The sequence below is a fragment of the Panthera leo genome, chromosome A1 (assembly GCF_018350215.1).
Source record: "Panthera leo isolate Ple1 chromosome A1, P.leo_Ple1_pat1.1, whole genome shotgun sequence".
In the NCBI taxonomy this organism is placed as follows: domain Eukaryota; kingdom Metazoa; phylum Chordata; class Mammalia; order Carnivora; family Felidae; genus Panthera; species Panthera leo.
The window spans coordinates 62,842,472-62,904,854 of record NC_056679.1 but is presented as its reverse complement, the minus strand read 5'-3'; the positions used below and the strand labels follow the sequence as shown (position 1 = coordinate 62,904,854).

At 35.7% G+C, this 62,383-nt stretch overlaps 2 long non-coding RNA genes across 3 annotated transcripts; one reads left to right on the top strand and one right to left on the bottom strand.

The window, feature by feature from the left end:
* Window positions 1–1,700: 1,700 nt before the first annotated feature.
* On the bottom strand, window positions 1,701–36,164 carry LOC122214149. Of its 2 annotated transcripts, none has more exons than XR_006199762.1 (3): window positions 36,025–36,164; window positions 28,998–29,168; window positions 1,701–2,061 (listed from the first exon to the last, which is right to left on the bottom strand). It is a non-coding gene; the product is annotated as an uncharacterized LOC122214149 (long non-coding RNA). The 2 variants fall into 2 exon arrangements; XR_006199760.1 differs by lacking the exon at window positions 1,701–2,061 and adding an exon at window positions 16,496–16,697.
* A 15,748-nt stretch (window positions 36,165–51,912) lies between these two features.
* On the top strand, window positions 51,913–56,906 carry LOC122199420. Its single transcript, XR_006193503.1, has 3 exons — window positions 51,913–52,034; window positions 53,375–53,406; window positions 56,786–56,906. It is a non-coding gene; the product is annotated as an uncharacterized LOC122199420 (long non-coding RNA).
* Window positions 56,907–62,383: the final 5,477 nt, after the last annotated feature.

Below are 62,383 nucleotides of genomic sequence, written 5' to 3'. Positions count from 1 at the left end.
GCAAACCACTTAACTTTATGATAAAATTACAAAAAAAAAATCCATTTAAAAAAATCAAAAGGTGGTGAAAGATAAAATCTGTATCTCTCTCAGAATCTTGGAGAATACTTTACGTAATTTTAAAAGTGGATAGATGGTATCAGCAATGGACATGCACCTAACTAGAACTTTGGAGACATGGGGCTAAGTCCCCACCCTTCCATGAACCAGCTGAATAGTTCCATGTAAACCACTTTCACTCTTGGGATTTGATGCCCTTACTTATCAAAGTAAAGGCTGAAATAGGAGAATCATGAACTGTGTCTTGTTGGTCTCTTCTCCCTCTGTTACTCTGGTTTTACAAAGATGCCTGTTCTCCCCTGGAGAGGATAAAGATGAGTCAGGAGGCCCTGGTATGGGAAAAAGGGACCAGGAGACCTTTCCAACAGTAACTAGTTCACTGAGCATCTATGACTTTCTTCCCAGCCCTGTGGAATTATGAAAAGACAGCAAATGCTTTATCTTTACTCTTTATAGTGACACATCCACAGGTAAGGGATAACATGATCTCATCAAAGCTCCTGCTTTTAGGATTTAATGTCTCAACATTAAAAAGATGTCAGAGAAAGTGAATCAATTCTCTGTGTATTGCTTTTTAGAAAATTCTGTCAATGCTAATAATTATTTTGTATCACTACCGATTAAAAAACAAACATCCCTGATTATGGATGTCTTTCAAACACATATCCATTGGCCTTCAATGGTTATAAAGGATTTCTTTCTTTCTTTCTTTCTTTCTTTCTTTCTTTCTTTCTTTCTCTCTCTTTTTCTCTTTCTTTCTTTCTTTCTTTCTTTCTTTCTTTCTTTCTTTCTCTCTCTCTCTCTCTCTTTCTCTTTTATTTTTAAATTTTAGAGAGAGAATCCCCTGAACAAGCAGGGGACAGGAGCAGAGGGAGAGAGACAAAGAGAATCTCAGGCAGACTCCATGCCCAGAGTGGAGCCTGACACAGGGCTCAATCCCACCACCCTGGGATCATGACCTGAGCCGAAATCAGGAGTCGGATGCTCAACCAACAGAGTCACCCAGGTGTCCCTATCATTTTATATTTTTAAACATTTATTTTCTGACTTAGATTGCTCTGAAGCAGACCCTGAGATGAGGATTTAGGTGAAAGTGGTTTATTAGGAAATGTATCCAGGAAAAACACATAGATGAGTGGGAACAAGGAAGGGGAGAATGGGGAGGGGTGGGGAGGAATTCAAGCAAATTTGCAATATCAAGATAATTCCCATGGCTCAATCCAGCAAGGTATATCTGGAGACAGGATAGGTCACACTACAGATTTGTCCCCTATCTGCAAAGAGGGAGCCTAAGTATTTATACAAGCACATCACAAGTCATTAATTAGTAGCTGCTGGGTAGAAGTAGAGGTATGTAAATTTCTAGGCACTTCCATCTGGCCACTGGAGGGAACAGGTACAAGTTTAGGGACTGAAAATGAAGGAAACCAGCAAAAAGATGTAGGAGATAGGGACAGAGAGCTGAGAAGGTCTGTTGTAAGACCATTTACATTCCACAAGCAACCATAAAGCTGATGAAACATTATCTAATGAAGTAGTTTCCTATGAAGAATAAAGGGGTAGAGCTTGCTAATCTGTTTTACAGAGAAGTGTTTGTATTAGTGTGGGTCCTGCAGGAAACAAACAACACACCACATCCAGTAATTTGAGGAGTTTAATAAAGGGACTATTTATGGAAGTGGGGGAAGTGAGCATAGACTCCCTGAAGATGAGGGCAGTATTGGCAGAGGGTTTATTTCCATCCCTTGGCTTGAAGGCATGAAGTGAAAGAACACAGAAATGCGGTGGAAAGAGAAGCTCTGTTCTTCTGCCTTCGTGGGCAGGAAGGCCTGCCCACAGAACTGGTACTCTGTCTCACTGCTGCCCATGCTCCTTTCCTTGGCTCCCATCAGCCAAACAAGGAGACAGAGCAGATGCTCTTGCTTTGGTTCCAGTTGGAACTCACAGAGCTGAGCAGAGTTGAGATGGGGCAGAGGAAACACAAAGGGGCAAATGGAAGATCTGTACAGTAAAAGATGAGTTGTTACATTAATTTAAAGCAATTTAAACTCAAATTGCCTAAGCCCATATTACCAGCATTCCTATCAATTTTTATTCCAGTAAGATAATCTAAAGCTTTTCTTCAAGATATTTAGGATAAAAATCTATTCATCGAACTTGATTTTCTCTTTCTACTCCTTGCTGGAATGACCTACTTACCTTTCTAGAGTTATTAAAAGAGAAACAAAACCTAATCCTCAGGAGTTCTTTCACACTACCTGGAAATTAAGCCTTTTCTCTGTGTCCCAAGATTTGGTCTCTGACTCTACTTTATATTTATCTTTTAATGCTTGAGTTTCTCTGGCCTTTTCTTCAACATAAAAATTTTCTCTGGTAATGTACATTTCATTCTTTTTTCTCCTTAAATTGAAAATAGCCTTATTTCTTATAATTACATAATATATGCTTATTATAAGTAATGTAAACTACCAATTAAAATATAGCAAAATTTACCTTTATCCCACAAACCAGGGATTAATAACTGTTAATACACTGCCATACATCCATGCAATATTTTTTAGTTCACACACACACATACAGGCACATACATGACTATAGACTTATTTGTAAAAGTGAGATTATTTACAAAATTATTTGGATTCTTTCTTTAATAACTTACAGAAACTCTCCCATATTTTGGTAGATAGATCTGCACAAATTTATTATAGTATAGATACTTTTATATGAATGTGAAGTAATTTATAATACTTAATGAGTTCCACCATTTTGAACATGTAATTTCTAATTTTTTGACATTTTTTGCTACTAAAAATAATGTGACCATGGTCTACTTGTACATATATGTTTTTGTATTTATCCCTGATTTTCTTATGCTAACTTTCTAGATTTAAATCTCTTGCTAGAAATGTTTTATTAAAGGAATTTCTTCCATTTTCTACAACTGGCATTCTTTTGGGAATGCCAGTTCTAGGTGATATCTTCAATTCAGCCTAAATTTTATTTTATCAACTAAACTGTTCATTACTACAATAGGAATATTTCCAATGTATATTTATTGATATTTTCTGGTAGAAATAAATAGAAACTTCTTGAGGCTAGAGTAAGAAAAAATGGGACACGCATTTTGATGTTGCTGACATCATGCATCACGTGACAACACGCATGTTGATGTTCAATGACTCAAGGTCAGAGTTATGGTCAGACCTTAAGAACAACAGATAGAGGTGAATAGAGGGCCAAAAGATGACCAGGGAAATCTTTTGGATACATGTGTTTCTTCTTTCCTTTGTCTGTTTGAAAATCTGCTTTAAGTCAGTCTTCCTCAGCTTCCCATTCCTTGTATAAGCCATTATTTGTTCCATGGAAAATAATGTAGGCAAGTTCCTGGTCCACTTCCTAATTTCCTTAGGAAATGGGGATAATTGATAGAATCAGTTTGGGTTTGGATGCTCACTCCTGACCTCTCTCAATCTGTGGGTTATGAGTGGGACCTAGGAACATTGTACAAACATGGCCACTTGAAGCCCCACTGCTATAATCATGTGGAGTGTAGGAGTATGACAGATGGTTCAAAGTCAAAGATGGATGGATGGGCAGCCAAGCCAAAAGTCATGACTGTCGACTGCAATACCCAACTTTAAGTAATAGAACAACCAGGCAGAAGATCAACAAGGAAACAGAGGACTTGAACATCACTATGAACCAACTAGATCTCAGAGATGTGTATAGAATGCTCTACCCAACAATGGTAGAATCCACATTCTTCTTGAGTACATGTAGAACATTGTCCAGGATAGGACACATGGTAGGCCATGTAATAAATGTCAATAAATTTAAAAGGATTTAAATCATACAGTGTATGTTCTCTGACTACATTAAAATGAAGTTAGATATAAACCAATAAGAAGATTAGGAAAGTTCACAAATATGTAAAAATTAAACAACACACTCCTAAATAACCTTTGGGTCAAAGAAGAAATCAAAAGAGAAATTAGAAAATACTTTGAAATAAGTAGAAATAAAGATACACATACAAAATGTGTGCATGCAGCTGTAGGTAAAGCACTGTTTAGAAGGAAATTTAGAGCTGTAGATACCTATATTAAAAATTCATGATCTACATGGAAGCATATTGCCTGTGCCTAATACATTTTCCAGAGCCTTGGTAAGACATGCAGACATACAGAAATATGGGGGAAAAAACAGTGCTACTATATGATAAATTAAAGGTGAGAAAGTACAGGTCTTTCAAGGCATAATTTCCAGCAACTGCATTTTTGGTGATTTAAGATGGATTAAATGCACATTATTGAAAAACATAACTCATATTCTGACATTTAAATCAAAACAGGAGGCAGAGCTTGGACAAGGATTCTGGCTAGTTTATTAACCAAATTGAATGATAATATATAATATTAACCTTATCATCAGTGGATGATTATACAGAAATATACCATGCCTCCATTATATAGAAATAAACTTGGGAGTTTAAAATGTTTCAACTTTTATTATTAACAAAAGAATAAATGCTAATTTATATTCTCTGCTTGCCACAATGTCACTTTGGTTTTGTAGTTTTCCAATTGTATTATAAGAATAAGCCCTTCATGTTTCATTTAGTTGGAAAAGGAATATCATATTCTAAAAAAAAATGTCTATTATGTGTCAGGAATTGTGTAATCATTTTTGTACAAATGCTCAGGTCTTTGTCTCATTATCCTTCCTGCGACGTGCATTATCATCATCACTTCAGAGATTACAGAGATTAAGAAATTGAGGTTATACTAAATTAAATGATTTACCCGGAGTCATGCCCTATAAATGGGGGAAGTGGATGCAAACAGGTCTGACCTATGCCTGAGCTTCTACTTTTCCCGTTACTCCAGGTTACCTGCCATCTGCCACCCCCACTGCTGCATTTTGTTGGGAGAATTCTGCTACAGGTCTTTTAGCCTGCACTTTTCCTGCAAATTATATCAATGGCAGCACATAAGAAAAACGCTTGAATTGCTCTTTTTATTACTTCAATTGCTGTAGAAATTTTGTATCCCACCCTCGCCTTATCAAATTGATCATTAAAGAATCAGTCTGATTAAATTTGAGAAATAAAAGTAATGATGGTTCCTCATATATTATTTCGCCTGTTTATATGTGCCAGCTTGAACCTCAACAAGATTTGAGACATTTAATTCACATTTGTGAAGACTTGAAAGTATACCAGGTAATTTTTCATACACTGTATTATCCTGAATTTGATTTGACTTGATTCTTCTAGTGGAAATTTATTCTCAACATGTAACCATCCACACTTACAATAATAAACCTTATTAGCATCTTTCTTCTTTTCCCTTTTTAGATCATGTAAATTCTTTATTGTCACTGCATGGGTCAAAGTTTAGTTCTGCAATTTGACTTTATAAATATGTGTATTTAAACACCAAACAAAACATGTTTGTTTTGCATGTTTTTAGACAATTGATGTTCCTCTAAAAAGTGCCACACGTGATTATGTGTTACTGATTGCTTGGTGACAACACTAACACATTCTTTCTTTCCATTTTATAAATTTCGGGACTTTTATTGGTTTATGGCGAATGGCTCATTTGAATACAAAGTGAAATTGTCTTGCCTACATGAGTTACTATATGTGTGTATGTGTATATATACATAGATATAGCCCTTCTGCAGGTTAAAAGGGAGATTCAAATGAGCCAGATAGTAACACTGATTTAAGAGAAAGGTATTCTTTTCCAGTCTTCAATATCCAATGGCAAGTAAGAAACTGTTAGACCTTGCAGCCCTTCCTCTCTCCCCGCTTTCTCTGTCTCCTTTGGTTCAAGATAAATTTCAATTACATAAACCCTATTTCCTGTTGCTAATCACCTACTCCAGTCAATATTCTTTAAATAGTCATTAACGCTGGGATGAGATCTCTGTCATGTCTGAAACTAAGAGAAAATTTGGAGCAGCCCATTAACAGAACAGGAAATTCCCTAATATCCTCAGGATATGTATAGAAACCCATTACAATTAAATACAAGAGGAACTAACATCCTGGGGATATTTATTAAATAAACTTGCCTAAATACATCTGACAAATACATTATCTTTCCCAAAAAGTCTAATTACCAAGATCCATTTATCTAATTAAGTGACCCTCAAATACCTTAATTTTTCTTTCGAAACTCCTCTATGATAATGAATTCACTAATAATGAAACCAGCTTGCTAAAATGGGTACCAAGATAATCAACTCATTTGTGCATCTTTGTATTTCTTATGTTAGATAAAAGCATTCAGAGAAAAGAGCCATAATTCCATGTTCCAATACTAAATAACTTTTTCTAAAAATTTTTCAAGGAAAATGAAAAACATAATTTACTTCATTGTTATTTGTAGCAGTAGCAATAAATGAAGAAAATAAATATTAAACATGAATTATATTTGTCATTTGTTTTTAGCATTTACTTATTTTTGAAAGGCAGAGAGAGACAGAGCGTGAATGGGGGAGGGACAGAGAGAGAGAGGGAGACACAGAAACAGAAGCAGGCTCCAGGCTCTGAGCTGTCAGCACAGAGCCTGACACAGGGCTTGAACTCACAGACTGCGAGATCATGACCTGAGCCGAAGTCGGCTGCTTAACCCACTGAGCCACCCAGGTGCCCCATGAATTATACCTGTAAAGGAAAAAAAATTCAATTTTTCCTTAATGTAGCAAAAACAATATACCATTATTCCAGATAATCAAACAATAATTACCTCATAAAAGTAAGAGGGCAATCATTAAAAAGTCTATCAGGGGCACCTGGGTGGCTCACTTGGTTAAGCATCTGACTCTTGATTTTTGGCTCAGGTCATGATCTCATGGTTAATGCGTTCGAGCCCCACATTAGGCCCTGAGCTGACAGTGGGGAGCCTGCTTGGGATTCTCTGTCTCCCTTTCTCTCTGCCCCCTCCCCTGCTCATGACCAATCCATCTTTCTCTCTCTCTCTCAAAAATAAATAAATTAACATTAAAAAATTGGTTCATAAAATAAAAGATTGCTATTGTACAACTTGTTCTGTACTGGAATTCAGCAAAATGGAGGCCCATTCAAGGAACATTAGTTATCAAACTACTTGAAATACTTTTTGATGTCAGGGTACTCTCCATTTAAATTTTTTTAAATGTCTATTTATTTTGAGAGAGAGAGAGAGAGAGAGAGAGAGAGAGAAAGAGAATGAATGGGGGAGGGGCAGAGAGAGACAGAGACAGAATCTGAAGCAGGCTCCAGACTCTGAGCTATCAGCACAGAGCCCGATGCGGGGCTCAAACTCACGGACCACAAGATCATGACCTGAGCCGAAGTCGTATGCTTAACTGACTGAGCCACCCAGGTGCCCCTATTCTCCATTTAATCTCTAATTAATTTCTTCTTTTCTATACAAAACCCTGCTTTCCCCCCCAATCCAGGCTGATCTATATACATAAATTATCTTCCAAACATTGTTTTCTCTTTGATAATATTTGCTTATGACTCTACCCTCTGTTTAGAATAGTCTCCCCAACTTCTCATTGGCCTATCTAAATCACAAGAGACAGTTCTAGTGAATAAGAAGACCAAAGATTTTGAAATCTGGGAGAAGTGGGTTTGAATACAACCTCTGCCTCTTACTAGTGGTGCAACAGTGAGAAACATTAAAAACAAAACAGCAGACCCCAAATGGAGTTGCTTATGTAAACTAAGCCCCATGTCACCAAACTGAGACTAAATTACAGTTTAAACTATTTCAGAAATGGAGTCTTAGTCATTCAGGAATCACCTGATCCACACTAGTTAGGTCATCTGTCTAAGAGATTCCTGCCATCTGCTAAAGGAAAGTAACCTTGCAATAATAACCAAATCATTTTTTTTTTGTCAGGTATAACTTCCTTGTTTCTGCTCCTGTCTGCCTATAAAAGTTTTTAATTTTATATAGTTCCTTGGAACTACTTTCTATCTGTTAGACTGGATACTACCCAATTAATAAATCATTGTATAAGGCCAATAAGATCTTTAAAGCTTACTCAGTTGAATTTTATTTTTTATTTATTTTATTTTTTAAGTTTATTTATTCTTTTTAAGTTTATTTTTTTTAAGTTTATTTATTTATTCTTGAGAGAGAGTGTGCAAGTGGGAGAGGGGCAGAGAGAGAGAGGGAGACACAGAATTTGAAGCAGGCTACAGGCTCTGGGTTGTCAGTGCAGAGTCCGACGTGGGGCTCAAACCCACAAGGTCATGACCTGTGAGATCATGACCTGAGCTGAAGTCTTACTCTTAACCGACTGAGCCACCAAGGAGCCCCTGAATTTTATTTTTTAAAAAGAAGGAAGCTTTGAAGTTCGGTTTTGTCATTTGTAAACTGGTAATGTATCATTTATCTCATGGGATTGATCTGAAGGTTTAATGACATAACGAAGTTAAAAGAAAAAAAAAAAGTCCACGACATGGAAAATTCTCCATAAATCCTACCATTCCATAGGATTCTGTAGCAATCACAGCCATAGTGATCTCTCCTTTAGACATCTTACACCAAGCCTTCCACCAATTTGGTGCTTTTCACAGGCCCTATATAGTTACTTTTGAAGTTCACTGGAAGCCAGTTATTAAACACTTGCTAAAAGTCACAGTTGGTGTTAGATGCTGGTGAACATAGAAAAAATATCTACAAGAATATTATGATCTATGTTGAATGAGGCTAGTCATCGGGGCTCTACATAGTTGAATAAACCAACTACATCTTACCCTAAATTAATTAAAGCAGTTGTAAAGGGCAGCTCTGAGGAGACCGCTTTAGTGGGAGGTAAGACTGAGGCTCCAATATTTTGTCCTGTTATATATTTCTGTCAGTAATTAGCAAAGAGCAGATTTCTGCCTTCTTCTGTAAACCCATTCTTTCAACTTCCAAAGGAAGCAACAATTAAGTTGAGAAAAGAGGGAGACTAGAAGGGCAAGAGTCTAGCAAGTAAAAATCTTCAGGTTCAAAACTTACTGAAATCTTGCTAATGGATACTAGAAAAGAAATTTACCATAAGCAAAACAAAAATCAAATCAAAACAAAACAAAACAATCCCATAATCCTGACCTAGAAAAACCTGTAATTATTTCAGCTCCTCAGGGATCCAAACCACAACTAGCAGGGAACATGCTGCAAAAGTGTAGCCCCCTAGAAAGGGCATAATTCCCTTTCTTTCCCACTATTGATGTGACCACAGAGAATAAGAACAAAAAAATCCTAGTAGCAAAATTAAGGGTGTAGGAATTGGGCTGCCAGATAGGCTTTCCCAGGTCAGGCACTACACTCTTGTTAGGCTAGACATCTTCCCAGCTGCTGCTCAGCAGGAGTTGATAATTCCTATGGACCAGAGATAACTGTGCATTTTCTATTCTTACCTCTTTTGGAGGAAAGTTCTTATTTATTTATTTTATTTTAAAACTACTGTTATTTTGCTCGTATGACATCATTGGTGTTGAGTTTGTGAGCATGTGTGTGTAAATAGTGATGGGGTATATATTACATCCCTTTTACTTCATAGTTACTTGATCAGGAGAAACCATATTGAAGCTTATAGTGAAGACTATTTCTCAGAGATCCTGGACTTTGATCTAGGTGTAGTAACTGGTTGGAATTTTGTAGTTGTTTTCTTTGGGCAAGAGGTGAATATATTTCTTTTAAGTAAGGTGCATATAAGGCATTTCAGTGATCAAGAAATAAGTTGTGGCAAAAAGTAATAACTGTTCCCGGATATGCATTCTCTCCACTTCAATTTTTTATTCATTCATTTATTTTTATTAACACTATTTTTGTAATGGAAACTTGGTTTTTATATTTCCCAGCTTCCTTTAAAGCTAGTAGAAGTGACATGTGCATTGAGGTTGTGCTCTTAAGAGGAAAGGACACACTCATTTCTCTGGGTTTATATTTTCCTGTTGGCTAGAATGTAAACAGTGGTGGTAAACATCTTAGGCTATGTGGATGAAGGAAAGACTCTTATTTTGATGAAGCCAAAGAAGAAAACTTGGTTCCCAATGGTCTTGGACTTATCATGTCAACATTGAAAGATTTCACCCCTGGACTGTTATTAGAGAGGGAGACTAAAGGGTTAGGGACAGGGAGAAAGAAGGGTGAGGGAAGGAGGAACAGAAGAAATGTATCTTTTAAAACTCTTGTCATAGTTGGCATATAAAATCACGGATTGGGTTAGTTCACTTAGGTCAACGATTATTAATATGAGATGATGTAGACCCCCTGGGAATATCTGGCAAGATCTGGAGACATTTTTGTTTGTCTAGGGACTGGATGCTACTGTCATCAGGTGGGTAGAAGCACAGGAGAGCCCCCACAGGTAAGAATGAACACACCCAAAATGCCAACAGTGCTGACTTTGAGAGAACCTGACTTAGGGAAAGGCTTGACAAAGTTAAGAAGAGGTTCAAAGACTGATATAAAGGATCACTTTGTCTAGAGCACAGAGCAACGGCAGAAAGGAAACTGGAAAGTCAAGCAAGTCTAAATTGCTCAGGATCATGTAAGCCATGTGAAGAAGTTTAGATTTTATACTAGGGCAATTAGAAATCAGGATTAAAATAAGAAATGAACATGATAGGATTTGGATTTTAATGAAATAAGTTTGGCTTCAGTGTGTAGAGTGAACTGGAATGGGCTGGTCTGGAGTCTAGTTAGCTTACAAATGAGAGACTGTCCTGGGAAAGGGTAATGCAGTAGGAAAAGAGAAAACAGAAGACAGATTCAGACTTTTGGAGGGAGGAGCAAAGTGTTTGATATGTTTAAGAGAGAGAGGGTTTGGGGCTTTCTGGCTTGGACCAGAGGCAGAGAGGTGGCACTCACTGAGAAAAGGGTCACTATTTTTCCTTGTATATTATCTTCAGCAGAGAGGAGATACCAATTATGAGCCAAGGAACTTAATAAAATCATTGAAATCATCACCAAATTCCTTTAGGTATTTGGAATTGGAGAGAGTCATTCTTTTTCTCATTTAGTGGAACAAGAAAATGGAAGTCATCTCTGAAGAACAGACTTGAACTAGAATCCTAGTGAATAAGCCCTGGTAAGCCTTTTTAGGGAAGGTGATAATTTTCTCTTACAGTAAGTACATTGTCATGTTGAGGATAACATCAGACTGGGATATTTAACTAGAGTTATATGTTCTTTTCTCCCATATTTGTAATTAAAATAGAAGAAGTACTACCAGTGTTTGAAGCTGCTTGCACCTGGCTATATATTTATAAATATGTGTGTGTGTGTGTGTATTTATATAAAATTTATATGTTACATATATAGCTAGATATAGATCAGCTGACTCAAGAAATCCAACAAATCAGACCTAGTTCCAGGATACATATTGAAAATTTAAAAATTTATGTATACCTAAATTTATATACCTAAATTCATTAGTATATATAAAAAATCTTTTCTATAATAATGGAAATTTATACTTACAGTCTATAATAAATTTTCAAGCCTTATTAGGATCTCTCAGAATAAACAGTCATTAATTCTTAAGACTATTAATTCATTATTACTAAGACTATGAAAGAAAAGCTAAAATAGGATATAAAAAACTCACTAAACTATTTATATTTTACTAAATCAAAATTTAAAGCCACTTTAAATTATTAAATGACTTGATATTAATCAAACCTAAACATTGTGATTTTGAAGCCTAAATAAATTATAATGTCTTAAGGTAGATTAAATATTATATAACAAATGGCTTATTCCAGAAGATGTAATAATTTAGAAGATGCTGTTTATCTGACATGCTTCTATCCTAATTGTTGTCTAAGAGGCAAGTAAAAATAAAACAAAGCTAAAAAATTCCAGAACAGATTATTGCTGAAAATGAAATATATGTACTTTAGTATTCAAGAGCTTAAAAATATTTTTTCTTTGGCTAATATTTTGAATTTAATTTTCACAAATATATTGCCTCTAGAAAAATAAAAAGCTTAGGACCTACATATATGAATATTTCATCAGCATTTAATATCTGCTATTGAGTTTACTTGAATACATTTTTATTACAAATATATTCTTTAATATAGCCTCTTATTCAAAATGGTTTATTCAATGGCCCATTGGAATTCAGGGAAGTTCTTTTCAGTAGCAGTGAAAATGAAAATGCAGAAACTTATTTGCTCCCTCTGCTGGAGAGATGGTTGTTAATTTAAAGAGCCAATATGATTTTGAACTCTGGAAGGCAATGGGTACATTTTATTTCTTACATTCAAGAAGCAGCTCAGTAAGCAAATGTAATGGCATCTTGAGAGGCAGAAATAAGGCATATTTAGTAAGGTACATTCTGATTTAAAGACTAACATGAGATGAGCTTTAGGAAAATGTTAACTTGAGAATGATGATTTAAGTGTTTGTCTCTGAAGCTTACTTTAGTGTTTATTGTATGGGTTTACTCCCCAGAATTACCTATTTATAAAGATGCAATGCCTGTTTTGTGTTCCTTTATAGATGATGTGGGCTCTTGAGTATTATATTTTTATAACATCGATACCCTAGCAAATAAAACAACAGATCTCACATGACTTTTGGCATTTAGAACTTTGATTTTTCTCTTCTTGTTCCTCAAATAATCTTTGACTACATTTTCTGGTACAATTATTATGATAGTGCACTAGTAAGTCTTACAGTATATATCAGACAATAATATCAGACAGTATATATTAAGTCTTACAGTATATATTGTTATAAATATAACAATAATTGTGATTTTTAACATTTTTTGCATAAGAGTTAGGAATTCTGCTAAGTTCTTTATGTGAATAATCTTATTTAGTGATTTCACAAATACATGAGGGTTGGTATTAAAACTAGCCCCATTCTACAGATGAAGAAAATAAGGCCTAATAAATAAGTAACTTGTCTAAATTCAGATTCCTAAGTGGCCAAGCCAGGATTTTAATCCAGGCTGTCTGACTCCAGACTTCAGCCTATTTGTTTGAATGATGTCTATACAAAAATGTCACATGCAAATTGTATGACTGTTTTTATTAAAACTTATACATGTTACTGCAAAGCTCGCATTTCTTCCTGCCAGACATTATATTAATGCAAGTAGCCCATGAAATGTAAGTTTGCAGGAGACTTACTGTTCTTTCAGACTAGTGCAGTGAGGACAACCTGATGAGGCTTTATGGGGAAATGCATGTCAAATTGGACTTCCTGGTTAAGAAGTCTGCATTTGTGTGCTAATTCTCTGGATCAAAAGGTCAAAGTTTTTGCAGGTTTTTTTCCATCTTTGAAATGGATATGGCTCTTGCAGGAAGTCATAATAATAAATTTGAAAAGATCTGCATGATGCACTAAGCCTTACAACATGGGATAATATGCTCTATAAATACTCAGTAAAAAACCTATCAGCCCAAAACCAAGATGACGTGTAGCTATACTCTTGTGCATCACATATGGTAATGGAATATAAAATTACCTTGAAAAAAATCTTTTACACTGTTAGAAGATTCAATTCAATGTCCTAAAGCTGAAGAACTTTGAATTAGAGTGTTAACACCTTATTTAATAGTTTGACTACTGACTTCTCACCAATTTAAAGGAAATGTAATAATGCATCTGCTGCTTTTTCATGATATAGTCAAAGGCTGTAATGCAGGATCATTGAAACTACTGCCAAGTGAATGAGCCAATATTCAAGAAATATTTTTTTGAGGATTACTGATTGATTGATTTGAGAAATTATGTATCTGATTATGAACAACTCATGGTCATGCTATATTCAGTAAAAACAGTGGTATGGAAATTTTAATTATAAGCATGCAACACATAGTTTAAGATATAGGAATTATGATAGTTAAGTTGATTAGTTGGTTAAGCATAAACCATTTCAGATCTATAGTTTAAAAATTAGCTGGCTAACAAAAAGTTGTACACTGAATTTGGTACTTCATAGACACATCCTTAAAAACATAAAATCAATTCCCCAACCAGAAAATAGTAATTCTACTTCTAATACCAAAAAAATCTCCAACACAGTGTGATAACATTGGATACACACAAAAATCCTCTTTAGGAGAAATTGCACTAGTGGTATTGAGAATCTTTCGAATGACTCAATGGACATCAGATATTCTGTCACATCACTTCAGGAAACTAAAGCTAGAAAAGGAGAGAAAAATAGTCCCCGCCACATTACTGACAAGAGGGCTGTATTATTAGATACAAGAGGCATGTGCAGAACCATTGAGAAAAACATATGTAGGGATTATTTCAGGAGTTTCATAATAGAGGCTACTGTTAGAGGCAAAACAATCTTTATTCCTATTAATATGTTTTTTTTATTTTACAACTAGTATGGTCTGAGAAAATACAAGTGTATTTGTACACATTATATTGCATATGACAAATGAGGCCCAAGGAGGTTGTAACTTTTTCAATAATATTACCACTTTTACTAGGGAAAATAAACTGTAAATACTATGTTAGAAAAAAATTCCTTAACATAGTAAATATCACAGTTGAAAAAGGTATGGAGTTGCAGATGTTAGATCAATTCAAAGAGGCTATGTTTGTGAACAAAGAATGGACTAGGAGCTGATTAAATAAGTTATGGTATATCCATATAATGGAATTCTATGAAGCTGTTAAAAAGAATGTGGCAGGGACATTAAAAAACACTACAGATAAAGTGGAATTCTAAACTATGTTCAAAGAAGCCTTAAGAAGGCAGGAAAAAGAAAGCAGAGTAAATAAACAGAAAACAAAACTGTAGGCTTAACACTAATAAATCAATAATTTCACTAACTACAAATGGTATAATACACTAATCAAAAAAGTTTGACAGAATGAATACAAATTATTAACCTATATTCTGTTGATAAGAAATCCACTTCAAATACAATGATACAGGTAGACTCAACATATATGTATCATGCAAACATTAATCAAAAGAAAGCAAGAGTGGTTATGATAATAGCAGATAAAATAGACTTCAGAGCAAAGAAGATGACCAGACAGAAAGGAACTTTACATAAGGAAAAAAGGATCAATTTACCAAGAAGGTGTAGCAATGATACATGCGTATGCACCAAACAATAAGCTTCATACTAGACCATAAGGTCTAGTCTTGGAACTGGCACATTACCCCGTCAGCTCATATGCCACCAGGCAAAACAAGTCACACGGCCAAGCCCCAATGTGAGGGGTAGGTAAATATAATCTACTTTTAGAGGAACTGGAAATTCTCTAATCAAAGGGTGTAAACAAAGGGAAGAGTTAAGAACTGGGACCAATCATAAGACTGTTACGAGTACTATTAATCCTCCTCCCCAAACAATATGCATGCATGTGCAAACACAGACACACAGACAGACAGACAGACACACACACACACACACACACACACACACACAGCTGACTGATGTCTTCCCACTGAGATTGGGTGGATTTCTGGTTTGTTTTTAAAAGTTTATGTTACTTCACATGACCTTGAAACAGATATATATTTAGATCTAGATCTAGATACATTTTTTTAATGTTTTTATTTTTTTTGAGACAGAGAGAAACAGAGCAAGATCAGGGGAGGGGCAGAGAGAGAGGGAGACACAGAATCCGAAGCAGGCTCCAGGCTCCAAGCTGTCAGCACAGAGTCCGACGTGGGGCTCGAACTCACAGACTGTGAGATCATGACCTGAGCCGAAGTTGGACGCCCAACCAACTGAGCCACGCAGGTGCCCCTAGATACATTTTTTAGATAAACTCTAAGTCCAACGTGGGGCCTGAAGTCATGACCGCAGGATCAAGAGTCATATGCTCTATCAATTAAGCCAGCCAGACACCCCACATTTTATTTTTAAATCAAAATCATAAAGGATAATGGCATTGAATGCCTCTACTATTTTTTGTTTGCTGCATACCTCATAGAGACAGGCAAAATCAGGAAAGCGCGAGCAGAGGTAGAAGCTATGCTATCCAGTAGTAAATGGAATTTTATACTATATCCTGAAATTTCTCTTTTCTACTTGATTAATGAGTGTGTATTATACTTCCTCATTTTTCTTTCTCTTTTGAATCTGTCAAAATGTTTAAGCTATAAGAATCTAGATTCTTTAAAAACAATCCAATTCAAAGATATTCAATCTATGCTATTTATAACTCTTGGATTATAATGTAGGGGGACAGATATTTGAGCAACCTTCTCCCTACATAATAAACAGATTTATTTTAGCTGTTTTATCTCTTGTCCTCTCATGTAATGTTTCATTACCTAAAACAGTTGGCATATCATTGATCTGACTAAAATCACCCTCCCCCCCTTTTTTAACAGATGAGGAAACTGAGGCTCTGAAATGTGAAGAGACTTATTTCTACAAAGTATTATGGCTTAAAACATTTAAAAAAATATATAAACCAGACTTGAGTTTCCTGGCTTCAATACTGTATTAGTTTTGCTGCATAACAAATTGCCACAGACTTGGTGGTGTAAAGCAATACCCATTAACTCAAAGTGTCTGGGGGAAGAAGTCCAGGAATGGCTTTGCTGGTCCTCTGCAAGGCTGCATTCTCCACTGGAGGCTCAACTGGAGAAAAGTCTGCTTTCAGGCTCGCTCAGGTTATGGCAAAATTCATTTCCTAATGGCAGTAGGATTCAAGTCAGCTTGCTTCTTCAAAGCCAGAGATAGACAGAGACCCTAGCAGGACAGGTGTTGTACTCTTACATTAATTGTGTATATCCCATCACCTTTCCCACATTCCAGTTTCTGCCAACACTCAGGGAAGAGGATTAAACAAAGGCATAAAGACCTGACAGTGAACTCATGGAGGCCATCTTAAAATCTGTCCCCATGAGTACAATATTGTGTTACCTGTCAAAATATCAGTAGGTGAGAAGGACACTGCAGTGGTTTTTAAATATGTCTATAAAATTTTTTACATTCTTCCCCTTCATCTCCACTCCCCCTTGAAACTAAACTTGACTTAGTGATTCATTTCTAACAAATAGAATATGGTGGAAGTAATGGTGTATGACTTCTGAGACAAAAGGCATTGTGATCTTTTTGCTCTTTCCTGGATTACTCACTCTGGGGGAAACCATTTGCCTTGTCAGGAGGACATTAAAGCACTCTGTGGCAAAGAACTGAGGGCTCCTGTCAAAAGTCAGCAAGGGTTTCTGCCAACAACTGTGTGAGTGTTGACCTTCTGCTAATAGTTGCATAAGTCAGCATATTTAGAGGAGGATTCTTGAATTCCAGTCAAACCACTAGCTTCCCACAGCCCCATCCAGTATCACCTCATGAGAAAAGCTGAGTCAGATCATTCAGCTAAGCCACTCGTTAATTCTTGACCCACTAAAACTGTAAGATTTATGAATTTTTATCACTTTAAGTTACTAAGTTTGAGGGTAATTTGTTACCCAATAATAGATAAATAATATAGACACAAAGTGCTTTATTGTCTGGTTTAACATTCATCAAAGAACTTCCCATTCATCAAAGAAATCCCTATTGCAGGTTACAGGAAACTCTGTTTATAATAGACTGTGTTTTATATTTTTGAAAATCATTTAAAATTTTTATTTTATTTTTCCCCTTAAAGTGGCACCAATCCAAGTTAGAAATGTCCATTTTTGTTTGCATCTAAGAATTCTCTGAAGGAAAAACATGTCCATGCCAAGTCCTAAAGCTTTGATTAGAGGAATAATTTCCCTTGGAAAGGCTGTGTTTTCCTTAACATTTAAATCTCAGAGCTGACTTGAACATCTACTCCATATTCTAAATGGTATACACTACACATTTTCTGCAGAGAAATGTTCCAAAGATAAACTAAGAAAGGTGAGAGCACTTGTTCTTAGACTGTTTCAGGTAAGTGAAACCTCACTGTGGATGCAAATGTATTTGCTCAAAGGTTTTACTCAGAGAAAACAGTCAAAAGATTAAATCTTCATAGGGAACTATAACCCTAACAAACTTCAAAGAAGTGGGGCTCCAATTGACAACCTGTGGACTGTCCCTCCCCCCTAGCTGTGAGCCTAGGAGCAAAGCAATAGAAAAGTTCAACAAATTGGATTGGTTTTCTTAATGGGACTGAAATAATCTGGTCTAAGTGAAAAAAATAAACTTTGTTCAGCTGAAGTTAAAAGGGCAGTTCTTTGTGGTTATCAAAATAATAGCTTTACAATGGGATGTTAGCACCATATATCAATTATTCTTTACTTTTTTACTACTCTTATCATTCTCGTTTTCCTTTTTATCTTCCATGAAATCCACTTTTATGGTTCAGAGCTGAATAAGCCGTGATAGAGTATTTTCACCTTTCTACTTCAAAAATTATCCTAGAATACTCTTTCCCCAAACACATCTATTTCACAAACAGCCTTATTATTTTTTTCCTTCAGTACTAGTATTTCAGTAGTCAAATTGAATTCAAGTAATATATATTCCATGGTGGAAGAACCAAAATGTCTATTAGTTTAATTTAATCCATATTAGATTGTGATACTTGTGCTTCAAATGGGTAAATTTAACAAGGTCTGGTTTTAATTTATCAAGTATACTGAAGTAGGTAAATATCAGCATGGAGCCTGATACATCAGAGTTGGAAGTATAATGAGATCAGTAGGTAAGCCCTCCATAAAGTTACTTGGGGCATAGAAGAATCCAGACGTAGCAATTATACTTAGCAAGAAGAAGCATTTTTAGAGAGAGTAAAGCAATTAGTCAGATTTACAATCTCAAAGGAGAGAAGGGAAAATTACTTAAGTTAAACTAAGAAGCATCCTAAATCATCATTACACTGTATTGATCTCAGTTGAAAGTGACTGGCTAGAAATGCTTGGTTTATCTTTACCATTAAATATTTCCATAGTGTTTGACTAGCACCAAGAATATATAGTTGGCATTTGAGCTATAGTAACTTATAAGCACACAGGCCTTTTGGAACGTGTGCACATCTTTTTGAAGAAGACTCTCAGAACATTCAGGAGAGTTGACATTGATCTATATGCTAGTTATATTTTTTAACATTTCTGCCAATATACTAAAGTAAAGGGTGGGCAAATACATTTAAAGAGGATGAAGAAATGTACGTGGCAGTGGTTTTAAGTGACAAATAGGTTGTAATATTTTAACTGTTTGGTTTTATATCAAACGTGTCATTGTTCTTTTACTCATTGAATGGTCCTGAATATTTCTAACCTACTTCATTTTTCAGAAAGATTTAATGTCCCTGAAAAAATATAAAAGATATTTTGAAATATGCATTGCTATGTTGAAATATCTGAGAAACCTCTTCTGATTTGTAAGAATATGCTCTTCAGATGTTAAATTACTCACGTTGGAGGCATCTGACCCATCCAATTAAAATTTTGGATTGGGGAGAGGAACACAGAATCTTTCCTATTTGCTAGTAAAATACACCCTTGAATTTGTCTCACCACTACTATGGACTCAAATGTCATCTGCACAAGGAGAGAAACTTGCCAATTATTATCTCTACTAATTGTTTATTAAGCACATTTCTTGAAGAGAAAAAAAGAAAAAAAATAAATGAGATGGTAAAATAGTATCATTACTAGGCAGATGGGGTGGTGTGTGTGTGTGTGTGTGTGCGTGTGTGTGTGTGTTCATACACACTTTTATTCTTTAAGATCTTAGTTACTAGAATTAGTAAAGTATATATAAATACACAGAAAGGCCAGAATGACCAATGCTACAAACTACCTGAATTTCTCTTTGTAGAATTAACCACTGAATTTTTTCTATAAAAGAAAAAGGGAGATATTTAGGCTGCACCAGAGGCTGTGATGATAGCTTTTTACACATCAACTAATTTAATCCTGAGCAACTCCTAAATTATAATGTTGAGCTTCCTATTTACTAAGATAATAAGTCCTTCTAATGTTGATGCTTTGAGAAAACAACTGAGTAAAAGAAAGGGCAATGTTTATTGGCCCTAACATGGGCCAAAGAACTACCTACTCTAACAAGCCTACAATACAAGTGTAAGGAGAAGGACTTAAAAACAAACAAAAAAACAAACAAGCAAACAAACAAACAAAGCTGTGGCCCCTGTAGAATCTCTCTCTCCCCTTACCATTTCCTTTAAAGCAAAGGTTGGTAGATAAGGAAAGCCTAGGTTTGAAAAGCTTCCAAGATTTGGTTCTTTGTATTCCTAAAGGTGGACACTAGGGTTTTCACTTTTTTAGTTTGGTATTTTTTTGTATTCATGTTTTGGAAACAATTTAAATGAGTCGTTGTTTATACAAATAGAAGATATTAGGAACAATAAGAAAAATGTAGAGCCATCTTTCTTATGCATATCAATGTAAAAATCCTCAAAGTTAACCACTAGCATCCAGCAGCCCATGAAAAATTAATGCATCATTACCAAGTAAACTTTTTTGGGGGAAATCTAAAAATGGCTCAATTTTAGGCAGCTTTTACCATTATAGACCAAATGTGAACTCAAAAGATCATTGTCCATGGATGCTGAGATAGCTTTATATAGAACTCAACACTCATTTCTCATGGTGTGCTGAATATATTGCATTTGCCCCTCTAGATCATTCTTTACCCTACTCTATGCCCCCAGGAAGCTCTTCTGTATGGACTCCATAAAAAGACTGTTATAACCCCTGGGGTCTAGCTGGGCTCAGTCAATGAAAATGCCTGCCTTCCAGAAGCAGATCACAGAGAGGAGAATGAGGTCAGAATATTTAGTTCCTGTTTCCTCTCTGAAGCATTGCTTCTAGCTATCCCTTAAAAAAAAGTTACTGCTTCCCTCAAGGTGGCTTTGTACATAATTCTCTCCCTCTGAATTCTGGTAAATGCTTCAATCTCCTCCCTTCTATCTTTAGGGTAATCCCAGGTTTAAGGAAATTCCCTGTGAGGTTCCTCAATACTCCAGCCTTACCTTAATAGTCTCCTTGTTAAAACCAAGTTATCTTAATTTCAGTGAGCCATCTGTTTTCCTTCTGTTATGGGTTCAGATGGGGAGCTTTCTTAGCATGTCCAAATATTGTGTTACATTAGTAAATTATATAAATAGAATTATCTGGTTTTTGTCCAAGATTCCCGGCACAGAACTATAAAAACACTTAGAATTTTTCTTTGTTATGCTAATAGGTAGACTCTTGGTAGGCCCCTACATAACTTCAGGATGGGGTCTGGTCCCCAAAAGATCAAGCACATGTTTAGAGAATTGGGGACTTTGAGTCAGCCTGACCACCAGGAAGCAAAGAGGACCTGGAGATTGAGTTCAATCACATGGCCAATGATTTAGTCAATCGTGACTAAATTATAAAACCATAATTAGAAGCTTAGTGGGAAATACTGATGTGCTTAGAAGGTGACATGTCCTTCCTCCATGTGAAGATGGCATGGGAGCTCTGCATCGTTCCCTTCCAGAACTCATTCTATGTGTATCTTTTATATAGTAAAACTGCAATAATTAATTATAGCATTTTCTCGAGTTCTGTGAAAGGATTATGGGAACCCTCAAATTTGTAGTCAGTTTGTTGGAAGTTCAGATTGTCTGATGTCCCCCCAAAACACAGCTGGCATCTGAAAGAAGGGCAGTCTTGAGGCAGATTAAGCCCTAAGCCTGTGGAGTGTGATGTTAACTACAGGTGGTTTAACGTCAGAATTGTATTGCAATATATCCAGTTGGAAATGAAACAGAACAAATGTATCCCAAATCAGGAGACAGCATCATGTTTTAAATGGTGAAACTTCAAACACAGCTTCATTAAAATTGAACTTCCACTATCATATTAGTATTTCTCAGTTTTAGTAATACAATTCGTTAAGACTATGAATTTTCTCAGAGAAGAACATTGGTTTTGGTGAATCTTATAAGTTGATATGTTTCATACTTAATATCTTTTCAAATTCTTTAGTTTGGATTTTAATTTCTTCTTTGGTCCAAGAGTTAATATTTCTCTTTTAATTTTCAGGTTTTTTAATTATTACTTTAAAAATTATTGTAACTACATCATATTTTAAACATAGAGCTTGTTTGGTACCATATCTGCTTCTAGAAATTATTAGGCTTTTCTTTGAAAATTAATATTTAGTTTGCTTTTATGAAATGTTCATAGACACATGAAAATAAGATACGGTTTCTAATTTCCTGATGTTGAAATCATTTTATATTTATCAGATAAAGTTTATTAATTTTGCCATTAGTGCCCTTAAATCCTTAGTAATTTTTTTATTTACTTGATTTATTATGGCCTTTGAGAGCTGAGACATGGTCTCCTATTTAATAGTGTTTCTATTACTTCTCATTGTAGTTACTGGAGTTGTGCATTATGAATATTGACATATTATTTGGTACACAGAAGTTGATTGAAGATTTTTACTGTATTTTGTATTTTTTTATTACTATAAAGCCTTTTTCTGTTTTATGTAACGTTTTGACCTTGATTAAATTTTCTCAATATTAATAGGTACTCCTGAAGTTGATTAGTCTTTTAAAAATATTTCTTTATTCTTTGTTTCTTTGTAATTGCATTGTATTTCTTGGCTCATCTTAGCTTTTTCATTTAACTTTTTTGAATCACTTTGCTTTAGATGTATACTTTGTATACAGCATTTTCTTGTACCTTTGGAATCTAATATGTACTTCTGGGTTTTTTCAAATTTTTTTTTGCATGAGATCTGTGTGGATGTGTGTGTGTGTGTGTGTGTGTGTGTGTGTGTACCTATGTGTCTTTTTATGCTGACAATATATAAGGTTTATGGTCTTTGTTCTTGTAGTTAACTTCATGACTTTTAATTTTATCTTTAGACCCTTCTTTATTGATATATCTGTTTTTTTAATAATTTATTGCTTCCTAAAACAGTAGAAACTAGAACACTTCTGTACTATATTAGTCATCCATTGCCATGATAATGCTGCATAACAAACCACTTTAAAATTGTTTTTTTTTAATTTTTTAAATGTTTATTTATTTTTGATAGAGAGACCAAGCACAAGTAGGGGAGGGGTAGAGAGAGAGAGAGAGAGGGAGATACAAAATCTGAAGTAGGCTCCAGGCTCTGAGCTGTCAGCACAGAACCTGACACAGGGCTTGAACTCACGAACCATGAGATCATGACCTGAGTCAAAGTTGGAGGCTAACCAACTGAGCCACTCGGGCAGCCCCAAAATTCACTGTTTTAAAACATTAAATATGTTAGTGATCTAGGGGAGAGTTTAACTTAACAGTTATTTTGGTTTTGTCTGGACTTATTCATTTGAACAACTGTTCACAGTTTAGCTAGCCTAGGATAGTCTTAGTTGGGATGACTAGGGAAACTCAGCTATGTTTCTTTCACATGTTTCATTTTTCAGCAAGCTAGCCCAAACATATTTTTATGCTGCTAGTAGAGGAACCAAAGAGAGCAAGAAGAAATGCACAAGACTTCTTTCAGTTTAGATTTGGAGTTAATGTGCTGTTACTTCTGCTATATTCTATTGGACAAAGTAAGGTATAGGCTAGTCCAGATTTAAGGAGTGTGAAAATAGTTTCTTTTTAGTGAGACAATAATCAACATCACATGGTAAAGAATATGAACACAGAGAGGACTGAAGAACTAGGCCAATAACTGTAATCAATTTCAGAAGATCTGCCCTAAGAGCCATTTATTCACATTCCTCACACCTGCAAAGTATACTTCTCTTCATCTCAAGTTATGCCACTCTATTTACTCCAAATTCACTTTCAAATCGGTAATTGGCATCCTCTCTACCCCACGCCTGAGTTAATCTCTTCTTATACTACTGTAGACTATAGAGCTAAATGCAACCAGCATTTAACTAGCTAAATGTAATACTTAATATTTTACCTGGTGATCACTTTGCCAAGTACAACAGTTTCATTAGGTACACAAGAGTTACCATGTTACCATGGTACCACAAGAGTCAGTTTTACCAATTGTTTTGCCAGTACAGAATACGGGTTGCCATCTAGAACAGTTTCAGCTTCCTCTAACAGTTTCTTCATCCTTTTCCTAGCCTCTGTCACCAACTTCATCTCACATACTACATATTTTAGATTTTATTATGGCAGCTCCAACTAAAAAGTTTTAGATCTGCATCGCTGGCTAGCTTGAATCCTACCCTGTGTCTATTAATTTCCAACAAAAGCATCAGAAAATTGCTGAGCCAGTGCTGAACCTAAGTGATTTGATACCATTAATTAAAATGTGATGCTCAAAATTGTTTTTTAAATATTAAATTTATCTTTAGCATGATTTTTTTGGGTAAAGATTTATTTTTTAGGGCATTTTTGGTTCAGAAAATGATTCAGGGGGGCACCTGTGTGGCTCAGTCAGTTGAAAACCCGACTTTGGTTCAGGTCACAATCTCATGGTTCATGAGTTCAAGTCCCACACCGGGCTTGCTGCTGCCATCACAGAGCCCTCTTTGGATCCTTTGTTCCCCTCTCTCTGCCCCTCTCCTTCTTGTGTGCATGCTCTCTATCTCTCTCTCTCTCACACACTCTCTCTCTCAAAAATAATTAAACATTAAAAAAAAGAAAAAGATTGAGAGGAAGATGCAGAAATTTCCCATATACCCCTTGCCCCCACTCTTACATAGCATCCTTCATTATCAACATTTACCACTGAATTGGTATATTTGTGACACCTGGTGAACCTATAGTGATAAATGTAATCACCTAAATTCCATAATTTACCTTAGGGTTCACCCTTGCTATTGTGTATTTTGTGAGTTGAGACAAATGATATGTCTATCATTATAGTATCATACATGGTGTTTTCATTGCCCTAAAAATCCTCCATGCTCTGCCTATTCATCCTCTCCCCAACCCCAAACCCTGGAAACCATATATATATATACACATATACATATACATATACGTATATATATATATGTCTGTGTATATATATATATGAGATATATATATATACATATATATCTCATATATATATATATATATATATATATATATATACACACACACACAGACATATATATATATATATTTTTTTTTTACTGTCTCCTAGTTTTGCCTTTCCCAGAATGTCATATAGTTGGAATTGTAAAGTATGTAGCCTTTTCAGATTGGCTTTTTCATTTAGTAGTATTCATTTAAGCCTCCTTCATGTCTTTTCATGACTTGATAGCTCACATATAAACTTAGAATGCGTTTGTTGATGTTCACAAAGTAACTTACTGGAATTCTGATTGGGATTACATTGAATCTATAGACCAAGTTGGGAAGAGTCTTCCTATCCATGAACATGGGATATCTCTTCATTTATTTAGTCCTTCATTGATTTCATTCATTTTGTACTTTTACTCATATAGACCTTATACACATTTTGTTAGATTTATATCTAAGTATTTCACTTTTTTGGTTTTTATATAAATGGTATTTAAAAAATTAATTGGCATGTAGTAGACATACAATATTATATTAGTTTCAGGTATATGACATAGTGATTTGGTATTTACATACAGTACAAAATGCTCACAATGATAAGTGTAATTACCATCTGTCAGTGTGATTGTGTTTTCAATTTCAAATTCCACTTGTTCCTTTCTGGTACCTGGGGAAGTGATTGACTTTAGTATATTAATCCTGTATTCTACAAACTTGCTATAGTTGCTTATTAGTTCCAGGAATGTTTCTGTTAATTATTTCAGACTTTCTACATAGACAATCATGTCACCTGTGAATAAAGCCAGTTTTATTTCCCCTTTCCCACTCTGCCTCTTTTATTTATTTTTCTTATCTTATTGCAGTAGCTAGAACTTCCAGTACAATGTAAAGAAGGAGTCATAAAAGGGGACATCTTTGCTTTGTATCTGATCTTAGTGGGAAAGTTTTGAGTTTCTTATTGGTAAGTTTGTTAATTGTATGTTTTTTATAGATATTCTTTATTAAACTTAGGAATTTCCCCCTCTATTCCTGGTTTTCTGAGAATCTTTAATCATGAATGAGTGTTGGATTTTGCCAAATGCTTTTTCTTCACCTATTGCTATAATCATGTGAGGTGTTTTGTTTTGTTTTGTTTTGTTTTGTTTTGTTTTTTAGCCTATTAATGTACTGGATTACCTTAATGGATTACTGAATGTTAAATGAGCCTTGCATACCTGAGATAAATTCCATGTGGCTCTGGTGTATAATTCTTTTTACACATTGTTGAATCAGATACACTAATATTTTGTTGAGGATTTTATGAGAGATACTGATCTGTACTTTACTTTTCTCATAGAGTCATTATCTGGTTTTGGTAGTACAGTAATGCTGGCCTTATAGAATGAGTTAGGGAGTATAACCTCTGCTTCTATCCTTTGAAGGAGATTATAGAAAATTGGTATACTTTCTTTTTTAAAAGTTTAATAAAATTCACTATTGAACCCTTCTGGACCTGGTGTTTTCTGTTTAGGGAGATTATTAATTATTGATTAAATTTCTTTAATAGATATAGACCTATCAGATTGTCTATTTTTTGTGTAAGTTTTGGAAGATTGTGCTTTTCAAGGAGTTGGTACATTTCATCTAAGTAACCAAATTTGTGGGCACAGAGTTACTCATACTATTTTATTATTTTTTTAGTGTCCATAGGATCTGTACTGATGTCAGCTCTTTCATCTCATATTAGTAATCTGTGGTTCTTTTTTTCTAGCTAGCCTGGATAATGTTTTGTCAATTTTATTGATATTTTCAAAGAACTACCTTTTAATTTCATTGATTTTTTTCTACTCATTTCCTGTTTTCAATTTTATTGATTTCTGCTCTAATTATTGTTTTTTCTCTTCACTTAGTTTGAATTTAATTTGCTCATATTTTTCTAGTTTCTTAAAGTGTTCAATATTGGTTTTAAAGCATCTAAGCTTCTGATGCAGAGATAGACAGAAGTCCATATCTTAATTATATGAAGTCTGAGGACTGGGACAGAAATGATGAATGAAGTAGTGAGAATGCTTAAACTTTTGGTTTTAGGAATTTGGCACTACCTTCACTTGTTCAATTCAGACAGACATTTTAGATAAAGGGAAATCAGATCTCTTCTAAGTACTGTCCCTGAGGGAAGATTCCTGGTATTTAGCTTGTTTTTGCCTGGAGGTTGCTCCTATGCAATTATGGCAGTTGGTGGTGTAAGCTATCTGACCTGCTGAGGACTGCTGCTGAGTGTTTTATGTAATCAAAAGAGACTCAACAGGATTGAGAAGAGCAAACTGATTTTGTAATTTTGTTGAATATTTCAAACCTTTTAAGTTGTGTGACTGTTTGACAATTGTCAGAATAATTGTTACTTTGCTAATTTGTTAAAAAATTTTAAATTTATTGTATATTTGTGTAAATATTTTATATTGATTGCTTTGTTTTTGTTAATACTATAAATAGCCTCTGAAAAACCTGAAGAAAGAAGATTGAATCTGTAGTAGATATGTCAAGCAGTTAGACACATTTAGTAATGAAGCATTGAGATGGATAGCTAGTCAAGATAATGCAGTAAATAAAGACCATGAATGGTCTTTTTAGTGTGTAAATTCGTACACCATAAATTATTATCTGTATAGCATTAAATAAACTTTCTATACCTCAGATTCTTCATCTTTAAAAAAACGTTACAATACGGTATAAACTTTTTTGTGGGGTGAAATGAAATGTTTATAAAATCGAAAGCACTGAGCTAGCTCCATAGCAAATGCTCAAGAGATGTTAGCTTCTTCCCTTCCCTCAATTTCCTACATTTACTCTGAGATCTGAGTTTTATTTATAAAGATTACTCTTTACTGACATGCTTCCCGTATAATTAGGTTCCTTTATATATAAAGTCTCAATTATGGAAAATTATTTTTATTATGTTTAGCCTATATGAGAAACTAAGAAGTAATTTTCTTGAAGTAAATATGGGTAGAAATAAATGTATTTTTAAAATTCCCTTACTGTAAGTCAAATTTATTCTCAAAAAACTATTAGTGTTATTTTTCAATATGAGAAATACTTACAGGATTTCTACATTTATGGAATGAACAAATTGTTACAAATTCACTCAGATATAATGCTTCTCAAATTATAGAATTTAGGCTTTTTTGTGGTTGTCATCAGTGTCAAGTCTCTCTTTTTTGCTACTAGCAAAATGGGCTATGTTATTGTACCTGAAGATGTATAGTTATAACCTAGCAACTGCTGGCAATGCAAACAGTGGTGAATACTTCTCAAGAATCATATTTTCCAGGTTAGATATGCTAATTACCAAGGTCAGTCTTTGGCAAAAAGGCAAAAACTGTCTCAGTTAGTTTATTCATGGTTATTTTTGCACTTTATTTTTGGTATCAAATCCTCCTGTTTTTTTCTACCAGCTTCATTTTGCTTTATTCTTAACTTTCATTGTGAGGTAAACATGTTAATTCTAAACTATAAATCAACAAATGCATACAAAGAGATATTAATTTCTTTCCTATATAAACATTTTTTTTGGCAAAATATAACTTTGTTATTTTGGCCATGTAGGCCAAATATGGCATTGTTCTTTCTTCTAAAATGGAAATAGAGGCACATATGCTCTACAGCAAATTTTCATACTGAGTTCAATGAAATCAACTGCTTTACATTTCTGTTTAATACTTTGGAATTTCAAAACAGCTTATGTGTTTTATCTCCTTAATAACTGTGCAAGACAGACAAGGTAAGTAGCCCTGTTGCTATTGTATGGATAAAGAAATAGCATATCAAAGATTCTAAATGATATATCCAGAATCTAGTAGTTGGAGGGTGGACTGAAAATCCAATCTTGGTATTCTGCTAACCCACCATGCCTCTCTCAAATAAACATAATATAACTGATTATGGCAGATAAGTTTGGAATATGTGGTAATTTGTATAATTCTGACATGTCAAATCATAATACTGTTTGCTTTTTCTACCAACAATTTTAGTGAATTGTGTGAGAAGTGAGCTTATAATTTTACCTTTTGCTATCACATAGTTGTTGATTGATAACTACTAACTTATAGTCAGGTACTCTGCTTAGAATTATTTATCTGATGAGTGGATTCGTCCTTGTCCATGGTGACCAGTGCCAGGCAGTATGCAAGATGACTAGATATGAATGCATCAGGATTCTGTAATTGGAATCTGTTCTAAACAAATAAACAGACAAAAATTGAAGGAAACAAAATTGAAATATTCCCTGCTCTATTTTATGAATACTTTTTAATGTTTATTTATTTTTGAGAGACAGAGTGCAAGCAGGGAAGAGGCAGTGGGAGAGAGAGAGGGAGAGAGAGAGAGACAGAGAGAGAGAGAGAGAGAGAGAGAGAGAGAGAGAATATGAATCCCAAGCAGACTCCGAGGTGTTAGAGCAGAGCCCAAAGCAGGGCTTCATCTCACAAACTGTGAGATCATGACTTACACCAATATCCAGAGTTGGATACCTAACTGAGCCACCCAGGTGCCCCTGTTCCCTGCCTTATTGATAAAGTATTCTAGTCCCAAGAATCTAAGGCAGAATCTAGAAGAAATATTTCTTTCAAATAAAAGCATGTTGATCTAAGTCATTTCTTGTCAAACTTTTGTGGTACAGGTAATCAGCAAAAAAAGGAATTACAATTCAATGAACAACTGCATGTGCATGTTCATTTACATGACCAGCTTTTTCAAGCCTGTCAAATCTACAAAATCTATATTATTGCCCGATTTTACAGATGAGAAAATTGAGGCTCCCAGAGACTAATTGCCAACTGCCAATAATGATAGAACTCAAATTTGAAGAAAGTACTCCCAAACAAAAGTTCATACTTTTTCTACTCTCCCACTAATCCTCTCTCAAAAAACAAAGGTCTACAATTTTTGTAATCTCAAAATATTTGTATTTGTACAAATTTTATTCTAAACAGATAGTCAATTCTTACATAAATAAGGCAATATTTTTATTTGCCTGAGTAACCTAAAGAGTTTAAGAAAATAGGGAGACAGACTGTAGAATTAAAATATGTTCAGTAAATTAAACTGTTGAGACTATACTAAAATAAAAAGCTTTTGCATAGTGAAGGACATCATTAACAAAATAAAAAATGCAACCTACTGAATGGGAGAAAATATTTGCAATGATATACAGGTTAATTTCTAAAGTATATAAAGAATTTATACAACTCAACACCAAAACACAAATAATCCAATTTAAAAATGGGCAGAGGACTTGTATAGATATTTTCCAAAGAAGACATACACATGGCCAACAGACACATGAAAAAGGTGCTCAATATCACTAGTCATTAGAGAAATGCAAATCAAAACCACAAGATATCACTTTATACCTACCAAAATGGCTCAAATCAGAAACATTTTAAGAAACAAGAAGTGTTGGTGAGGATGTAGACAAAAGGAACCCTCATGTACTATTGATGGGAATGCAAACTGGTACAGCCACTGTGGAAAATAGTATGGAGGTTCTTCAAAAAATTAAAAATAGAATTACCACATGATCCAGTAATTCCACTACTATTTACCCAAAGAAAACAAAAATACTAATTCCAAAAGATATATGCATTCCCATGTTTATTGCAGCATTATTTTTACAATAGCTAAGATATGGAAGGAGCCCAAGTATCCAACAGATGAATGGATAAAGAAGATGTGAGATTACACACACACACACACACACACACACACACACACACACTGAAATATTATTCAGCCATAAAAAAGAATGAGATCTTGCCATTTGCAACAATGGCCAGGACTAAGTGAAATAAGTCAGTCAGAGAAAGACAAATACCATATGATTTCACTCATATGTGGAACTGAAGAAATAAAATAAATGAACAAAGAAAAAGAGCGACAAAAAACCAAACTCTTAAATACAGAGAACTGGTGCTTGCCAGAGGGGAGGCTGGTGGGGGGAAGGGTGAAATAGATAAAGGAGATTAAGAGTGCGTTTACCTTGTTTTAAAGTTATCTTTAAGCTTTTATTAATTTATTTTGAGAAGTGGGGGAGAGAGGGAGGGAGGGAGAGAGAGAGAGTGAGAGAAAATCCCAAGCGGGCTCCATGCTGTCAGCATAGGGCCTGACATGGGGGTCCACCTCTCGAACTGTGAGATCATGACCTGGGCCGAAATCAAGAGTCAGGTGCTTAACTGACTGAGCCACCCTGGTACCCCTAGAGTGCAATTATCTTGATGACAACTGAGGCATGTATAGAGTTGTTGAATCATTATACTGTACACCTGAAGCTAATATAACACTGTATATTAATTACATTTGGATAAAAAATATTTTCATTAAACTGTTTTTTATAATATTGGACTATATTAAATAATTATACATAATTTAAACCCCATGCTTAATATAAGTTTGATTTGGAGGTAAGGCATGCCTCTGATATGCTGCAGTAGTTGTCCCTGCAGTATAAAAAATTATTTTGTACAGAAGAGGAAGCTTAGCATGGTTAGTGAAAATTTGCCAGCATAAAACTTTAGAAAGCACTGACCTGTGTGACTACATGTGAAATAGATTTACTATTCAAAAGATTTGTGTGTCCTACTTACAAAGTTAAACTTTAATTACCACAACTCATGATAAAAAGGCTCCTTAATACTATATTTTTAAAAACTACATAGATTTATTTTCCCAAAAAAAAAAATCTTTATGATTAATTGCATGCAACACCCCTAAGAGATCCTCAGTACTTTGCTTTAGCAAAGTTTCTGTTAAAAAATATATATGTAATAACTCATTAAGGATTCATTTTGATTACTGTTTTTGCATTTTAAATACTGTTTGGCAAATTCTATTTTTGACAGCAGTGAAATGATTTAGTTTGGAGTGGGCTCTTGGTCATGCTGAAGGACTGTAATAAATCAGTTCCATGAAAAAAAAATTTGTGTGTACGTCACTATATTAGCTCTAGGCCATTCAAAGGCAGCTAAGCCTTTGTTTTACCTCAAAAAAGAATGTTTAATTCATTAGAACAGGTAGAAAAAAAACATGTTTATGCTTCTTCTTGGTATTTTACTTGAAGATTAATCTTTGTTCACCACTGGATCTGTACAAAATAAATTTATTTGAAAGGAATTAACTGTCACGCAGTGTGTGGGTCTTAGTTTTCTTAAAGTGAATAGGAAATGGCTGGGGCCTAAACAATATTTCAGTTTGAGGGTAATGTGTTTTCTGGTTTCTACCCTGTCAGATTCTCACCCTGGTCTCCAGGGAGGCAAGAAGAGATTGCCTATTTGACATATTTTGCCTAAAGCAAGTCCTGAAACTAGGATTTATATTATTCATTTGACTGAGTGCTGATTTCCATAGATTTGCCATGGGTGAGAATACAATCCATTTTATTAAAAAACTTAACACCTTTCTTGTATAAATGATATTGTATTTTGTACAAAATAATGAGGGGAGAAAAGAATTGGGGGATGTTTAAAACAATTTTTTTTTATGTTAAACTAAGTAAAATCAGACTTTTAAATACTTCTAATTTTTAAAACTTATTTATTTTAAAAGGTATAGGAAAATTTAGGAGTCTGAACTTCTTTTTTTGCCACAGATTAAAAAAAAACACATACAGAGAAAACTAAATTAGAAAACCTGAGGTCTTCCCTTTTTTCAATATCTGCATAACAACAGTAAAATATAAACTTAGTCTGATAAAATAAATGATATATGACTTATCTCTTCAGCCCCCAATGTTAGTTTTTACTGATAAAAATTGTCTTAAGTTGCTGACTGATCTTGTAGAGATGCATTATCCATGGACTCAGTTAATAAAGATTAATGATGATATTAAAATTTTCAGAGATTAATAAAAGTTCATAATCATATTTTGCTATATGGAGAAGCTTTTTTAGTAAAAGGTGAAAGATTTATGCGATTTGAAGAGAAACCAGAGCATGGAGAAGCTTTTTTAAAATAGGGAATAACCCATAATTATATTCCAACATAAAATTATATTATTTATATATAATTATATTCCAAACATAAAATTTTTATTGTAGTTTTTGTTTTTCAAATACAGGGATAAAACAGAAAAGTTCTATGAGAGCAGGAAAAAGTTCCCACTCTATAATTAGGTGAAAAAGACAAAATAAGTACCCCAAAACATGATCTATCTGTGGTATAGAGGAGAATTAACTTCACACCATTCATTTTCTAAGGCCTAATCACTATTTAAAATTTTTCTGTTGAATGATTATAACTCGAATTAGTCTTTACAATGAGAAAAATCCCTGTCATAATCTCTCCAAACACCTCCCAAACTAGTGTCTTGACCTGAATTCCCCATATCTATAAATAGTATTAACAGATGAACCAGGCTTCATATACTAGAATATCTCTTATAGCGATTCTTTTGTTTTATCTCTATTTTCCATAAAATGACAATTTATAAATATTACACATTCATAATTCCTTCTTAATCCACCTTGTTTTTCCCTAGTACCATTGCCATTGCCCATAAGAAGCAGGTAAGTTAATTCATATTTTACTAATTCATATTTTACTAATATTTACTTTGAAAATTTAAATATCTCACTTTCACCATGCCAGACACCTAAGTATCAACTCAGTCAGAGTTTAAGAATTAGACCTTTACTGGGGTGCATGGGTGGCTCAGTCAGTTAAGCATCTAACTCTTGATTTTGGCTCAGGTCTTGATCTCACATGAGATCAAACCCTGAGTCAGGCTCTGTGCTACAGCGTGGAACCTGCTTAGGATTCTCTCTCTCTCACTCTCTCTCCCCACTTGCACATACACTCTCTCTTTCAAAATAAATAAATAAACTTAAAAAAAAGAATTAAACTTTTCCTGCTGTAGAGCAAAAATAGTTATTTGCTATATTGGTTTCAATGGACTATCAGAGTCCGTTGAGAAATAATTTGTGGAAAAGAATTTTGCATAGCACTTAGAAGGGAGAAAAAAAGGGTCTGAAGAAGCAAGAAGGAAGGAAAAATATTTGAGTGAAGAAGTCATGTCATGGCCTAAAAAGGAGATTAGAGGATGAGGGAAGAGAAAGAAAAGACTCAGGATTTTCAAGAAAGGAAAGGACCCATATTTCCCTGTTGAGTAGACTTGGAAGAGGACGACTGTGAGGGGGACTGCTGACCTGTCCAGGTAAAAGATCTGGCTTCACCCACTGAGCCTTTCTTTACCTTATCCAGGTTTTATGCTAGTATTTTTTACTGGATAGGGTTCTCCCTTCATCTAGCCACTGGGTAACTATATAGTAGGAGTAGTGCTACTCTGCGTTACTGGATTTTGTTTGGTCTTCATCTCATAACACCCAGAACACAAGAAAGGGCTGAGTTTCCTGCCCAGTGTCTAATTTCCATATATGTGTGGGGAGTAAGTGAAATTAATCAACTCCAGAGACACTCAGAGCTCAACAGTGTTTAATGATACATTGAGGTATTTGTGGTTCTTAGAGATAGCTTTGTTCATCTCTGATTTGTTATCTCTTTCTTTTCCGATTGTTTAAAGGATAAATTTATTTAAAAAACCAAATCTTGGGGCCACCTGGGTAACTTGGTCAGTTAAGGGTCCAACTCTTGGTTTGGTTTAGGTCATAATCTCATGGTTTGTGAGTTTGAGACCTGCTCTGTGCCGAGAGCATGGAACCTGATTGGGATTGTCTCTCTCACTCTCTCTTTGCCTCCTTCCTGCTCGCATGTTCTCTCTCTCTCAAGATAAATAAATAAAAACTTAAAACAAATGTCAAATCTTGACTTTCATAAAAACCATAAAGTGAACACATGTCAAAGATTTAACTCATGAATTTAGGATGTACTCAGATGTTACAACCAGCTCAAAAGATGATTCAGAGAGCATAGACATTTAGGCATTATGATGATTTTATACATTATAGTAAAATTGACTCTCTTCTACAGGGATAGGGGAAATGGGGTTAGGGAGGAGAAATAAAATTTCCCTCCATCAGATAGAATTTATTTACATGCTAACAGGCAAGAGTTATTTGCAGTACTAACAATTATCTCTAACTTGTAAAATACTTCGACATACCATGAAAAATGCCAATCTCTTAGCTTTAGAAGCTGGAAGGATGAATGTTCTTTAGACCAGAGGTTGGCAAATTTTTCTGTGAAGGACCAGATATTAGACTTTATGGGCCACACACACTCTTTGTCACTTATTCATCCCAGTTTTGCTTTTTGTTTCATGTTATAACCCTTTACAAATATAAAAATATTCATAACCCAAAGTCTTTCACATTTTTTTTTCTGATAGCAGCTGGACCCATCCTTCATTTTATTGCAAAATAATTCTTTTAAGATACTAATTTGGTCTTTTTTTTAAGTTTATTTATTTATTTTGAGAGACAGAGTGTGAAGGGAAGGGCAGAGAAAGAGGGAGAAGAAGAATCCCAAGCAGGCTCTGCACTGTCAGCATAAAGCCTGATTCAGGGCTTGATCTCATGAAACATGGGTTCATGACCTGAGTGGAAACTGACTCAGAAGCTTAACTGCCTGAGTCACCTAGGCACCCTAATATGAATTTGGTCTTAATTAGAAGCTCCTCCTTCTCAAACAATTTCAATAGGTCCTTGAAAAATTAATTAAGTGCAAAATTCCCAGGCCTGGTTTCAGGACTCCAATCACACATTTGACTGCTGCAGATTATTGCCTCAGATCTTTCCATGTATGAACCACTCATTCTTACTTAAATATGCCCCATTTTCTCACTTCTGTGTATTTTCTAATGTTTGAACTATTACACAAAATTCTTCCCCTTTTGAAATCCTAGCCTTCCTTACAAGGCCTATTTCAAAACCTCTGCTCAATAATGTCCTCTTCAACCTTTATCCAGGGAGAGTATTTTTCTTTGAGCCTTCCTAACATTAGCATCATTATTTATATCTTTCACATTAATCATCCTAATATTGATTCATTTTTACCTATATTATATCCTGTCTCTATCTGTGCTTCTATAACAAAACTACTGTGGAATAGGTGGCTTATAAATAACACAATGTTTTTTCTTACAGTTCTGAAGGATGAACAGCCCATGATCAAGGCACCAGGCAGGTTTGGTGTCTGGTAAGGTGCCACTTCCTGGTTCACAGACAGCTGATTTTTCATTAAAATGTCACATAGTGGAAGGGGCAAAGGAGCTCTCTGTGGTCTTTTTTATAAGGGTACCAATTGCATTATGAGGGCTCTACCATTATGACCTCACCACCTCCCAAAGGACTACCTCCAAATACTATCATACTGGGGATTAGATTTCAACATACACATTTTAGAGGTATACAAACATTCAGTCTATAATAGTTCCCATTCAATATTAAATTTTTTTCTTATTTACCTAATCTAGGCCTTTCAAAGATCAGGTGCTCAATAAACTCTTGCTGCATTCCATCACTTGTTTCTTTTGTTCTTGACTAATTTTTAATTTGCTGGGATGAGACTTTTTGTTGACTTACTGAAATAACTTAACAGTGTTTATTTTGTTTATACCATTAGCCAGTCTGATATCTATGGGAAATCACTTACCATTCTTGTTTTAGTTATCAATTGCTGCATATCAAATTTCCCTAAAACTTATTACCTTAGAAGTAAAAGCACATTTTTGATTTAAATGGTTTCCATGCATGAAACATCTGTGTAACTTAGCTGGGTTCTTTGGCTCACAGTCCCTCACAGTACTTTAATCAAGATGATTCTAGAGCTGAGTTACCTCAAAATTCTTTATGGGGAAAGATCCCCTATAAAGTTTACTCACATTCTTTTGGCAGGATTCAGGTTCCCATGGGTTGTTGGACTGGGGCCTCAGTTTCTCACTGGCTGTTGGTCAGTGGCATTCTTTCATTCCTTGTAGCTTCTCCATAGGTCAGCTCACAATATGGTGGCTGCTTCATTAGAGTGAGCCAATAAGAAGAGCCAGAGGAAGAAAGAGAGTGAGAGAGAAAGAAAGAAGTCAAGTCTTTTATAACCCAATCTCACAAGTGACATTCCATTCTTCTATTGTATGCTATTTTTAGAGGCACTTCTCTAGCTCTAGCCTATACTCAAAAGGAGAAAATTACCCAAGGGCATGAATATCATTGGAGGCCATCTGGAGTCAGCCTGCTACAATTCTCTCAACTTCAGTTTTCAAACCATTCAGATGATGGTAATAATGTTGAATCTACCAACTTCAGAGAATTACAAGATTAAAATGCTATTATAAATTAAAAATACAGTGGAATGTTAACAGTGGTCTCTAAATGTAAGGAGACCACGGGAAACCTGTCAAATAAAGATGAAATTTTCAGATCGATCATATTTATGGAAAAGTTCAAAATTAATCTTCAGCAAAAATTACTGTTAACTGAAAATGATTCAGTCTGATTTTCCCCTCTATTATCTAAGCATCCAGCTTTTGGGAGTCAATACTTTCTTCTCTTGTCTCATTATAGCCTCGCACATTTAAAACAGACATACTTGCATTTTAAAAGAGCCTTCAGAAAGAGAAAGGAATCTTTTGATAAAGGAAAGGTCTTAGGCATCCATGAAGGTCTCTAATTTTGGAAGATCTCTTTCCTAGAATTCTTGAAAGTGAATGTTTACTCTTCTCAGAGCCCTGAGAAGTTATCTTTAAAATGTCTGCTTAACCTGGTTTAATCACCATTGTTTCCATTCTTACCGCTGCAAAAATTATTGCAACTGCAGTATATCATTGTTCCAGTAGATGGCAAAAGCATACTATACACCAGACTGAAGTAAGTTTGAAAACATGCATATTGAAGGCATGAACAAATGGTCTCAGCCTGCTTTAAAAATCTGCCTTTGTTGTGTTTGGGACACCATGAATGTAAAGGGAATTGTAGCATTCCATCATTGACATCTCTGATTCAGACAGGTTTTGCTGATATTCTACAGAATTAAAAAATATATATATAGTTCATAGAAATGAGTGATCTCATGCAGAATTAAGTTATGCCTGTGTGTTAATCTCGTAGTCAACTCAGTCAGGCTTTTTTTTTTTTTTTCTTTTTGGTTTTATTTTAATAAAACAGAGTGGATATAATATGGAAATTATTTTAATTAAAAGAAAGGCATATGGCACTTTGTAATTATAAACCATGAAGATCAGTTGTTTAGATAGTGGTGTTCTGCAATGGGAGTTGAAAGACACAGAAAGACATAAGACATTTATATTCAATTGCCATTTTTCAGTTATACGATAACAGCATTTCCCAAAGAATGTACATATTATTGCACATATTGTAATTTAGAAAGCATATATGCTTAACGATTTCGTTGCTATTCTTGCCTATTTATGTTCTTGCTAATTTGACAATACTGTAATTTAAACCAAGAATATTCTGCAGTGATGTGATTGTAACTGCTCAGAAATAAGGATGGTGACATTTATATTCATGCAACATCAACATAAATTAGGCAAAATTCAGCTTTTTTTTCCTGGCATTGATGCTATCTAGAAAGGATATACACAACCAAATTTCAGTGAGGTAAAACTTAATTTTCTTTTTGTTTTCATTATATAAAGTTAAATGTATTTCCACTAAAAAAAATTTCCTATAATACATGTTGAAATAATGCCCATTGCTCCATTGCTTTATTTGTCCTTGTGGCCTCAGCAGGACACTATGTCCAGCTCTTCCTGTGAGGCACCCTCCACTTGGTAGGGGGCTGTGCTTAGGGAAAAGCCACATCTAGCCAGAATAGATATGACGAAGCTTGCTAGTGAGGCTTTGCAGTGGGCAGATGGGCAGGATTTTAGTTGGAGCTAGCTCAGGTTGTCAAATCTGAGAGCTGACTCCCATAAGGGGAAATGAATACTGGGGTTCATTGCTGGAAAATTAGAGCAAGACTGGATGAGCTGAGAGATTGATTTGGGCAGTTCAGGAATTAGTTTTTGAATAGAGGCTGTATGCCTGGCTACTTTTTCAGTGTGGTGTTTTAGAAGACTTTCTGTTTAAAGGTGCTAACTAAAAAGAGCATTACATTGATGCCTTTAGGGATTGTCAATCTACAAAGTCCTCTATGACTGTTTCTTGAATTTTGCTGATAACTGAGACCCAATTAGATGGTAAATGGATTTGGATTACTTTTTATTTAATACATTATCTTACATATGCTTATAGTAAAGCTTTGCTGGCTTTTTCTATCCACTGTAGACATCTTTCAGGACAACCCATTTCACTGGGCATTTCATTATCTTAAAGTGCTTGGTTTTGAAATAACGTTAGAGAATTTATTGTCTGCTCTTCTACATCAGTTAAAACAAATCTATTTTAGCACTAGTCCTTGTAGTACCTCATTGTTCCCCTTTCTTTCTTCAGAAGAAATGCTGATTTCCCTTTATAGATTTTAAACTATAATTTTTTATTTATCCAGGTTTTAATTACACTGAGATTCTAAAGTATCCATGAAAATAATTTTATCAAGGTTTTCTTAATAACATAAAGTATGAATATCCATCCATTTCTTTTTTATATGCATATTTGCTTTTATTTTAAACACTCTCTTAAGTCAATTTCATAAACGCATAATTGTATATCATAACACAAATGGATCTAATATTATCTTGAGAATTAGAATCCTGAAAAATTCAACAAAAGAAAAAATCAGGTTTGAAGCCCTGATGACCTGGTAGTGAAAATGGTATTAGAGAACTTACCTGTATAACTTTCACATCTGACATTATTAGAAAAGAGACCTCTATCATTGATTTACCAAATTTGATATAGAAGAAAGTGTTAAGGTCTCTATCCATGTCAATTTCAATGAAATATTTATAATTTGTTTCCTTTGTTGAAGACAGCATTCAGGCAGAGAAGCTCTTTGATGCTTGTTTCTGTGTCTTGGCCTCAATCTAACTGTGAATAGTTTTTGATCTTGTTTTTTAGAGCTGCTGACAACAGGGTTCTGATACTGGTTTTTCCTCCATGCCCTTTTGTCCCTTTTTTCCCCAATTTTTCTAGTAATGCAATCGCTTGGACATTTGACTTTTAAAAAGCTTCGGGTGGCCTTTTTTTTTTTTTTTAACTTACTAACATATTTTCCATTTTTTCCCCAATTCCCAGGGCTTTATGGTCTTGGCTCGGCTCTATGCCAAAATATATGCTGTAACCCATCTTATGTTTACTTAGCTTCCTCCTATCTCAGAAATACAAATACCACCAACATGTAATTCCAAAATACGGCATTATAGTCTTTTACCTTCATTTGTTTCTAAAGAATTTATTGAAAATAATTTCTCTGCTACTCCTTGTAGCTTCTTTTTCAATTTCCGAATGCTAAACTCCTCTTTCTTTATATATTTTAACAGAATTTTATTCAATAATTTTACAAATATTTACTGAATATCTACACTGTGAAAATAGCAGTAAACAGAGCTGATAAAACCCATATCCTCATCAAACTTCTAAGGTAAAAGAGAAGACAGACATTAAAGACATAGTGAAAAGTAAGCTGAGATGTCTATGATAGCAGGACCCAGTTTCAAGGAAGGACCAGGGGAGTTATAGCTTCCAATTACTAGGGAAGCATAACAAACTAACTTCACATTTAGTGCATCAAACAAGCACTATTATGCCTACAGATTCAGTGAGTCAAGCATTCAAAAGGGTACAGTGTGATGACTGGTCTCTCCTCTTTGATATCTGGGGATTCAGTTGGAGAACTCAGAGCATAGAGGCTGGAATTATCTGAAGAACATTCATTTGCCTGTGTGGCGCTCAGTGCTGTTAGCTAAGATCTTAGTTGGTCCAGCTGGCTAGAACGCCTAAATAAAGCCTCTACGTATGCTTGGGCTTCCTCACAGTATTAATGAGTTCCAAAGGTAACTGTCCCAAGAAAGTACTAGGCAGAAGCTGCATCTCTTTAATGGCTTAGCCTCAGAAGTCGCATAGCACCACTGTTGCCACACTGGTTGGAGAAGTCACAAAGCAGCCAAGTTTGAAGAGGAGGAGAAATAGACTTCAACTCTTGATGGACAAGAAACAAGCTTCTGGGAAGACATATAAGATGACAGTATTGCTAATCTATGAATATTGCTATTCATTTGGGGAAGAAAATATAACCTGACACAATATCTTTGAGAAAGTGATATTTAACTTGAAGCTGATTGAAAGGGAACGGATATGAAAAGGCATTATAGTCAGAGGAAGCAGTCTGAGTTAAGATGCTAAGTTGGGGCACCCATTTGGCTTAACTGACAAAATGAGGACCAGTTTGGCTAGGTCACAGAGAGTGCAGAGCTGACAGGCAGGAGGTAAAACCAGAGAGGGAAGGCCTTCTAGACCTTGGTAAAGAGTTGAGACTTTCAGCAAGGTCTTATGGATCATGGTAAAAATATACAAACCTCGTTGTAAAGGCAATAGGATGTCATGGGCAGGTTACAATTTTGGAGTGACATGATTGGATTTGTGGTTATAGGTATCTAGTCAGGTTGCTGGCTTGCAAGATTCAAGTGTGGGTGTGGGGCCATTTAAGTGACGATTGCAGTGGTCCAGGTCAGAGATAAAAGTGGCCTGGACTAGGGTGGTGGTGGTAGAGATATTGTCAAGTAGATAGATTTGAAATATATTTAGCTGGGATGAGAAAGATTTGGAAAATGGTTTGGCTATAAAGGGTAAGAAGGTGACCAGATTTTGGATTGCAAACCATATATGGAAAGTCTTGAGTAACAGGAATGGGCTTTGACAGAGAAGATTATAAGTAAAGTTGTAGGCATATAGAAGTATTTTGAAAGCTACATTGAGATATCCAATGGTAAATGGATTTCATGGGCCTGGAGCTCAGGAGAGATGAAGCATACATTTGTGAATCACCAGCATCTAGGTGGTACCTACAGCTATGGATTTAATCAGAAGAGGGTATCAATAAAATGGTTGGCAGTTTCACAATTCGGCTCCTTAAAGAATAAGCAGAATTTCATCAGGCTTGAGAAAAGGAATTTGGCTTTTCTTACATTTTATTTACAGGGTCATTTAATTACAGGATCGACTGAAATATAATTAGAAGTAGAAGAGGTAGGATTTTGGAAATAGTTTAGCTGCAAAAGATCCCTTTACAGGGGTCATTTTCTTTCTTCTTTTTTTAAACATTTATTTATTCTTGAGAGAGACAGAGAGAACAAGCAGGGGTGGGACAGAGAGAGAGAGAGAGAGAGAGAGAGAGAGAGAGAGAGAGAGAGAATCCAAAGCAGGCTTCACACTCTGAGCTGTCAGCACAAAGCCTGATGTGGGGCTCGAACCCACGAACCATGAGATCATGACCCGAGCCAAAGTCAGACGCTTAACCAAAAGAGCCGCCCAGGTGCCCCTGCAGGGACCATTTTCTATAGTACATGAAAAAGCCATAGATATGAGGCTGGAAAATATTTGAACATATTGAATATTTGAATAATATTTATAATTGGAAAAAAAAGGCATTGTTTTACATAGGTTTTAGTTTATGTGTTGTGAAATAAGAAAGATGCTATCCAGACAGTAAAAAAAGTAAAATTGGTGTTTAGAGTGAGAGTGAACAATCAGAATTAGTTCTACAAATTTGTGAGACTGTATTCTGAAATGATGCTCAATGAAATTCTGTAGATCAAAGAATTTTCTATGCTAGTGAATATTTTCTATATTCTGCAATATAGAAGTGTGGTTTTGAAGAGTGTATCCAGGCCTTTGAAGCCCCTTTTCATTCCTTGGAGTATGGATAGTTGGGAAGATAGGAAGAGTTAGAGCTTTGCGTCTTTTTAGTAACTATAGTGGTTGTTGTCCTTGGCCACATTTAAACAACGAGCTGGTGGACCTGGTGTGAACATTTTCACTTAAACCTAAAATAAATACACGGCCATCTAGGTGTCTCTAGCTTACCTGTCTTATTTCTTAGTGACTTAATAACATCACTCATAAAGTTATACTTCTGTTAATAGGTGTTGCTTTATAACTCTTGGCTTAATACTTTCAAGTAGCTTATTGTTTTGAAGAGAATGGGCATAAATATGAATAACCCTGCTCGTAAATGCTTTTAATCCCTAGAACTACAGCATGTTGTATTTTCTCAGCAAAGAGTGACTGAACAGTTTGATAATAAGCATTATCCAATGTGAATGGGATTAAAACTTTTTCAGCTTGCATTAGAGTAGGGGATTCTGAAGATGGAACTTATTCCCAAAGTATTTATCTATGAATTTCAGGACTAGGTAATTATAAATGGAAAGTTGATTTTCTACAAGGTTCATTTACTCATTCCTTTATTTAATATATAGTAGATATCCACCACATGCTACTTACAGTTCTGGGCTCTTGAGGTCTAAGAAATGAGCATAGTAGTTGCCATTAAGGAGCACATAGTGAAAGAAAGGAGAAAATCTAGAAAACGCCCTAATGCAGTTTAGGATGTTACAGAGTAAAAGAATTGTTACCTAAATCAGAGGCTTTCCCTGATACCCCTGTTCTAAAAGCAAGTTGAAATGAATTCTACATAAGATAATAGGCATTACTATTTCTAGTTTGCTTGTTTGTTTATTTATTTAGAGACAGAGACAGAGACAGAGAGAGTGCGAGCAGGTGAGGGGCAGAGAGAGGGAGAATCTCAAGCAGGCTCTGCTGTCAGTGCACAGCCCAACTTGAACAGGGCTTGAACGACCTAAGCCAAAGTCAAGAGTCAGAAGCTTAACCGACTAAGCCACCCAGATACCCCTCTAGTATTTTTTTTTTAATATTGAAAAGATCCTAGAAAGGAGTAATATGGTTCCATAGTGTAGACAGGTTATTACCTACTTTTTTGTATGGGATTTAGGGCAATGGGACACTGTATGCTACAAATGTGCTGAAAGCAGCACAGACCTCATAGACCTCATTTTCCCTTCTGGATTCTACACTCTACCAGGTATTGTGCTTGGTGCCTGAATGTGATTCATCATTAGTGGTTCTCAAAACCATTAGTAGGTATCTGAATCACCAGGAGGACTCCTTAAAGCAGAGTCTTGGGTTCAGGGTCTGGACTCAGGCCCGAGAATTTGCATTTCAAATCATTTCCTAGGTAATGCTGGTGCTGATGCTGCTGGTCCTGGAACCACACTTTGAACGCTACTGTGTTAGATTTATCCTTGTCCTCAAAGAGTTCACAGTTACAGGTGAGGGAGGCTGATAAGTGAGCAGATACTAAAAATACAGGTAGGGGGGCCTGAGTGGCTCAGTCAGTTAAGCATCCAATTCTCAGGTCATGGTTTCAGGGTTCATGAGTTCGAGCTCTATGTTGTACTCTGCACTGACAGCTGTAGAGCCTGCTTGGGATTCTCTGTCTCCTTCTCTCTCTGCTCCTCCCCTGCTGGCTATCTCTTTCTCTCCAAATAAATACAAAAATAAACATTTTTTAAAAATGCTAAAGAAACCTGATGTGTCCTGAACTCTTTAAAAAAATAATACAGGGTAGTAAACACACAGGGATATTTGAGCTGACATTGCTTAGAATCACCAACAATCGGATTCATGGCACATGGTGACTTAATGATTTGTAGACAGGCAAAGTGAAGTAAGCATTTGATGTAATAATTAAGATACTTTGTCCCCAAAGCACAGCAGGATAAACCTTTTTCTCAAGGAAGAAAAAGTGACAATGCCGTCTTGATTGCTTGTCTATGCTGATTGGTTTCACCAGTTAAGTGCTTCCCTTCACAATTCACCTCATCTTTGTAGATTTAACCTCACATCATTTGGGAACTGCATTTCTCTCCAATGTTATCAGATAAATAGTGGCTGTGTTTATGTTTCTTGACAGCCATATAAAAGTGCATTTATAAGTTTGGGTTTCAGCATTCATGTATAGTTGCAAATAAAATGAATTATGTCAGAGCCTAAATAGAGCCCCCCCCCCTTTTTTTTGCAAGGTTTATCTTCGGACCCAATTTATGCACTATCAACTGAGAGATTATCTTATACAATGAAAAGAACCGAAAAACCCTAAACTTTTGACAATAGATTGAATTAGTACAGAGTATGTGATTGTTTTACTTGTGAATTTTCAGAGGGGAAAAAAGTTATTTCTTTCAAATTTCACTTTAGTGAGAGATTAAAGAGAAGTTTCATAAAGTGTAGGTGTTTCCCTCAGATGTCAGATATTTAGAATTGTCCCAAAGTAGAGAACAATGCTTGCTAAAAGTATACTTTGGAGACTAATGAATGCTGTTTCTGCCTCCTCTCCTATCTTCTGAACTGCTCTAATAGAAGTTTCTTGTCCTTTAACTCTCTTCTCCTAGCTCCTGCCCCTTTGCTTTCTGCCACACTTTTATAGGAAAAACAGGAGTTTTTTGCCAGTTAATAGCTCAGGACTATTTATGAGGTCTAATCCTGTATCCTTCTCATCTTATTCTCCTCTTCTATACCCCATGTTTTGACCTACTTTTCCAGATGTCACTTAATCTTTCCTGTGATTTTGTTCTCTTCTCTAGGACTCTGTGGGATAGAACATTTATTCCTAACTCTGATTTCTGGTTTTAAAAAGCACTGAACTCCATTTTTATTTGTAAACAATTTACTTGTAATAATTGTAAGAAAGCATACAGGAATTAATGAATTTAACAAATGATGAGGGTGTTAAAAAGTCACAAGAAGGCTTAGTGTGTCCTCTTTATAGCTATGCCAGCTTTGTAATTTGAACCAGATTTCCTTTTTATTTTTATGTTTTTTAAATTTTTTAATGTTTATTTATTTATCTCGAGAGAGAAAGCACAAGCAGGGAAGGGGCAGAGAGAGACAGAGAGAGAGAGAGAATCCCAAGCAGGGTCTGCACTGCCAGCACAGATCCCAATGCGGGGCTCAATCTCATGAACCGTGAGATCATGACCTGAGCTGAAACCAAGAGTGGGACGCTTAACTGACTGAGCCACCCAGGTACCCCTCAACCAGATTTGCTTTTTAAATGTCTTTCCCCTGATTCTTGGATCTGCTTGACTCCCTGAACCCCTAAATCCCTGATTCTTCTGGAACTCTTTAACAGATATTTTTCTCAGAGGACAAAATACCACACCTTCTCCCCCCCCACTGCAGAGTCACCTTTACTCTTGGACCCTTCATCTTTCTGCTAATAGCAATCCTATGTGCTTTTACACTAGTGTGAGCATTCTGCTTTACATTCTCAACCCTCAGTAGGGTCACCTTGGACTACAGCGAATCTTTTCCTTTACTAACATTTTATTTAAGGTCATAAGAAATACCTACATTAACCTTATATTCTGCATCCTAGTACCCCCAAATTTTTCAGTGGTCTGACTTAAATCCCATCAGGTTACAATAAATAAATTAGGTAAGTCCCCAGGGTATCCTACAGACAATATCCTAGCTCTTCCAGCCTTTCCCTTCCCTGCTGTCTCAAAACATTAAACAAATTCATACTATTGAGAATCTCCTTGCTACGGTATCATAGGTACCAATTTCTATTCCAGACAGGGATCATTGATTGCAAGGAACTGAAACCTGTTGAAGAGTCCTTAAACAAAAAGAGAAGTGTATTATAGAGGTTTGGATAAATACAATCAGGTCTTTTGGGGACTGTCGTTGGAAACAAGGCTTCTGTCTGCCACCAAGTTTGTTCTTTCAGTATCCTTTGGGCAAAATGGTCTCCTTTATGCCTTTATTTATAAGTGTGGTCTGTTTTGCTCTCCACAATTTAACTCAGCTTTTGTTCTTTCAGTTGGCTCCCCAGAGATTCCTGACTCTATATCTCAGTGTCTCTTTGATCACATTCAAGAGATGGATAGAAATTCCTGATCCATCTGTTGTCATTCATGGTGGGGCTGCAGGAGAAAGTCAGCTACACTTTCACCTACTAAAAAGATTTCTTCACATTTATATATATATATATATTGTCAGAGTCGCCTTTAACGTAAGGTTAGACTAGGTTAAACCACTTTTAGAAAAAAATAAACGAAAATTCTGCATGTAGGTATTATAAAAAATAAACTATTTTAAAACTATCCCCAAAGTAGAGCCTTGATACAATAAGTAAACATACATGTTTAATACACAGCAGAAAAGTACTTTGACAATTGCAGTTTCTCTTTTTATATCTAGAATTAATTCAAGTACTAAATTGAGGAAAAAACCTATTAATAAATAATGAGACCAAAGTAACAATCTGCCAACCAAAATAACAATCAATGACTATCAACAAACTAAGGGAGAAAATAAACTTTGTAGTAGTTGCTTTTTAAAGCAAGCTTGAGCTACAATTTGATCTGATTTGTGAAAATGTCCTGTAGATGCTGTTTTCTGAGGTTGTGGAGGCGGAGACCTCATGATGAGATTAACGCTTCATAGAAAAACAAAACAAAACAATACCAGAGAGATGATTGGTTCTCTTTCCATGCACATGCACAAAGAAGCATTTGTGTGAGAACACAGTGAGAAGATAGCCATGTACAAACCAGGAAGAGTTCTCATCAGGTCCTAAATTGGCTAACACTCTGATTGGGACTTTCTAGACTCCAGAACTGTGAGAAATAAATTTCTGTCATTTAAGCCACACAGTTCATGGAATTTGGCCATGGCAGCCTGAGCTGATTAAGAGACTATCCATTTTATCTTTGGCAGCTATCAGCTTGCAGGGAATGCTCAACTTAACAACATTAGTGTATTCAACTGCAATAATTTTCAGAACAATCTATCCCTTAACCCAAATAGATTTGAATAAAGAACAGCATATAACCAGAAATACTTGATTTACTGTAGAGAAGAGAGCAAGGGAACTTTCTGGTACCTGGTAGGATAAACTTGAATTAAAGTGAAGTCAGTCAGGAATTTATTCCCCAAAGTCTAGTTACTGGTTCTTAGGTCAAGATCTATATATAGCAACTTATGCTAAGGCTTGTTAATTCAGAGATTTCCAGATAAGTATTTCATTTATGATGCAGGTTTCACACTTATACTTGTTATACTAAGGTAGGGATTGGCAAACATTTTCTATAAAGGACCATACGGTCTCTTTGGCAATCAATAAGCTCTACCCCTGCTGTAACCACAGATGATATGCAAGTGAATGGGTATGGCTGTGTTTCAATTAAATTTTCTTTAAAAAACAGTCACAGTCCACATGTAGGGTTTAGCTCACTAGCTACAGTTTGCTGACCTGCTGCCTCTTTTGTCCTTCCCCAAGCCATCATGTATCAATCTTAGGGTCTTGGGAAAAGGATGCATTCCTGGGCAAAAGCTAAACTTTTTAATACCCCCTCTCACAAGGGAATGTAATACCTAATGGATCACCTCACCAAACAGTTCCAATCTATTCCATCTGGCAGTAGGATTTGCTTTTCCTGTGGAAGTGCTTGCTTCTTTCTTTCCAAATCCCTCAGAATATAGGGTCTGGTCACTGGGATCATTTCCACTACTGTATTCACAGCTTGAGTAGAGATGGTTTGATATAGCCACATATTGAATGCTTATATTTAATCATGTTTTACCTCAATTATTTGGACTGAACTAATATTCTTCCTCCAAATTCAGGAATCAATTGAACATTGGATTTCTACTTTGAGGTGAACATTGTGAAAATAAATATGATACTGTTCCTGTTTCCTACTGATGCCTCATTATCCAGAATCTTCAGTGAAAGAGGTGTTCCTTATGACTGATTTCCCAATGACAAAAGCTCATTGTTTCAAGTAGCAAGATTTTAATTTATTAAAACCATTTTGAATTTAAGTTTGAAAAAATTACACACTTTCTTGTTATGTTAAACACTCTACTGACCAGAGTGTACCCTTTTAATGCCTTAGAATTATGAAATGAATCAATTTTAATACAGTGAACTGTAATTCAGTTATACTTTTAGGAGATAGTGAGTTATACAAGGTATTTTCTTCTAGGCTAAATGACTCAAGAGAATTATGGCATGATTTCTGCCCCTCAAATCATTCATCCCCCAGCTCAGCTCCCCATGGCATTATGCCCAACTTGGAATATATGCAAAGTTATTATGTGTAAAAAAATAAACAAGCCCTATGAATCTATATACAATAATGAGTAATTTTCATTCAAAGTCTCTGTGAAAGACTCAAGGAAGCAGTTTTATCACACTATTATCTGAATGTGGTAAGAAGGCGAGTGAAAGATCTTTCCTTCCTTCAGAAAAAAATCTTTCAGCAGAGTCATCAGTTCCTCTTTGGTGGGAATCTACATTGCCAGCATCACCTGCAGTCTCACTGGTTTTAAAGGCCTCAATACCAGTCTGCATGCCAGTGCCAGAACCAGCACTACACTTTTGCATTTAGCGCAGAGTGTCTTAACCCAGTGGAAGAATGTTGAGTGTAACATAATACTCACACAGTGTTTCTTCTTAAGTAAGAAGAATGCAAGATGACAATGGTAGCAGCAGCAAGTGCTATCATGAAGTTTTGAAGCCACAGGAAGGGGATAAGCAGAACCATTGGCACTGCATGGCTATAAAAGTACTGTACCCAGAGGTATGTGTGCGACAGATTTGGCCGAACTTTCTGGGAAAGTGCACTACAGGTCCCAGGTCCCGGTACTATAATGAGAAGTGTACTGTTAATGCATGAAATTGTGACTTTATTTTTACTTCCTAATTGGTTTTTCATCTGTGTTCAATGTTTTCTAGCCCCAGTTTCCAAATCTGCAGAAAGGGATAAACAAATTTGCTCTATATGTTTTTAATGAAGGTTAAATGAGGGTTCACAAATGACTCAGTAGAGTACACGTGTAATTCTCAATGCATGTGTAATCCAAGTATCTGCCTTCCCTATTACAGTGTTCCCTTCTTGGAGGTCCTTGTCCCTTAGTGTACAAGAGGGAATCGGAATTTTTTCCCGAGTATATTTCCAGAGCTGCCTATTTGATTGTTAATTCTCAGTGTGTTGTGTTCTTTTCATTGTGGAACTTCCAGCCCCACCAAGGGCTGCTCCACATTCAGGGCTTTGGACAGGAAATTGCATTCTCCCTCTAGAGGGCAAGTCAAAGAGAGACATGAGTAGGCCACATTTGCCTTTCCACCGTGTCCTTTTAATCATCTTTCCACCATGACTACCAAGGTTGGACAGATGAATAGGATATTTTTTCTTGTGGAGTTGGTGTTTTAAAAATGGGATTACAACCATTAAAGAAATTTTTTTAAAAAAGATAAAACCATGTGAAATTAATTAAACAAAGAGGCTATTGGACTGATGTGCTGTAATGCCATGGAGACCTATGTAAACAACAACAACAAAAACATTTAAACCTGTAAATGCCTCGAAATTATGAAATAAAAGCCTAAGAACAACCAATCACAACAACCAAATAGACCTTAAGCTATAGCCAATCAATAATTTCCTTGCTTTATTTCCACCTTTCATCTATAAAAGTCCCCTAGCTATTGGTGAAGAGCTCCTAAACACTTGTGGTTTGGCACTGCCTGGTTCAAATAGATTCTTGCTCAAATAAACTCTCAAAAAACTTAATATGACTCAGTTTATCTTTTAACAACGATGACAATTATAAAAATATAAACTGAATGCATGTCAAAATTTATTTTTTAATCTCACTCGTTAATTTGAGAAGACTCCAGTAAGATGTTATAATTAGCTCAAAGGAAAATTTAAAGTGCCACACATATCCGTGTTAATCACGAATGCCAAAATGGATTTACAGATACAAAACTTTTTTTTTTTTTTTATGGGAGGGTAGTAGTGGTGGGCAGTAGAATAATCAGCTGTCCTTCCTCTAGACAGAAGTTATTTGCATATATATGGACAAGAGACATTTGCATTGGTATCAGTAATCTAGTTATCTACACTTTACAGAGCTGTGAATTGCTTTTTCTTTTGCATATTTATGTGATTGTACACATCTGCTATACTGCACACCCATGTACAAGAGGCAGATATCTTCTCTGAGATGTTCAAGACTTACTCTTTTATGAACGCCCTCTAAGAACAGTGAAACCAGCAATTCTTATATGCATTCATGTATACACACACATACACACACACACATTTCAAAAAGCAAAGCATCATCTCTTTGTGCAGTGTTAACTTAATGGTAAGAATGGGGCCACCAGGCATCAGTGGAGCACCAGAAGGTCCTGGAGGCACTTGAAAAGGATTACTGGGAGTGGGATACAGTTCTGGTGTGGAATATTACTCTGCAGAGGCAGGATATGACGCTGGTGATTCCCAGACTCCAGGTGGAACAGTGCCCAATGGGACGGTGCTTGCTGCCCCTGGTACTTGTGGAGCCCCCACCCCCCCCCCCCCCCAAGATGGCATGCCCTATCAGAGGCAGGATACTGCCCTCCCATTCCTGGTGTCCAAAGTCCAGAAGACATGGATCACCATGCACCTAAAGGCCCAGCGGCAGCTGGATCTGTGGGGAAACCATATGGTCTCAAAAGCACAGGAAGGGACAAATTTGGTGCAGGATGTAGCCCTGTGAGACCAGGGCCAAGCACTGTTGGGGCTGGATAAGGACTGGCAGGTACACGGACACAACTTTTAGGACCTGAATATTTTCTGTCAACCGTATTTCCAGTTTTTGTTTAATTGTGGAAGGACAGCTTGAGACCACACTCCGTGGTGGTTCTTACCCATTCGGTAGCTAGAGCAGGGGGAGCTGCAGGCGGGTCTTCGGCATCCGGCGGCACGCTCCTGCTCCCTTCTTCCGTAAGGAGCCACATCACAGGCATGGAGGGCACCTGTGCGCCTTCAGACGCGTCTGTGACCTCGGGCTCAACAGCAAAACTTGGGAGGAAGGGCAGTCCATTCACCCTGAAATCCCTCCTTAGTCTTGGCCTTTTCAGCTGTGGCCGGCTTCCTCCTTTTCAATCTCCTCAGGAGTTTTTCAGAAGCGGAGATCAGGCCAAGCCCGCGGGGGTGCTCATGGGACAGGGTGCTGCGCATGCGCAGAAGTTCCCAGCGGCATTTACCACAGCCACCAGCTGAGGGTCCTTTAGTAGTTGCTCAGCAAGGCTCCGTGCAAATCTCGCGGAGAAAGGACGGGCAGGTTAACAAAAGATGTCTCTGTCTTATGAACGGCACAGCAGCCTCATATCTTCAGGTAATCCTGAAGGGAATAAACCGTACCCTGCCATTGAAAACACGGGTAATCATTTTGTACTTAAAAGTCTTTCATATTTATTACTAAGCAACAAAGAAAAGAAATAGTTAAAGCTGTGCATGAAATATGATTTTTCCAGATTGGAAAGCAAAAACACCTAAGAAGTCAGAGGCAAATTCCTAATTTTTATGCTCACTCCTTTTTCCCCTTTTCCTGTTTTGGGCTATCAAAGATATTCCTTTTTTGGGGGGGGGAGCCGGGGGAGATCCCCACCCATCCTTCATGGTGTTCAAGATTAGTTAACCAGTGAATTTACTGAAGGATCCAGTTCCTTCTTCTCATTATATATTTCTCCAGGCGATCACTCAAACTGGGTTAATTCCATGAGCCTTTAGCCAGATCATTAATGCTGTCTGTAAACATCCAGAGGTCCACAGAACAGACCAGGGACAAGGGCCACTGTGACCTGTGCATTCTAATCAGATCAGGTCTTTCTTGCTTTGTATCCACCTTCATCAACTTCAGCTTGTCAGTTTCTGTTCTCACATTTTCAAAGAGTAAAGATCAGAATTGTTTGACACATTCACACAGATGTGCCAAGAATAAAACTAATTAACATAAACAGTAGGCTAAATCTATATTGAGAAAAACAAATGTTTTCCAGGTACTGGCCTTTACATAGAGTCAGTCAGTTACCTTATCACGTGTGATAGTGTTTAGCACTTGTCCTAATTGCCATGGATATTCTTTTAAGTATTCCGAGATTTAGAAAGGAATCCACATTCTTCTTTAGAGCTTCCTTAGTTTCAAAACTGAAAGTTTGAAGTAATTGTTCTAGTGAGAACTCAATTAAGCTCTTAGCCAAGGGCCGTTATTATACTCAGTGTCTGCCATGGAAGAGGGGAAGAAGAAAGGTTAATGCTTCCATTTACAAATGTTTGTTCACTTCCCTTTTACTGATTCAACCTGGGAGAATAAATAATACCACTCGTTAGAGCTGTATGTAAAATAGAAGTATATAGATGCTAAGAGAAGTTCTAAGATAGGGGTTGGTGTTGTGTTTCTGTAAAGAGTCAGGTGGTAAATATTTTAGGTTCTGATGTCATACATTCTCCCTTGTAACTACTCAGCCCAACCACAGTAGCATGAAAATAGTCATAGACCACACATAAATAAATAGCCAATAAAATTTCATCTACAACAATAGCTGGTGGGCTAGATTTGGCCCATGGACAATAGCTTGTCTAACCATTGGGTAAGAGGGTTTTTTGTTGTTGTTTGGTTTTGGCCAATGAAGTGGTTGCGTTTGTATTTGTAATGAAATATGTTTATCTATTTAGGCTATTCCGAGGACTTTTTCCTTCTGTTTCAGGTAAGACATGTTGGTATGTCAATATCATTTGGAAAAATGAGGATTTTTAATTAGAGAAAGACACAAAACAATTATGAAATAATATGACAACATTGAATTAAACCTGTCAATTGTTCACCACAGAGTATTGTATCAGCATCTTTGCCTTCAATGGATTTTGTGGTTGTATGGTTTTGCCTGTGTTCATTTTACTTCTCATCGCATTTTAATCTAGAGCTATTGGTGCTTTAGAAAGAAAGCTTTCACTGACAAGGTGGAGTCTAAAAGTTTTTGTGACTATTGGGCAAATATTGATACAGAGACAGGAGTGTGTGTGTGTGTGGGGGGGGGGGTGTGTATGTGTGTAGTGTGAATTTTTGCTATTCTCGAATTCTCTGTCTTGGGCTTCCCTGCTCCATCAACACATGAGGCTGATTTTACCTGCTTTTTTCTTCATGGTGCTGAAAACCTCAGGACCACTCTACCCTGAACATAAATGGAAGTCGGAGCCTGATGTCTAGTATCAGATTAAAAGTCTTCTTTTAACCTGACTCCAGAAGACTTCTAAAAACTTCCTTCAGACACTATGGCATATGAGAAGATTAAAATGTGATGGAAAGGCATGAAATGAATAAGAGCACTTTCTTATCATCTTTGAGGAATGTTAAAAAATTCAAAAAAACTTCAAGTGAATCTGAATTTATGTAACGCCTACCCCAAAGAATGACCCATTTCTTGATCACTCTTGATCATTTCTTGATCACTCACATTTCTTGATCCAAATGCACTTTGGATACCATGTAAGAAATGAAAATGACTTTTTTACAAAGAATCATAAATCTCCCACCATACTTGACCAAAAAGTATGGTGGTTAATACTTGCCCTTATAAATATCTGAGACCAGAGTGATAGGAATTCCAAATTCCACCCATCGCTCAAAATTTTCTACTACAAAGAAGTCCTCTTTCATAATTATAGTACATGGGAATATTTTCTTACTTTGGACTTTAAACATGTTGTTTTTGTTTTTTCACTTTGGTACTTTTTACTTCCCATCATTTACAGGTACCTCCTCTTTCTGCCCCTTAAATATTGAAGTATTCTCAGACTCAATCCTAGATCTTTTTCTTTTCTGTATTATCTCTTACGATTCCTTCCAGCTCCATGATTTTAAATATCATATATAATTTGATACCCCCCCATTTTATCACTAGCCCCAATTCTTTAGTTGAACTTCAACCTTCTATATCTGTCTCCCTAAAATTTCCACTCTAATGTCTAACATTGCTCCCCAATGTCTCAACCTAATAAATTCACAATGGAACTCTTGGTTCTGCTCCCCCTCTTTTCTCACCACTCAGTATTTTCCATCTTAAGTAACTACCATTTACCTAGTTACAAAGGCCGAGATCTAGGAGTCATTCTGATCTTTTCCCCTCACCACTTACATTTAATCCATCACACATGCTACAAATTCAAACATTAGAATATAACTCAAATCTGGCTACTTCCCACAGCTTCCACTTCTACCACCCTAATCTAAGCCACTATCACCCATCATGAAGCCTTGAACAATGCCTTCCTCACTGATCACGTAGCTTCCACTCACACCCCTTTACAGTCCAGTCTCCACATAGATGTAAAAGTGCTTTTTAAAAATGCACATCAGATCATATAAATCTCCCAATAAAAAGCATCCAAAGACCTCTCATTTTATATAGGATAGTATCTGAAGTCCTTTTATGGTCCAGAAGGCCATAAGCAATCTGGTCCCTGCCTCTACATCTTAATGTTTCCTACTACTCTCTTTGCTCATTGAACGTAGTCGCACTAGTCATCTTTTTGCTTCATGGTTATGCCATTCCTATTCTTTCCTCCAAACCTTTATCTTTGTTTCTCCTCTGCCTACAATGACCTATCCCAGGTATTTTTATGGCTGGTCCATCATCATCATTCATGTCTTTCCTTCGGTGTTTTCTCCTTTCTTATCTAAGAGACACATCTCATTGACTACTTGGCCTTTTAACTGCTCTCTATTCCTTATTTTCTTCATAGAACTTAAAACTTTCCAAATTTGTATCATTTATTTGTTTACCTGTTTGTGATTAGTCTTCTCTTTTAGAATGTAGGATTTATGGGGGCAGGGACTTGTATGATTTGTTATTACTTCCCTAGGGTACAGAATGCCTAATATATAGTATATACTCAATATATATTTATTGAATAAATAAATGAGTGTTTTATACTTAATTGCCTATTGCACTTAGATGGTTTAATTTCATTAAAATTTTCTTAATATTACATTGGAAGCACTATTTCATTTTAATTTGGGTTCCTTTATTTGTGAGGATAAGCATAGATTTATATGTTTATTGACAATTTGTGTTTATTCTTCTGGGAAAAACCTGTTCAAAATAATCTTATTTCCTCTCACAAAAGAAAGATCCTGGTAATCATAATAATATAATCATAATAATATAATCAAACTAATAGTAGTTAATTTAAATAACGTTGGTACAACCACTTCCCTCACCAATCTTTATTCATAATAATAATTCAATTTCTTTTTTAATAATTTAATTTCTTTATAATCTATAAAGAGAAAGCTTATAGGAAAGCAAAAATGTCCTCTGAAGGATCAACTTTTTTTAAAAGCAATTTACAAATATTGGTATTTTTCTTGAACAAATTATTTTCTTGCTGACTTCTGAGTAGATGTTAATGCTACATGGCAATAATCTAGTCTTATATGAAAATGTAATTATTCATATAAATTGACGTAGTGTAAAAGAAATATTACACTAAGTAATTAGAACAAACTTTACATTTCAAAATAAATGTGGCAAAACAGGGGCGCCTGGGTGTCTCAGTCAGTTGAGTGACTTCAGCTCAGGTCGTGATCTCCCAGTCCGTGGGTCCTCCCATTTTGGTCTCTGGGCTGACAGCTCAGAGCCTGACGCCTGCTTTGGATCCTGTGTGTTCCTCTCTCTCTGCCTCTCCCCTGCTTGCACTGTGTCTCACTCTCTCTCAAAAATAAATAAACATGTAAAAAACTCTAAAAGAATAATAAATGTGGCAAAGCACAATTTGAATATGATATATTTAATTTAAACTTTTTAAATGGCCATCAATATTAATTCTAATACTCCAAATACATTTCTCAAATTCCTCATGCCTTTTGCAACGGGCAGCTCACAATACCAAAGGTAATAGAATCATACTGCACAATACTTGACAGTCCACACCTATTCCAGAGACCTCATCTTTTTAGTATATAAATTGTCTTTAAGGAAACACTTAGGCTTTGCATACAACAGAACTATTACTTACTCTATATTTATTCTTTCTTGATATTTTATTTTATTTTATTTTATTTTATTTTATTTTATTTTATTTTAGAAATTCAATCTTCTGTGTCAAGTGCTATCGTAGACACACCACCTGTCTTCCTGGTCAGTGATTTTCAACTCATTTCCTTGGTGTCCTTGGATTTGCTGAAGAATGTGAATTGAGGGTGAACAACATGGTGGGGAGGTCAAATAAAAACAGGTGGGAGTTTATCATAAATGCAATGTGGATTCCTGGTCTTTTTCATGATAATATATCATTATCAATGTGCAGATCCAGCCAAAGACGACCTCACTGACTGAAGGGCCAAGGAAAGATGTGAACAGAATTCAATCTTGAGAGTACTGCAGAACTCTGCTACTCCTTTGAGCAAACTTACCCTCATCTAGAATAAAGCAAGATGGCAGATTTGAATGCATATCCTTTTATCCACCTTGTGGGTCGGGGCTATCAGAATTTATTTCCACCAATCAAAAATTTAGAACTGATATTCGATGTTTTCTCATCGCATTATAAAAGACAGAATTCACATTAATGCTATTTTATTTGCACAATTTGGATCTTCCTTTCTTCCTCCTTGTTTCCTTTCTTGCTTTATTACTTTCATAACATATATCACCCATTTTTTCCTATGGAAAGCAAGATAGTCATTTTAAAAAATATATTTTTATGTTCTAAGCAAACATCAATTTCCTATGCAGTAAAATTATATATATATATAATATATATATTATATATATATATATATAATTATATATATATATATATATAATTATATATATATATATATATAATATATATATTGCCATTTAAAAAGTTGTATTGGTTTTAAATCAGGAGTTCACTTATATTTAAGCCAGCATTCTTCTTAAGTGTCTTAAAATCACTATTGCTAACAGGGAAAATAAATAAACTATTGATGGGAAAAATTCTGAGAAGGGCATCCTTAGATAGAGAGATGCTTGGAATTAGAGGTCCAAATGCTGCCAGGAATCTGGCTCTTTCCATATCTCATCTAGTGCCTGAAGAACATATTCTTCTTGGTTAAGTCACAGACACTTAACCAGACAACTCCAGACTTTACAGTCTCATAATCAACAGCCCCCTACCACCTGTTCCCATTAGAAAAATAATAGGAAAAACCACTTGTTTGAACCATGCTGGGCCACATGGCCATCTCTGCATCAATCACTGTGGCTTAGAGAGTCTGGAACTGTACACATTTGCCCTTACCAGTCTTCCTTGAATAGAGAGAAAGAAAAGCAGATCCCCCAAAGTGGGCCCTACTATCTTATGTTGATTAAGCAATGATATCAATCAGAAACACTTTCACTGAGGGTCTGTGCCCTAAATACAACTATACTCAAATGCTGCCTTATTGTATCAGAAATAATGCAAAGGTAGAATATTACAAATAAATCTGTCAAAATGGTATGGTAGCAAAAGGGGAGTCTTGGACTTTTCCACTTAAGAGCTCTGATGCTTTTGGCAAGTCACTGAAATGCTCTGATCCTTTTTGTCTCCAGCTGAAGTAAGCATAAATAACCACCTTAGGGTTTGGTTTTAAAGATTGGAAACTGGAAAACATGTCTGTATACGCCTCCAGGATCTATGATACAGTCAGCACTCAGACGGCAGTAACCATTGTTGTTTGTTGTTGCTGCAGAATTTTGCAGTGAAGGCACTTTTTATGAGCTTTCTTTTAGAAACACATACTCCATCTGAACATTCTGTGGAGACTGTGAAAGCTCTTTGTTCCACCCTATACCGCACACACAGAATGCTTCACAAGGTGCAAAATACACACTTCTGCTTCTTTTGCTTTCGTCTTCTTTCCTCTTCAGAGCCTTACTTTCTGGTTTCTTTTTCTTCCTATTCTCTCATCTGTATTTAAAATTTTTCATTTTCCCATCTATCTTGCACCTCTGCTCAGTGCTGACTCCCTGCCCACCCACAGACTTTGGTGCCCCTTCAAACTTGTGGGCACAGTTCATCAGAGAATTAAGCTTCCACTTCCACGACCGGATCACAAATAACAAAGGTTCAATTTTGGCAATCTACTTCTCTGTGATGGGAGAGGAAAATGGTGGTTAATCATATGGAAAACAGTTGTATACTGAATTTGACTGCTTCCTTCGACAGTCCTACTGACAAGTTTGCTATAGATGGAGTTTAGAGCAAGTAGTTTCAAAGGGAAGGCATAAATGCATTCTGAAAGAAAAGTCCTTGTGAAAGGGGAGCAGATTCAAATAAAATTCTGTGTGTGTGTGTGTGTGTGTGTGTGTGTGTGGCGACAGACCAAATCCCATGTGTCTCTCATATTTGGATGGCATTAGCATATATCTAAAACATCTTCCTTTTCAATACACACTCTGTGTTCTGGAAATGCCAACTCATATTAAAATATAATTAGGAAAGTAATCCTCTTCTCGTAATAATAGCATGTTTCAAATTCAACGTACATATTTTAGTACTTGCAGCATGTTTCCAGTCATTAGTGTGTATAAGCCATTCTATTTTCTGGTCCTACACATCGGTGGATAAGGTCAGTACAGAACATGAACTCAATACACTAGCATTCACCTGAGATATCATACTCATATCTGTAGGACTAAAGATAGCTTTTCACCACCATTGAATTTCACCTCACCAACAAAAACATGTCACTCTGTTTCAAAACACACTTACCTCTGCCAGACTCTTCAACATCCTTCTGATTTTGTACCTTATTTTATGCAGTTCTTAGGTCTTTTCTCTGTATATTCACAAATGTGTTATTGTTTTCAATATGGAAATCCTCCTTGCTAAAGGCATTTATGCAATTCTCTTAGAGTAACTTAAGTACTTTTTTGATGATGGTGTTAGTATAAAAATACCCCGTGTTATGTAATTGAGAGTATCTGACAGTGATTTATGCATTTGTAACACCTTAAGACTTTGCCATTAACACGTGTCACCCATGTCAAAACATAAAAAGGTAATTACTTTGTGGAAAGTGATGTTACCCAAGTAATTCCTTAGAAGTGTATGCTCCTTCCAGGAGAACCGAAATTTCATGCCATTGCCAATGAGAGCATTTATTACAGTCATCAATGCATAATCTTAATCTTAATGAGGTCCCAATCACATTTGGCTGTCATAGGCTTTTAAATATATCCTAAGTCTATTACTTGGTTCCATTAATTAGTATGTATATTTTCAGGAGCCTAAAATAGATATCATATTAAGCAGAACATTTAGAGATGTGTTCTTGACATCCTGTTTGGTTTCTACACTATTCATGGGATAAAGAGGCTTAAGTATTAATGGAACAGCTTTCTCTGTTTTCAGATAGAGAACCTATGTTACAAGCATTTAGTAATTTTTTAAGAAGGCCCTATTAATATTTTATTTTTTCTTTAATGGCTGTAATGAAAATGAAAAAAAATAATTGTCTTAAAGACCTAACATACCCATTTTGGACAAGGGCTAGTTAGGGGTGGAGAGACTGCTACAACCGTTAATGAATTCTACCAATCCTGTGGGTGAGGTGCCACAATTGAGAACCAGCTTTGCTATGAACTGAACTGTACCACCCCTAAAATTCATGTGTTAAAGCTTTAACTCCCAATGTGATGATATTTGGAGATGGAATCTTGGGAAGTAATTAGGTCATGAGGGTGAACTCTCTCATTATCTATCTTTCTGTTTGTCTCTCCTCTGTGAGATGACGCAGTAAGGAGTCAGGAGTCAGGAAGGGAGACCTCACCAAGAATGGAATCAGCCGGCACCTTGATCTTGGACTTCCAGTCTCCAGAACCGAGAAATAAATGTCTGTTGTTGAAGCCACCCTATCTATGTTTTTTTTTTTTTTTTTTCATAGTAACCCAAGTAACTAATTCAAGTTTTATAATCTGTATCAATAGTAATATGCTAATTCCATTAGAAGAGCCATTTACTATTTGGTAGGCAGTGATAAAGAGAATTATTTCTATTTGATTTTGCAGGGCAGATGCCCTGGAAAATAAAACCAGCTCACCTTGAATGGTTCATAGTTTAAAAGTCTGACTCAGAGTCTTTATGCTCCAATGACATATTTCACTTTTAAATTTAGCTGAGCATAAAGCATATGAGTGACAAATATGTGGTGGAGACATGTCACTACAGGTCATGTCTCAATGGTATTTTTCAAGAGCTAGTAAATGTAATAGAGCTTTGTACATTTTCTGAAGCATTCAAGTGACTATAATAACTTTTCTACTGTTCCATCTGAGTCCTATAACATGTTGCAAATATTAAAATCAGCTTATCTTTATTTAAAACAAAAGTCAGTGTTTTCCGTGATATGCTTTCAAATGGCTGTCAAATATTAACTTTGTGCTGTATGTTTCAACATTTATAAATAGAACTCTAAGTATATCATGGCTCTCAAATAGTGCCACATTAACATCTTCTATCAAAGTTTTATATAACTATATGGCTAATGGAGAAACAAACAATTATTGTAACAATTTTGGAGTGACATTATTTGATGACAGTGATAATTCTTCCTGCAAATATATTTTTGGCTAAAACTCTACATAATACATAATAAGGTTCCAGAATGTACAATTTAAAAATAGTAACTGTTTCAGCCTACTGGATATCCATTTCTCTATATTGAGCAATTTTTATTTTATACAAAACTATTTTCTACATCAATACTATGAGGCAATATGTCTGAGTAGGACAAACAACAAGTAAAAATAGCTCCCCACACAGTGCAAATTTGTATTCTTTTTAGAATCAGAAACATTTCTTCATTATCCTGGTTTATGGATTTATGGATTTGGAGACTGAAATAGAAAAGTTTTATAAATGTAGTCAAGTCTATTAGAGAGGCTGAACTCAGAAATACATTTAATGAAATAAAAAATATTAAAGCACTTCATAAACTGTAAAATGCTGAACAAACCCGCCAAACAATAAGCAGCTCAAATCTTCTCCGTCTGAGTTCAGGGATCCTTCTATTAGAACAAATGATGTAAAGCAGAGCATCCTGTAAAACATTCTTCCCTGTGCCAGAAACTTAAATAGGAGAACAAGTACCTCAGCTGATTCCTTTCCAGTCCAGGATGCTTAGTTATTTTAGCCATTATTTGGGAATCCTAATAGGATTCCATCTCAAATAATGCTCTATGAAGCATTCCTAAACAACAAAATTGAGAATGCTCACTTAAGTTTAGATAATTAAAGTCAAGAGTTTGTGCTTCATTTCAAGGATTTAGTTGGACATAAAGTTCACTTTTCAAGTGATTAAAATTGGAATGACATTGTAATAATGGTAGCCTTAAGTGCAGTTGCCAATTATATAAACTTGTTTTAAAGATACAAATCCCTTTTGTTCGTGGGTCTTATTGGACCTGAACAAAGGTGGCCCATGAAACAGTGTTAATTCTTCTGGTAATGATCAATACTTTTAATACATAATAAACCATTAAAAGTGTGAAAGTAGCTCTTTGGGGGAAGTAAGTTAGCATAAATGTTTTTATTGCCAATTGCTACTTGTGTCCATGTGCTTGGAGTATTATACAAAATGTTCTCTTACTGGGGAAAAATTAAACTGTGAATAAAGATAAAAGGCTTTAATATAAGCAGTATCCAATATAAACACAGTTTATATAAGTTGGT